The sequence below is a fragment of the Vombatus ursinus genome, unplaced genomic scaffold (assembly GCF_900497805.2).
Source record: "Vombatus ursinus unplaced genomic scaffold, bare-nosed wombat genome assembly UNPS02009173.1, whole genome shotgun sequence".
Lineage (NCBI taxonomy): Eukaryota > Metazoa > Chordata > Mammalia > Diprotodontia > Vombatidae > Vombatus > Vombatus ursinus.
The window spans coordinates 1,017,682-1,087,462 of NW_020948951.1; the positions used below are offsets into that span (position 1 = coordinate 1,017,682).

At 44.7% G+C, this 69,781-nt stretch overlaps 4 protein-coding genes across 5 annotated transcripts in view; 2 read left to right on the plus strand and 2 right to left on the minus strand.

The window, feature by feature from the left end:
• The first annotated feature begins 10,076 nt into the window (after positions 1-10,076).
• On the plus strand, positions 10,077-16,508 carry CNN1 (calponin 1). Its single transcript, XM_027851110.1, has 7 exons — positions 10,077-10,255; positions 13,633-13,754; positions 14,480-14,546; positions 14,640-14,777; positions 14,865-14,975; positions 15,200-15,346; positions 15,560-16,508. Exons 1-7 carry the CDS (start codon positions 10,193-10,195, stop codon positions 15,806-15,808), a joined length of 897 nt encoding a protein of 298 aa, XP_027706911.1. The 5' UTR covers positions 10,077-10,192; the 3' UTR covers positions 15,809-16,508.
• Positions 16,509-18,505: 1,997 nt separating this feature from the next.
• Positions 18,506-23,015, minus strand: ELOF1 (elongation factor 1 homolog). The gene is made up of 4 exons (XM_027850826.1): positions 22,757-23,015; positions 20,659-20,792; positions 19,731-19,801; positions 18,506-19,315 (listed from the first exon to the last, which is right to left on the minus strand). The coding sequence occupies exons 2-4, from the start codon at positions 20,772-20,774 to the stop codon at positions 19,251-19,253; spliced, it is 252 nt and encodes an 83-aa protein (XP_027706627.1). The 5' UTR covers positions 20,775-20,792; positions 22,757-23,015; the 3' UTR covers positions 18,506-19,250.
• A 6,287-nt stretch (positions 23,016-29,302) lies between these two features.
• ACP5 (acid phosphatase 5, tartrate resistant) lies at positions 29,303-38,291 on the minus strand. Of its 2 annotated transcripts, XM_027851260.1 has the most exons (6): positions 38,036-38,290; positions 36,409-36,701; positions 35,384-35,647; positions 34,455-34,582; positions 30,713-31,058; positions 29,303-30,074 (listed from the first exon to the last, which is right to left on the minus strand). In XM_027851260.1, exons 3-6 carry the CDS (start codon positions 35,645-35,647, stop codon positions 29,832-29,834), a joined length of 981 nt encoding a protein of 326 aa, XP_027707061.1. In that variant the 5' UTR covers positions 36,409-36,701; positions 38,036-38,290; the 3' UTR covers positions 29,303-29,831. The 2 variants fall into 2 exon arrangements, with proteins under 2 accessions (XP_027707061.1, XP_027707062.1); XM_027851261.1 differs by lacking the exon at positions 36,409-36,701 and having other exon boundaries at positions 38,036-38,291.
• Positions 38,292-64,365: 26,074 nt separating this feature from the next.
• The window catches only part of LOC114035201 (lysosomal alpha-mannosidase-like), a 12,548-nt gene continuing 7,132 nt past the window's right edge, over positions 64,366-69,781 (plus strand). Inside the window, 17 exon segments of the mRNA XM_027851275.1 lie at positions 64,366-64,626; positions 65,317-65,341; positions 65,646-65,741; positions 65,744-65,776; positions 66,258-66,448; positions 66,579-66,639; positions 66,692-66,819; positions 66,928-67,038; positions 67,246-67,345; positions 67,606-67,769; positions 67,874-67,956; positions 68,088-68,101; positions 68,104-68,204; positions 68,774-68,852; positions 68,971-69,015; positions 69,018-69,055; positions 69,135-69,256. Of these exon segments, the coding sequence (XP_027707076.1) occupies positions 64,366-64,626; positions 65,317-65,341; positions 65,646-65,741; positions 65,744-65,776; positions 66,258-66,448; positions 66,579-66,639; positions 66,692-66,819; positions 66,928-67,038; positions 67,246-67,345; positions 67,606-67,769; positions 67,874-67,956; positions 68,088-68,101; positions 68,104-68,204; positions 68,774-68,852; positions 68,971-69,015; positions 69,018-69,055; positions 69,135-69,256 (1,652 nt within the window).

Consider the following 69,781-nt stretch of genomic DNA (forward strand, 5'->3'; position numbering starts at 1 on the left):
TTATCCATCTCCAAAGAAAGAACTGATGGAATCTGAATGAAGATCAAAGCATACTTTTAAAAAACTTTCTTTAATTTTTTTGTTTTGTTTTGTTTGGTCTGTGTTTTCTTTCACAACCTGACTAACACAGCATGACAGCACACGTATAGCCTATATCAAATGAGGGGGAGGGAGAGAAGGAGAGAATTTGGAAATCAAAATTTAAAAAGCAAATGTTAAAAATTGTTTTTACATGTAATGGGAGAAAATATTTAAGACTTGGGGGGAAAAGTTACTAAATTGTTCATGCCTTTTGACCCAGTAATATCACTACTAGGCCTATATCCCAGAGATCAAAGAAAGAGGAAAAGGACTCATGTAGAAAAATATTTATAACAATTCATTTTGTGGTGGTAAAGAACTGGAAACTGAGGGGTCACCCATCAACTGTGGACTGGCTGGACAAATTATGATATATGAATGTAATAAAATATTATTATACTATAAGAAATGGTGAAAGGACAGCTTCAGAGAAGCCTGGGAAGATTTGTATGAATTAATGCTGAGTGAGGTTAAGAGAAGTGGGAGAACAATTTATACATTAACAACATTGCAAAGATAAACAACTTTGAAAGGTGTAAGAACTCTGATCAACACAGTAACCAATCACAATTTGAGAGGACTCATGATGGAAGTATGCTACCTACCTCCTGACAGAGAGATGATAGACTCAGAGTGCAGAATAAGACATAGATTTTTTGGACATAGCCAATGTGGAAATTTGTTTTGCCTGACTAGACATATTTGTTACAGGCTTTTGTTTTTCTTTTCTTTCTTTCTTTCTTTTTTTTTTGTGGGGGAGGCAGGGGGCAGAATTGAAGAGGAAGAGAGGGGCTATCAATAGGGTTGCCAAAAGACAAGAATGAAAAGGTCACTGAAACATTTTTAAATGCACCAAAGAATCACAAAAAAAGGCCCAGATAGAAACAGGAGAGCAAGACAGTTTTGAAAGGTATTTGTTCAATTTAACATTTAAAAGAAAAAGCAAGCTGTATGTAATGGAGATCTGTGATTTCATGACTAATCCTCTTTTTCTGTTCTAGTTTGTATATAGAAATGCTCATTTTATTTGGTGTTTATTAAGTTCAGAATAAAAATAAACATACATATATAGATATATCAACATAAATATATAGAATCCTTTGGGTTATTTATATGCATGTGTGTGTGTGTGTTTTTAACCCAAAGGCATAGAACAAGTGATAAGATGTTGGATGTGGAGAACAGAAGAGCAGTAATGTGAAATGGGACAGCTAGGAGGCCCAGGGGCAGCCATGTGGAACAGTGGATAGAGCACTAGGCTTAGAACCAGGAAGACATCTTCCATAGTTCAAATCTGGTCTCAGACACGTACTAGCTGTGTGACCCTGACCAAGTCACTTCATCCTGTTTGCCTCAGTTTCCTCATCTGTAAAATGAGCTGGAGAAGGAAATGGCAAACCACTCCAGTATTTTTGCCAAGATAGGAAGAGTCCAACACATCTGAAAATCACTAAACTAGTCTTTTCATGAAGGCCCAATTCTAGCCAAACTGGCCAGCTGAGTGTTCCTCCACCTCAACACTTTTCTGCTGGCCTTGGTACCTTAGCACAGACCATCCCTATGCACCCATCTCTGGTTCTCTGCATCCTTGCCTCCTTCAAGGTTTAATTCAGATACTGCTTCCCCTATGCTGCCTGCTCAGTCATCAGGGATCATTCTTCTCACCCCCTCCCCCCGCCAGTTTATCTTACATTGCGCTTATTTGTACATATGTTGTATCTTCCAGGAAAATGCAAGCTCCTTGGGGTCAATAGTGCCTTTTTTGTCTTTGTGTCTCCAGTCCCTAGCACAGGGTGCCTGGCACATAATAAATGTCTGCACAACTCAAGTGACTTATAAGGCTAAATCTGGGGAATAGTGAGGAGTCTAATTTTGGCAGGGCTATAGAGTGTAGGTAGTCACATGACATAAAGCAGACAATGGGCTCCCCATTGCCTCTGAGGTAAATTACAAGTTCTCTAACTGGGCACAGAAAGCTCCGGTAGCTTGGTACTGTGCTGTGGGGGGCTTGCCTCTCAACCATGGTGTCGTTGTGAACAATCCAATCCAAGAAACTTTCAAATGGGGGCAGCTAGATGGTGCCCTGAATAGAGCTCTGGCCTTGGAGTTAGGAGAACCTGAGTTCAAATGCTGCCCCAGACGCTTACCACTTACTAGTTGTGTGACCCTGGACAAGTCACTTAACCCCAATTGCCTCACAAAAGGAAAAAAAAGAAACTTTCATATGACTTGCATTCTCATTTTCCCCTCTTCTCTCTTGTTAATTTTTTTTCTTCTCTTGGCCTTGGCCCAAGGTGGTGATGATTCAGGGTAGAGAGACTGGCAAAGACATTTCTGATGATTCTTGCGCACATAGCAGGGTGATTACCCTTCCTCACCACTCAGGGGGTCTTAAAGAACATGTGCTTACAATGAACAGGGAGCCATGAAATAGGAGAGAGGAGTGTGGCATCTGTACCCTGCTTCTTTCTTCTGTTGCCCTCAAGAGCTTGACTTCCTGATCATCTTATGGATAGTGAGTGGCTACTGCCCTGGATTTTGATCTTCCAGGCTTCCATGATGGAGAGTCCCAGAATGGGATTGCCAAAGATCAGCCCTCTAGAGGCAATCCAGATAATGGGGCAAGATGGAAATTGAGTCCCAAGACAACCATCCATTTTGACTCTGTCAGAATGGTAAGTTGGAAAGGAAGACTGATTTCTCTCACTGTTAGAATCCCTTACCTATTATAGTCTGCGATCCTCAAATGGTGTAGCAAATGTGCTCCCTTCCCTTATCCCTTTTACATGAGGTTTGGGACCCATTTTTATAGCTGAATTTTCCTCTTATTTTGTCTAGAACCAGACCTCCATGTACCATCCTCCTCATCCTCTTTATCCTTCTTCTACTGAGCCTCTTCACTCTCTAGCTCTGGGTCTTTGAGTTCTGATAGGGGAGTTTTCACCTTATCTTGCCAGGCCTCTGCAATGCTTCCTGGCCATTTCCAAACCATCAACTTCCTTCTAGCTCCCCTTTATTCGTGGTCTTTCCTTATTAGAATGTAAGCTCACTGAGGGCAGGGACTACCTTGTTTGCTCAGATTTGTATCTCCAGCACTTAGCACAGTTCTTGGCATACAGCAAGAACTTGATAAATAATTTATCATCCATTCATTAACCCATTCAATTTCTTGATTTGCCAGTTGAGTGCCCTCTGGTGGTCGATTAATTAATGAAGTATTTATTACACTGAATTGTGCTGAGCACTGGCGATGCAATTAGAAAATAAAGATAGTCCCTGTTCTCAAGGATCTCACATTCTAATGGGACAATACATATGGAAAGATTTAGTTACATTTCAGATGGAAAGATCCCATAGTCCTTAAGGTACAGAGGCAAAGCAGAAGGAAATGCCTCTTTGTTAATGGTATTTCAACTGATCTAATTGTGTTCATTTCTGATGCTGAATCCTTTGACAGTGTCAAAGACTTTAGTGACAAGAACTTTCTTTCCTGGATTTCAAGATACGTGGCTGAGGCAATGGAAGAAGCAGTGGACAGGCTGCACCCTCATGGGATTGCTTCCTGGGATGATGGCTTTGGGTACTGAGCTGGAAACATGGCTATTCCAAAAGCTTGGGGGTTCAGGGTTCAGAGGCAACTATGGTTTAGTAGAAAGAGAGCTGGACCTGAGTCAGGAAGATCTGAGTTCAAATGTGATTTTAGACAATTATTAGCTGTGTGACTCTGGGTAAGTCACTAAACCTCTGCTTTCTTCATTTGTAAAATGGGGATAATAATAGCACCTACTTCCCAGGGTGGTTGATAGGATCAAGTAAGATAATAATTGTAAGGCAATGGTTATTATAAAGGTTCCTGGCACATGAGTGCTAAATAAATGTGTGTTATTATTATATTATCATAAATCCAGGCTCTCATTGAGTTCAGAGTCCTGGGCTGTCTCCATCAGGGTCTAAGGAGAGGTGGTGGTCAAGGTGGTGGCAGTGGTGGTTTGTTCTGCCTGGCACATGCTATCCTCCATTTCTCCCTCTGGTGCTTTGCTACTTCATCTAGACTGGCTTTGCTCTCCTGTGAGTGGCAGTTGGCTGGAAGTTGGTGGGGATGACTGGCCTTTTCTTCATAGGAGCTGCTTCCCTAGATGATGTCTGTGAGGGCTGGGCTGGAAGCAAGAGCAGTGGCCCAGGGGAAATACTGGGGGAATATTAAAATGGGAATCCTATAGCCTTCTAGGAAGGCCATTCTTTCTGGCCATCTTGCCATCCTCCCTGCTTCTCCACACCTGGACCAGCCTCCATAATGGATGTCTAGAAAATATCTCCTAGTTCCTAGAAGTGGTAATGGACCCAATTCTAGAACTTCTGCTCTCGTAATGGGCTGTCTTGATTGGCGAGTGCAAACTCAATTAGTCTACTAGATAGAGCTGACTGCAGACCACCATGTTAGACGATGCTTCACACTGAATTCAGCCATCTAGCTAAATTGTCATCTATCCTGTCACTTTCTATTTTCCCCCCACCCTGATGCCTTTCACCTCTTGATCTGGGCTTAGTCATCAAGTCAATCCTATTGTAATACCATTGTTCTTGGAAAGGACCTGTCACTTGACTGTCTTGGGGATCAGTTCAACATCTATACTCTGACATTCCCTTCCCTGGACACCTCTACCATATATGTGTTGCCTTCCCCCATTAAAATGTAAATGCCTTGAGGCCTGAGATCATCTTGCTTCTTCATTTCTATCCCTAGCACAAAGCCCAGCACATCACAAGTGCTTAATAAATAGTTTTTTTCATTCATTCATTCATCCAACTCATGGACGAGAGAGACAAGACCATGGGCTTGGTGGGTCAAGTAGAGTGCCTACTGAGGGACAATATTATATTCCCTTGCTGGATAAATAGTATAGTGATACACCCTCTTTTTATAGACTTCAGGAAGGTAGTATTTGAGCCATATAAACCAGGGGCATGAGGAAAAGGACCACAAGGAATACAGGGGTCACATTTATTTAGAACCTCCTACTTGTAAGATGTAGTGCTAGGAGCTAGAAACACCAATGTAGAGAGCTGATAAACGGAGTTTTTGACCAAGATGAACTTTGGGACTTCTTGAGTGTATTTCCTCAGAAAGAGTGAAGAATAGATCTACTGGCACTTTGTTGAGAAGACTAAGTTCAACTGATTAAGTCTCCAGGATTGGGCCTACTCCCAAGAAAAATTTGTTGGTTTGAAGTTGCCCTAGGAGGATCTATTTAATTGATGGGGGATGACCCCCTGATAAATTAGTTCTGAGTCAAGCAATTAGATCCTTGTGGCAAGATCCTTAAAAGACAATCAACAGACCTCTTTTCTTTCACTTTTCTTCTGGGGAGTTCTTGAAAGCACAACAGGGGCTACCTAGGAGCCATTAATAGCAGCTTTGCAGAAGCACATGGCGAGGCAGACAAAAGCTTGCCGAAGTAGCCTGAGAGAGAAGTTCCTGGACCATGTTGTTTCTGGACACTTGCCTTTAGTTGTAGGGGAGGTGGGGAGGGGAGAGATTTCCCAGGCATTGTAATTCAGGAATCTGTCCTAGCCAGGGAAGGGAGATTTCCTGGGCAACACCAGCATCAGAGGTTGCCTTCCCAGCAAACCCAAGTATGAGAAGAGTCCTAGAATCTAGCCTTAAGAGACAGGGCCTTAGAGACACAGAACAGGATCACAAATCTGGCTGCTGGTACTGGGTGGAATGGTGGCAAGTGACCAAAGCCGTAATATAGAGGACCAAAGGGCCTGGAATTTGCACTCTGCCATTAAAGTTAGCTACGTAGACAGTGTAAGGTCAGCTGGAAAGTAGATCAATCCAATAGCCCCAAATGTCCTTTTCAGGGGAATCTAAGACTATTAGGCCCAGAAAGAATCTATACTGAAAGCAAAGGTGGCCCAATGAATCTGAGGAGCTGGGAGAAGGATACTGCATTCTCTCCTGTGGGAAGAGGGACACACCTGAATATTGTAGGGTAGCCCCACCAGGGCTCTCAGGTTCTTTTTCCTTCGGAGTCTAAACCACAAGCAGGAGCTTCTGGTATGGAGGACTTTAGGACCCTGGTGGAACAGAATTCTTTTGATTGTTTATGAGCTATTATGAGTGGTTTAATATGTGTTCTGAATTTGTTCGTGGGCTCTTGAGTCTTTTGTATTTTGTGCATTCTGCATATCTTACTAAGGGAGAAAATAAAAACTGTCCTATACCTGTTAAATGCATTTGCTACCTTTAGTACTTGTAGGGGACCTGGGGATACTTTTACGTGCCATTTGTGCACTTAAAATTGATGGTATTCAGAAATTTCCTGGAGTAAACTCTGGGGAAAAGAGAGTATTTGGACTAGGCCCCAAAATCAGACCAAGTCTATTTAAAACCCAGAAGAGATTGGGGGTGGGGTAAGGGTCCTGGAGGGAACACAACTATAAATATTATTTAGACTTTGCTCTTGAGGAGCTTACAATTTATTGGGGGGAGGTGGGTCAGGGAATATAGATCACAGAATCTGGGTTCAATCAGAGACACTGCTACTTACAACCTGGGTGAGCTTGTTGTAAGACATTTAAAGTCTTGGAATCTGTCCCCTCACCTCTAAGATGAGGAGGAGACACAGTGTATTGTAGCAAATAGAGGATGGGTCTTGGAGTTAGGAAAGACCTGGGCTCCAGTCTGGTCTTGGACATATACCATCTGTGTGATCATAGGTAAATCTGTTAACCTTTCGGTGACCCTTTTAGACAGTACTTAGGGGATGAGTTGCAGACCTGCATCAGTGGGAGAAGTTTCCATACTGAGAGTTCCCAATCATAGTGAAATCCATAGGTTCAGACCAAAACAAACAAATAAACAACCAAAAAATAGAAAATGAAGGGATCAGATTATGTTATGTGATTGCTATGGTCCCTTCCAATTTTAAAAATTATGAATTGAGGGGGCAGCTAGGTGGTGCAGTGGATAGAGCTCTGGTCTTGGAGTCAGGAGGACCTGAGTTCAAATGAAACCTCAGACACTTGATACTTACTAGCTGTGTGACCCTGGGCAGGTCACTTAATCCCAATTGCCTCACCAAAATAATAATAATAATAATAATTGAGTTGGAGGACATAAATACCATACAATAGGGAAAGATGAAGAAGAATTTAAAGTTAGATAAAATTTGAAACGGAAAAAAAATTGGAGTTCATTTCCCAACTAGAATGTAAGCTCTTTGAGGCCAGGGACCCTTTTCCATTTTGAACTGGTGTCTCCAGGTCCTACCACTGTGCCCTACTAAATAGGTACTAAATAAATGCTTGTTGGATCATTTTACAGGTGGAAAAACTGAGGCCCAGAAAGAGGTTAGGTAACTTGTCTGCCCCAAGTCATAAAAGCTATGAAGTGAATAGTTTACAATTCAAGGCATGAGGGCAGGGCTAGCTGTTCTGTGACCCCAGCCTGCCACCTCTTTCTCTCTCCTGATTTTAAAATATCCCTTACTTACCCCCTTGCCTGAGATCAATGCAATGAGCCCTTTTTGAACCAAAGACAAGAGGGGTGTGTGTGTGTGTGTGTGTGTGTGTGTGTGTGTGTGTGTGTGTGCGCGCGTATGTATGCGCCAGCGTGCTCATTTGTAGTTTTATAAAGAGATGATAAAACCTCTTACTCCATGACATGGTGGCCACCTGTTCCTTAGTGGGGGTGGTATGGGGGTGACAATGCCTCCAGCTGAGTGAGGATCATTACTCAGAAGTTCTAAATGTACCTTGATGGTGAATCACTCCAACCTCGCCAGCACCCCACTCTCCATTATCATAACTGGAAGCACCTAGAACTCTTCTTCCCTCCTATCAGTTACCTGCCCATTGCACCAAAAAAGAAAACAGTGGAGAGGGGGGCTCGTGAACATCCATGAGGGACCTCTCTTCCTATCCACCAATCAGCTCTGTCTTCCGGGTTTTCTAACATTAACCCTACACCCAATGTTCATAAAGCTTCATCAGATTATGGTGAAATCCCCAAACTCCCCTCCACTAATCCTCCTGAAGGATGAAGACTGATTGGGAGGCAAAGGAAGCCAAAATCATGGTAGAAGGAGAGACAATTTTATCGAAGGGGAAAGTGTTCCCTGAGGTTGGTTTCCCTGAGGGTAAAGAAAGGCCTGGGGGGGTGGACACCCTGGAAGGCCCCAAAGTATCCTTTCTGTGGTTAGAGGCCTCAAGGGATTCCATCCTCCAAGCCAGGCTGGTGGTGACTTCAGAGCTGAAGAGGTCCATTCTATAAATGGTGAAGCCTACAACAAAAAGGAGGGAGGGAGGAGAATGGTGAGGATGGCCCACAGCCCTGATGCTGACGCTCTATTAGTCACCCACAGACATCATGGCCAAGGGTTTCAGACTGAATACCCTTTCACCCTGGTACAAGATCCAAGTTCCTTCCTCCAGCTCCTTCTCATTCTACGGGCATAGAATTGAGAGTTGGGAGTGGCCTCAGAGATGATCTAGTGACCCGGGGATTCCTCACCTAAGAGTCCATGCACTTGTTTTTAAAGATACTCTGAGAAATGTATTTCAATAGTATTGGTTTGCTTTGTAATCCTATGTACTTTGTTTTATGCATTTAAAAACAGGATTTTAAGAAGGGGTCCAGAGGCTTCACGAGACTGCCTAGCGGGTCCATGACACAAACAAAAAGCTAAGGAGCCCTATTATAGTCCATTTCACTTACAGATGGAGAAACTAAGGCTAAGAGAGATAACATGCCCCAAGTCTCACGCCTCCTCAGTGCCAGAGCTGGGATTCAAATGGAGACCAAAAAACTCCAAGTCCAGGGTTTTTCCTACTGTACCCCACTACTCTCTCTCTCCATGATCCCCATGGAGGGAAAGTTCCCTCTCCCGGCTCTGAACACTCAAGGCTCCCCACCCCCCTTCTCCAGTGCAAGGGCAGGATTCCCAGAAGGGGAGAAAAGCTGCCCCGGGGGAAAAAACCACAATCGCTTCGGCAGAAAACGGAGAGCCTTATAAGGTGGGGGTAGGGGCGGAGGGGGACCACAGAAAGTCCCCTCCCCATCCCATCTCCCAGGGTGCTGAAAGCTTCCAGGAAGCCTGAGGGGGACCCAAGACTCGGGCGACAAATTGGCCTTAAAGAGCCTGGGTCTTGGCTTGGGCCGATTACTCCCTTGCCCCCCCCCTTACCCTTTCTGAAAGGCAGGTGCCCAGGAATTGAGGGCAATGATGGGGGCCAGCCAAGGGAAGGTCTCAGGCCCCTAATCCCAAAGGGTGGAGGATGAATAAGAGGAGGGAAGGGACAGAAAGAGAGAGAAGCAGGGAAAACAGGGGCAGACATAGATACAAACTCAGTTACAAAGACACAGGGGAAAGAAAATGCTGGCCTGATCTATGAGCTCCTAGAACACAGGAAAGGTGTTGAATGCTAGGTGCTTAATAAATGTGGGTGGCATTAAATTGCCCCAGAGACAGTCTTTGACAGTGTTTGTCTCTGAGTCCATCTCTGTCTCTCACTAGGAATTGAGCTCCTTCTCTGGAACAGTCACCGAGAGAGACAAATAGACACAGACAGAAATCCAGTACAGACTGCTAGACACAGGCAACACATGGGGTTAACCCAGCATATGGTGGGGGATGGTGACTCTTGTCTCAGATTGTCCCTGTCCCCGGCCCTGCTCCCGTCTCCAGCTGGATAGGTCCTCCCCAGGAATTTTCAGCTGGTGATTCTTCCATACTCCCCCCACTCCCCTTTCTGGGTTAAGAATGACTATAGCAGTGCCCCCCCTCCCCTCCAACGTCCCTTCCCCCACCAAGGTGGAAACAATGACAGCATCGGCTCCCAATACCAGGGGCCTGACATCACGGGGGTGGGGGGATTGGGGGGAGCTGGCTGACGTGGGGGAAAGGGGGGGGGGATTGCTTCTCAGCCATTGGTGGGCCCTCTGGCCCAATGAGACGACCCGCCAGGGCTCATATGGAGAAGCCCAGAGCTCGAGCTTTCAAAAAGTTGCAGGGAAAATTTGAGGCCATTTCACAGCAGCAGCAGCAGACGCACATCAGGCGAAACCCAGGCCAGGCTCCCCTCCACTGGCAGCAACACCACCAGCATGTCTACTGCTCACTTCAACCGGGGCCCTGCTTATGGACTGTCAGCTGAGGTCAAGAACAAGGTAATTACCTTAGCTCTATCATCATCCTCAGTCTACCTAGGGTGGGATTCCTGGTCCTTAGCCCCCGAGGTAGCAACGTCATGTCCCAGCCTCCACCCCCCACACACCCACACCTCCTAGGCTCTGAGTTTCCTCCTCCTCCTTCAGCACTCCCCAGCCCCATCACTCGCTCTGGCTCTAGGCACCTGGAGCAGAGGGTAGTGAGGGGACTAATCCAGGGAGCCAGGCCTAGCCCAGGGAACAAGGACCCTTGCCCTAAAGACCAAATGAGGGTCATTCTTGTCCAGCTTATGAACTATCCACTCCACTCACTAGTTTCTCAAGCTTCTAGTCCAAAACCTGCCAATGAGGGGCAATGGGTTCCGGGATTAAACCAACTGAGGAGAACTGAGTGAGAGGAAGAATGGAGGAAAGAAGAGGGTCTGGAAGGGTGGAAGGGGCAAGAGGGAAGATGGAGGGGTGGAAGGGTCAGAGGAGAATAATTGGAGGGGCGGAAGAGGAAGGACAAAGGGCTAGAAGGGTAAAGGGGGGCAGGGGACAGAGATTGGAGGGGCAAAGAGCTAGGGGTAGAGGGACTGGAGTGGGAAAGGGGTGCAGGGAGAGGGAGTGGAGGCCCAGAGTCTGGGGATGGGAAAGAAAATTTGGATGGTAAGAAGGAAGGACTAAAGAAGAGGGGCTAGAGGAACAGAAAGCCCAGATGTCTATAGGGATCTATGCGGTGCCTGAGGGCCTCAGCTGAGTAGGCCTTTAGAGGGAGTCAGGATTTGCTCAAACACCATTCTCATAACACTCCTCTTGGGAATATCTCCTCCCTGAAAGCTCTTGCCCCCTGAGGACAGGATTTTGTTCCCTATTTTGCACCCTGAAGTTCAGTTCTTTGCATCTATCCTCTTGCGTAGGGTAAATCTTAAGAGTATGGAGGGTGAAAGAAGGAAAAAGGGGACAGATTCCCCATGGGAGTAGTGGCACCAAGGATCTCATGGTCCAGGATAGGCAGGATCCTTTTCCCCAGCATCCCTCGGGGCATCCCTCAGCCCCAGGCCACCTGCAGGAAGATGCATTGACCAGTAACTTTGAGAAATTTTAACTCTCCCACTAACCCTCATCAGATTGACCCTAAGCCCTGGGCCCCTGAACCCCAACATGGGGAGCAAAGCTAAATCTCAGAGGCTCTGGGTGACAGTGAAAAGGCAGGAAGATACTAGGGGGACACTGGGACTATTTGGGTACCTGGTTCTGAACTGTTACCATGCACTCTCCCAGAGCTCTGGGTTAGCAAGCTTCCAGGGAAGTAGATCACCTTGTCACCGGCTTGAGCTTCCCCTATTCTGGACTGGTGATGCCTTTGGTGACAGGTGCCTGGAAATATCCAGAAAAGCCAACCTATTGATAATGATGGCCAGCAGGAAGCATCTCCACACCCCCCCATCCTATCCCCCAACAAGACAGCATGAAAGATGTAGGAAGTTCAAACTGACTTCCAATCATTGTAGACTCCTACTTACCACCCACCCCCAAATCCCCCAGGAATCTTTCTTCCTAGGTCTCAAATAACCTTACAGAGTAGCACACTTCCCAATGGCCCCTGTCTCCTTTTCTGATGGAAAAGCTCAGTCCTTTGGAGAAAGAACTTGGGTGGGGGGAGGAGTGGTTGGTCTTGGACGGTGGGGCTGATGTCCTAGCTGGGTGGGAGAATTTTAAAATCCCAGACTGGCAGGAAAGGATCTTAGAAATTATCTTGTCCAACCTTCCTCACTTCCCAGACAAGAAAACAGAGATTCCCCGGGGGATGAGGGGTCTTCCCCCCTCCCTTTTCCCCCATGTAGCAGGAGCAGGGAGGGGGGATAAGGGGGGAGAGCTTGGGCTGCCCATCCCCCACTGGGACCCAGCTCCAGACTACCCCCTCTCTCCCTGGAGCACCCGGCAGAACAGCCTCTCCATATAAGGCTGCTTTGGGGGAAGCTGGGCAGGGAGGCCCGAGCTCTATATAAGGGCTGGTTTGCTTTATAAAGCAAACTGGAGCTGGAGGGGAGGTGGGGGCTGGGGGAACAAAGGGAGGGGCCATTGCACAGGCTGGCAACGGATGCTCCTCAGGCCAGGTGAGTAGGAAGAGTGGAGAGCTAGGCCCCTCCCCTCATGTGGGAATGCGGCCTGATCCTCCCCCTCCTCCTCACCCTACTGCCCTGCCCGGGGCAGATCAGGCACTGGGCACCCCCTGCTGGCATGTTGAAAACTGAGGTGGCAGTGCTGAGGGCAGGCTTTCTAGTCCCAACCCATTTACCCCTATCCAGTTCCCGAAGCCTTGGGGAAGGACCTGGGAGGTCAGTGGCCACAGTGGGTGCTGAGATAGCCAGAGGACTTGTTTAGTCTGGTGGGGTCACGATGCCACCTCATCCCATGTCTATACACTCTGACACTGTCAGTCTCTCTCTGTCTGTCTCTCTGTCTCTCTCTCTCACACACACACACACACACACACACACACACACACACACACACACCCTCAAAACCCAGTAGTGCCATAGGAGCACCTGTCTTGGAGACCATCTATGGATTTCCTGACTGAAAGACTGGAAATGACTTCTCAGGGTCCTTCCAACTTTGAGATCCTGAGATGTAGTGACAGAGGACTGGAGATGCAGAAGATAGAGAAAAACAAACCCCAGAAAAATGGATAGACACATAGCTATCCATGCACACTAATACACACACAGATAACCCCAGGGAGAGACAGGGAAAGGAATGAGAAGGCTACAGAATTAGGACATGCACAGTGAAACTCAGTGGTTGGCATGACCTCAAAAGATGCTTCTGTGCCCAGGCCTTCTGCATTAGGTTCTCTGTTAAGACCCATGCTCAAGAGGGGATGAGAAGGGAAGAACCAGACAACAGTGACAATCAAGTCTGTTTAAGGGGGTTGAAAGGATAACTTCCCCCTCTCCCCTGGGGCTCTCCTTACATCTCTGCCCAATCCTTCTCTATTTCTCTACGCCAAACCTCTGGCATTCCTGGAATGGGCCCCCTGGGCAGGTGCTGAGCATGGCCCTGGCCTAATGCCTCCCCCCGCCCCTGGGCCCAGGGACAGCATTGCCTTAGTTGGGAAGAGATGGGGAAAGTAAGCTGGCCTCTTCAGTCTACGGGAGGGGAAGGGGTTGGGAGGCAGGGTACACTATTCTAGGCTCTTCTTGCCCTTAATACAACTCAGGATAGGACCCAGATGTCTTGCCTCCCAGGATACACCTTCCATTACCAGCTTTGCCCAACCCAATCCCAATCATAACCCAAGGACTCTCCCCGCTCCTAGGGCCTCCTTACACTGTTGGCCATAGGAGTTATAGGGGGTTGAAGTCCACTCACCATTCTCTCCCTCCACCCAGTTGGCCCAGAAGTATGACCCTCGACGGGAGCAGGAGCTTCGGGCATGGATTGAGGAGGTTACTGGAAGACGCATAGGTCCCAACTTCATGGATGGTCTCAAGGATGGAATCATCCTCTGCGAGTAAGAATGGGGAGGCTAGGGGCAGCTAGGTGGTGCAGTGGATAGAGCACCAGTCCCGGAGTCAGGAGGACCTGAGTTCAAATCTGGCCTCAGACACTTGATACTTACTAGCTGTGTGACCCTGGGCAAGTCACTTAACCCTAATTGCCTCAACAAAAAAAAAAACAGCAAGACTGACTGGGATTTTATGACACAGGCCCTTAATTTGGAGTGTTGGACCCCTCCCCCCCCCACCAAATGTCCAACTTTATGGAAGAAATTCTGTTCTCTTCCTGTGGTTAAGGAGTGTGGTGGAAAGAACCCTGGATTTCAAGTCCAGGACCTGGGATCAAATTCTGACTCTGCTACTTGTTAGCTTTTGACACTGGGAGGTGATTGGGAGGGGGTGGCATATGAAAGCTGCCATCTAGTATTCAAAGGTCCGTTGAGTGTTGACTTCTGTTTGCTCACAGAAGGCAGAACTAGAATCAATGAGTAGAAGGAAGTTGAAGGGAGGCAATTTCGGCTCAAAACAAGTAAAAACTTTTTTTAACAATTAGGGCTGCTCGAAAGTGAAGTGGACAGCCAAAGAGGGGTTTCAGTAATGGGCTCCTCAAATCCCTGGATTTGCAGGGAAACAGAACGAGTACTTGTGGTAGGGAGGGTATCCTGCTCAAGGTGGAAAGAGATGGCCTCGGAAGTCGGTACCTGCTCTGGATTACCAAATCAGCCTTTGTTCCTTTCAGGTTCATCAACAAACTGCAGCCAGGCTCAGTGAGGAAGGTGAATGAGTCCACCCAGAACTGGCACCAGGTACAGCCCAGCACTACCTTCTCTTCCAATCCCTAGCAGCCTACTTGTTGCCCTTTCTCATCTCTGACTTCTCTGTTCTCTGATCCTTCCAAGCTGGAAAACATTGGGAACTTCATCAAAGCCATCACCAAATACGGAGTGAAGCCTCATGACATCTTCGAGGCCAATGATTTGTTTGAGAATACAAATCACACCCAGGTGCAGTCCACCCTCATTGCCCTGGCTAGCGTGGTGAGTAAGGACCGAGCAGGGCCTTCTATTAGGGGTAGGGGGAAGCAATGATCGGGGGCTCAGTGTCCGCTGCCTTGATCTCTGCAGGCCAAGACAAAAGGGAACAAGGTGAATATGGGAGTGAAATATGCAGAGAAACAGGAGAGGAAGTTTCAGCCAGAAAAGCTGAAAGAGGGACGGAACATTATAGGCTTGCAGGTGGGTAGGGCTGCTGGTAGCCACGGGCCCAAGACGATGTGGAGGAGTGATCCCAGAGCCTAGGGGATGGTTTGCTCTTGCCCCCTGATTCCTTGCTGACTTTGTTAGGCTGGTTGTCTGGCTCATGCCCAGGTCAGACTGCTGCTACCCTAAGGTTATTACCTTGGGAGGATGCCCAGGCCAGTACCTGCTGTCCTAAGGCTCCTGGATGGGTGTCTCCCTAGATGGGCACCAACAAGTTTGCCAGCCAGCAAGGAATGACAGCATATGGTACCCGCCGCCACCTCTATGACCCCAAGCTGGGAACTGATCAGCCCTTGGACCAGGCTACCATTAGTCTGCAGATGGGCACCAACAAAGGTGCCAGCCAGGTAAGCCACATAGGTAATGCACAAAGGCATCTGGGAGGTGGAGGAATACAAGGCACAGCTTTGGGCACCCCACCTTAAGCCTACTGCCTTCGCATGCCCCTCTCCACTGGCAGGCAAGGCTCTGAGCACTTTGGATAGTACATGGTGCTCCCAGCCTTTGCCCTGCATACCTGGCCCAGGTAAGAACTGCCATTCTGCTTCCTCCCCCTGCAGGCAGGCATGACAGCCCCTGGGACCAAGCGGCAGATCTTCGAGCCAACGCTGGGCATGGAGCACTGTGACACACTCAACGTTAGTTTGCAGATGGGCAGCAACAAGGGGGCATCCCAGCGTGGCATGACGGTGTACGGCCTGCCCCGCCAGGTGTATGATCCCAAGTATTGCCTGACCCCCGAGTACCCAGAGTTAGGTGATGAGCCCACTCATAATCATCACTCACACAACTACTACAACTCTGCGTAGGGGCCAACCCAGAACCCCAGGGAGGGAGTCAGCAGCTGCTCTAGGGGCCTGAAGAATGGCCAGGCCCAACCTGCCTTACCACCATGCCTCAAGGGTGTATCCTTCCAGCCAGGGTGCATGTCTGGGGGACGTTAGGGTTGGGGGAGTGGGCTGTGGGAGCCAGGAGAAGGGGGAGACAGAGGGAGAAGGAGGCTCTCTCCTCCTTCCCCTGCCCCTTTGACCCCCTGCAAAAAACCTCACCCTGAGCCTGCATTCTTGAGTCTGCTTTCCACCCTGCCTCTTGCTCAAGGCTAAGGCGCCATTTTCCCCAGAGGTCAACGTAGGAGTAAGGAGGTCTCTTCCTAGGGGTGGAGGTGAAACCTCAAATACACCAAATATAACGAGGCTGGACAATACCCCCAACAGAAAAGCCTCAAGAAATCCAAACTACTGAGCAGAAATGAAATTGCTGTATGTCTCCCTTGTCCTGAGGACTCCCCCTCCTTGTCCCATCCTGACAGCCCTGACCCCCAAAGCAAACTTGTCTCGGACTTTTCCCTTCCCAACCCCAGCGCAGTGAGCACAAACTGCATGCCAAAAGGCCAAGCGGACACACTCGGTTTTGCATTTTTGCATTGACTGGCATTCCTGAAGGCGTTTGCTAAGTGAGCACTTTCTTTTTTAAATTTCACTGGAGCACAATAAAAATTTACAAAAACCACTATTAGCTCCCAAAGCCTACTCCGTTTCTAGCTCCAGCATCCTACAGGCCCCGGCATTTACCTTCTTGTCTCTTCCCTTCCCCATCCACCCCAAACCAGGAATGAGCATCGCCAAATGTCCTAGAATGTGTATTTGATGTGGGAGTTGGAGGTGGGAGGGAGTATGAGATCTGAAGTCAGAAAATCTGAGTTTGAATCCCAGATCTCCTTACCATATGACTTTGGACAAGTCATTTCGCCATGCCAAGCCTCAGTTTCTATCTCTGTTAAAAAAGGGAGTTAGGTTAGATGATCTCTTAAGGTTTCTTCTTGCTCTTAAGTTTTACTCCCTTGGCCATAGGAGTCTGCTTCATTCCTGGGGCACCTCAATCACCAAGAAGCAAAATCTAAGGAAGGAGGAAAGGAAAGAAGGGAGAAACGGAGGAGGAGGGAGGGAGAGAGGAAGGAAGGAAGGAAAGAAATAAGGAAGGAAAGGAAGAGAGGAAGGGAGGTTTATTAAGCACCTACTATTCACTATGCACCAAGTACTTTACAAATACTACCTCAATTGATTCTCATAACCCTTGGAGGTAGCATTTATTAAGTATTTACTATGTGTCAGGTACTGTGCTAAGTACTGGGGATACCAATCCAAAGCAAAAAGAAAGTTCTTCCCTAAAGAGAGGGACTAGGCCAGGCCATGGTCAAGTAGAAAGGTCTGGGCTCCCCTGTAGGGAGAGGTCTTCTGACAGGACAAGGGATGTCTGGGAAGAAGACTAAGAAGGGAACTTGTTGGACAGTGACTCAAAGGCAAACACTTCCCACATTAGGGCAGGGCCTAGGGCATCCTCTTCTCTCTTACCCCAAGACCCTGAAAACAGCTCTGTGACCACATACACACCGGTTTCACTCGTGCCACAGACTGTCCAGGGGTACACCAGTTCTTGGGGCTTGAGGGAGAGAAAGATGCAGCAACAGTGCTCCCAGGAGAAGGAAAGGGCAGAAGTATGGTGGGAAGAAAGGGAGTAGTTAAAAGGACGATCTCCTTCGGGCCTTAGCCTCTACTCCCACCTAATAAACCGGATTCCAAGAAGTCTTGGCTCTTGCTGTTTCTTGTCCTGCTCCTTGCCAAGGGTCCCTGGCGCCTGTCCTGCCCCCAGGCCAATAGGGAAAGTTGTCCTAAGGATCCGAGGCTCCTTGGGAAAACAGCACCATATTAGCACTGAACCTCTAGGAGCTGAAGACATAGATTGGGAGGGGGAAAGGGGCAGATGCCTGCCTCCCTCAAGGAATGGAATACAGGGGAAGAGTCAGGCCCAAACCCAACAGACATTCTAGTCTCCTCCTCCTTCTCCCTGGGACTCGACAGCATATTTAGGCAGCCACTTGACCTGAAGGGCATTTTGAATGGTGCTTTTTTATACAGAAATCATCCCTGCTCCTTGACACTAAGCCACGTGAGAAGTTTTTAGCAGGGAGATGCTGAATGGCGTGGGGGAATAGGGCTCAGGGTAAAGAGGGTTGTACTGAGATCCCTTCTAGCTAAGCTTATGTTCTGTCCATTGGCTAGCTGTCCTATGGGCAGTTTACACTTTTAACGGGACCCTTAACCTAACTTGGTGGCTACCAGACGTAACCTGGCCAGTATTGGCTTGCTGTCCATCTGCCCTGGTCTGCCTCAGGTTCTAAACCAGTTAGTTCTAAGTTCTAAGTCTTTCTAGTTTCTAAGGCCAGGCAAGAAGGCACCTGGGGGTTATGCCAGATAAGCAAAGACCCTGTACACATGGCAACAGCTGGCACTTGACGCGCTGTATGAGAAACCATAGTTTAAGGAGCAAGAAAGGCTCTCAGTGCTTCTTTCTTGGGTCAAAAATCTTAACAAGAGCTTTGTGAAGCTCTCCTGTCCTCTCCTATCCCACCATCTAGCCCAAGTGCCTGGCTTTGGGCTTCGGCTGCCTGAAAGTTCTCTCCCCAGCCATGCTGATTAGAGGCCAATAATCACAGAAATGGACCGAAATCCCTCAGAGAGTAGTTTATTAAAGGGACACTGATAGTTCCTCTCCCTCCACCTGCCTACCCCCTCAACCCACCAAACCCCCATCTTTCTCAGTGAGATCAGTATTATTTATAGTAACTGACAAGAGGGACTTTTAGACAGCCTGAAATCAAGTCACTTCAGGAAGGGGAGGAAAGATGACAGTTCAAATGAAAGAGGATAAAACCAATCAAGTGCTAAGTCTCAATGGCAGGAGCCACTCCAGTGCTCTTCTCTTCCCCCAGACCTGGCTGGCTGTTTGCTCACTGGGAAACCAGGTACCGGTGGAGTTCTGAGACAACTCAGCCGCATCTGACTGATGTAAGGCCACGGTATCTGCACCTCCCCGGGGGGAGGGCCAAGTCTGGTCTCACGAGGGCTGGGGGACAGGGGAATCTGCCCCAAGCCTTCAGAGATCCATGGCAGCTGCCTAACTGAGTGCCTTCAGCCACTGCCCCTCCCACCTACAAAGCAATGCAGATGCCAGTCCAAGAACTCCAAGAATAGGTAGAGGCCTAGCCCAGGCTAGAGCTACAGAGGGAGCCATTCTTCTTCCACTGTTCTGGAGAGAAGCAATGGGGGAGGATGAGGGTGGGCCCGAGGTCAGGGAGGGGACAACTGAAGCTTAGGAGTCACTTCCTTTGTGGTCTCAGGAGAGTCTTCCAGCTACTCAGGGCCCAATAGGACGCCCACCCTTGACAGCAAGCAGGCCGGGTCCTCAAAGCCACTACTGATTGGCCGCTTCACAGGCATCTATCCAGTCACTATATACATCCACGGGTTCTGACAGATCTGTGTAGTCCAAAGTCAAGGAGGCCACAAGCTTGAAGGGTAGCAGCAGAGTGCATGCACTGGGACCACCAGGGACCAATTTCCCCTGTGAAGTCCACAAGTGGGTAGTACTTATCTGACAGCTTAAGTCCCCTACCAAGAACTCATACCTCCCCTCCCCTCAACCCTTTCTAGGAAGACCCTGAGATATCTAGCATGAGTTTACCTGTCCATAGCAGGGATTTGGGCAATGAATCCTGGAGTATGGGTAGAAGGCCTAATGAGTATATACTAACCTCTTTCCATCAACCAAACTCTCCTCTCTCTTCTACTACAAATCATTTTTCATCCCACTGACTTGGCCCACTGCTCCAAGGGGCTGGCAATTTGGGAAAGAGACATCATTTCAGAAAACAGATTTGTCTGAGAAGGATACATGTAATAGGTGTCTGAAATTCTTCCAAGCACACTGTGCAGGATATAACACCAGTGTTTCGTGCTCGATCCCTGAAATAAAGACATACTGATAAGCAAAGAAGCAACAGCAAATGGAGGGACCTGTCATCCTTCAAATCGTGTGTTATCTATTTGTTTATACCCACAAACGTATGTGTCTCTCCTGACAAAATGTGAGCTGCATGAAGGCAGTCTTTGCACCTCTGGTGCTGAGCATATTGCTTGGCTGCCTGATCCTCTACTGAGAACCAAGTTTGGCCTCTGGGGAGGAACCAGAGCTAGGTCTACTGGACCTGGTGACAAGGGCTAAGAGTGGGGAGGGAGAAGAATGTTGGTAACCAATAAAACAACTACTGATCCCCTGCCTGAGCTTGGGCAAATGTCACTTGTATGCCAGGTATTTATAGGACTGTTCCAGCAAACAGACCACTATACCTCGTCTGGGGTCCAGTAGGACCCAGCAGTAGCCCCAGTTTGGCCAACAAGGTCACTGGCAATGATAAGCCCCACAGTGACCCCTACTCCCAGAGAGACGGATACCCTAACTAAAGGAGCCAACAGTTTTTAGTCCTCCTTCCCTAGAGACTAGCCCTACTTTCAGGGGTTATTAGGCCATTGGTTAGAGGCTTCCCCCTGAGGTTAAAAAGACAAAATGTGTCCAGGTGACTGGGTGTGAATGGGAGTCTACTGTGATTGACTGCATTTGGTTGTCAACCCAACCTAAGATCCCTAACAGAACTCAGCAGGAAGCTCCTTTTGGACAGAAACAATAAAATCCCTTGGAAGTGAGGCACTATTATGCTCTCAGTCTTTGCCTGGAAAGTAACTCACCCAAGCCCAAAGGTCATGACCTCAACCTTTCCTTCATGGTTGACCCCCATGGCCATGACCACTAGCCCCTTACTCACATTTTCACATCACAAGACTTCTCGTGGTTGCAGAAGGGACAAGTGAACTGGGTCTCCAACGTGCCAGTCATTTTCTTCTTGGGAGGAGGTTTTCTCTTTGATTTTCTTCGGCCCATCTTCCCAGAACGGCAGGCCTAAAGGGAGACCAAATATTCCTGCTATTACTGGGAAAAGATGGAAAAGGGCTCCACATAAGCCTTTAAGGGAAATGGCCAATTAGGCCACAAAAAGGGGCCTCAGTTATCTGAAGTGCATAGCCACTTGGTCAGGGAAGGACTCAGCTTAGGGCTCACCTCCTAGTATGCATACATATGCTGTTTGCCATGCCACCCCACTATGTAAAATCCTAGAGGGTAAAGATTTTAATTTTTGTCTTGATATTCCTATCACCTAACATAGTGCCTGTGTATACAGTACAGGCTTATAAATGCTTGAATGAAAAGTTGTCCAGGCCTCAGGAGCCTGAGGGAATCAAAGGCAGTTCAAATTCCACAGGCTGGGCTCCAGGGCAAGTGGACCAATGTGGATAACATATGGTCAAACACACGGTGCTCTGGTAAACAAACTTTGCAGCAGTCAAAAATCTGTTCCTTTCTTTGACTGAAAACTAAGTTAAATACATGGATGTCAAAGCTGATCAACCATAAGCTAAGGCATTCCCAGAGTACTGAATTTAAAGTTAGAAGGCCTTGATTAGAATCCCAGACCTGCCACTCAGCTAGCTTCTCTGACCTTGGGCAAGTCACCTATCTTTTCTGGACTTCAGTCTCCTCGTCAGTAAGACGAGAGAGGTGGATTTAATATCCCCTAAGCTCACTTCCCGTTTTAAATTCTATGACTACACAATTTCCAAGCCTTGGAAGTCTCTTCAAGCTACCTCCTTGCCCAAAGCAAAATCATCCCAATTGTAGAAAACTCACAAAAATCCTTTTGTGTCTTCCTAGGATTCCCAAACTTGTAAAATCCAACAGCTTTTTATCCACTTTGTCACCTACCTGTCCTAGAGAACTAGAAACTAAAGATGGTGGAGAGGTTATCATGGGGATGGTTGAAGTTTACCCAGGGTGCCCAAATAGCTATAAGACCTTCTTCTCCGTGGGGAGGGGAACGGGAGCAGAGGAAGATGACATAAAAATCACTCAATATAGGAGACTAATTATTTCACTTCCAGTCTAGTCTGAGGACTTTTCTGAATCACACACACACACACACACAAAAGCACCCTTGTCCTCTTTGTGAGGGCCTGTCCTGTTCCCTCCCTGTTTCTAAGCCCCTCCTCCAACACAAAGATCCCACCACCACCACCTCGCTCTCCCAGTCTTCAGAATTTGTGAAAAGTCCTATCTGGCTTGTTCAAGGACTTTCTTCTAAGCTCAGTGCACAAGGCCCTAGGTTGGTCAGTCAACGTTTCTTACGTGCATATATGTATACACACACACACACACACACACACACACACACACACACACACACACACACACACGCAAAGGCCCTACCTTTAATTGAAAGGTTTATTAAAAAGCAAAGGGCAAACAAGAGTCTCCTCCCAATGTCTGGTAGGTGGTGGGAGAAAATATTTGCTCTGGGGGTCAGAAAATCTGAATTCTCATTTTCTCCTTACTAGCTGTAGAGACAAGTCACTCTCCCTCTCCAGGCTTGTTTCCCTAGCGGTGAAACAACTGAGGTGACCCAGATGATCTTAAAGGTCCTTTCCTGCCCTGATCCGGTCTAACCGGGGAGTGCGAGCACGGTTGCTAAGGAAGCAGGTCCACGTGGCCAGGCTCGTTCTCCCTCCTTGCACCTCCGCCTGGAGACGGCTCTAAATAGCCCCCAGGATCTTTACAATTGCATCCCAGCCTCCCAGGAACTAAGCCGGGGCTCCGGCACCGCGAAGCACGTCCCACGGGCAGCCCTGCCGGGTTTGGGGGTCCTGTTTGGGGAGGGAGTCGGGCCCCAACACGCCCAACAACCGCCTCCTCTCCGTGCCACACGGAGGTCCCTTTCTTCTCTCTAGACCGCGCCTCTCCTCGCCCCCGCCAGCTGCGGCCGCATCGGTCCCCTTTCTCCCCCAGGGATCCTCGATCTCACGGTTACTCACCTGTCAAGCCCAAGGATCGGAGAAGGAAACCGAGTTCAGCTGGGCCGAGCTTCCCTCCGGCAGCAAAGCCTCGCCGAGCTCTCAGCCAAGCTCGATCGCTACCGCGTCGACCCGAAAGAAAGCAAACTTCCGACTCCAGAGCGGAAGCGAACACCTCTCCCTTTTTGCAGCTCCAGAGAAGTTAAAAACCACACATCAAATGCGGGGAGCTAGAACAAGCCGAGGGCATAAAGATAGGTATATAAGAACGGAAAGTTGAACCAGGCACCACCCCTTTTTCCGGTGCCGCCAATAAGATCGTTCAAACTCGTAGGCCCGCCTAGTCGCGCGTGCGCAAAGGAGACACCCATAAGTCCGCGCAGTAAAGATTCACACCTTGCATGAGGGAGGAAGAAATGCGCCTGCGCAACAGGCCCCTTTCTCTCCATCGGGCTTTAACTGTCACGGTTCTACGCTTCCGTCCTGCGAGCCGGAAGTTTCTTTTCCCGCTCAGGTTCGGGGAGGGGCTGTTGACTAGGATTGGAAGTTTTTGGGCTGGGGGGGAGAAGGAACCCGGGATGTTTGGCTTCTCGAAGGAGGCCTGGGCCCTTTCCGGAGGGCGCTGACGCCGTGCGGGGCCCTTCTCCACATGCCTCAGGGCCGGGGGCCAAGCCGCAGTCTAGGAAAGGGTTGTGCAGGCAGGCAGGCAGGTAGGCCGCCCAGGTCCCCAAAGCCGGCCCTACCCCTCCTCAGCTTGGGCTGGGCTAGGAGGTGGGAATCCTCCGGCGCGTTTCCCAGCCGACCCTTGCAGGCAGGAGCCCTTTCCCCTTTTCTGTCTTTGTATTCCCAGTGTCTGGCCTAGAGGAGCCTTTCCAGACCACAGCCCACTTCTGAACTAGGCATATAAGCAAAACCTCAGCACTTCAAGGTTCCTCTGACACTTCCTCCACCAGTGCAGACTACAGCCCCTGTATCCCTACCCGGGAGAAAAAAAATCCCTTTGCAGCCCTCTGGGGACGAGCCTGCCCTTAATTTGGCAGAGCTGGCTGATTCCTGGTTGGCAGATGGTACAGGAAGCCTTCCCAGCTTGGTAGGACTGGCCAGAGCTTGCCCTCCATTGGCATATTTTTGAGAGCTGACCGTTACACTTCCAGGCATCAGAATAGGCCAAACTATGTCAGGTCTTGCCATTGCTAGAAAGGTTTTCACCTCTACTTCCGCATCCCAACCAGCTGTCAAGAAGGGACCAACTTAGCTATGCATAAACTCTTCACCACGTTAATGGAGGATTGCCACGGGATGATGGATTTTTCTAGCCAAAGAAAAGGTGTTCGAGGGTGATTTGATAGAAGGAATCATCGTTTGAATGAAATCATAGAATCTTAAAGCAAATAGTCCTTAAAGGTTTGTCAAGCACTAGCCCACATAGCCCTTTGAGGTAAGTAATAGAAATCTATTCCCATTTTATAAATGGGAATGTGAGGCTGGGGTAGAGCATTCAGTGTAACATAGCTCGTAAATGTCAAGGCTTAGAACCAGGTTTCCTTACCCCACGTCGACTGCTTCTGTATAGCCCATGTCACTTTCCCTTTTGCCTCTTAGAAACTTGTTTTTGCCTCCAGGATCAAATACAAACTTTTTGCCTTTAAAGATTTCACAACCTGAGTCTAACTTTGATTTCCATCTTTTATTATGCTACTCCCATTCATGTGCTCTGTGATCCAACTTTAATTGTGATCCTCATCTCTAACCTCAACACTTTCGTATAGGATGCCTTCCGTGCTTGAAATCCTCACCTATGCCTTTTAGAATCCATGTTTTTCTTCAAAGCTCAGCTCAAGAACTATGCCCTCCTGAAGGGCTTTCCTGATTCTTTACCATCACTATCCTAGTCTCCCAACAGTAGTCAATCAATAATGCTTGTTGCTGTCAGTCACCAAGCATTTTGCTTACCTTTATTAAGTGCTTACTACCAGGCACTGAGCTAGGGTGTGTGTGTGTGTGCGTGTGTGACCCCATTTGAGGTTTTCTTGGCATAGAAACTATAGTGGTTTGCCTTTTCCTTCTCTAGCTCATTTATGGTAATAGTTGCTAAATCTTGTGTGATTCTGATTGTGGCTCCTTAGTATTTGAATTCTTTATTTCTGGCCAATTGCAGTATTTTTTCCTTGGTCTGGGAGCTCTGGATATTGGCTATAATATTGCTGTGTTTTCATTTTGGGGTTTCTTTCAGGAAGTGACCAGTGAATTCTTTTAGTTTCTACTTTGCTCTCTGGTTCTAAGATATCTGGACAATTTTCTTCATGATTTCTTGAAATATGATATCTAGGTTCTTTTTTGTTCATGGCTTTCTGGTAGTCCAGTGATTCTTATATTATTTTTTCTCAGTTTGTTTTCCAAGTCAGTTTTTTTTTCCTATTCAGTATTTCACATTTTTTTCCAGTCTTTTGACTTTGGTTTATTATTTCTTGATGTCTGATGGAGCCAATTCTAATTTTCAAGAAGTTATTTTCTTCAGTATAGTTTTGCATCTCTTCTGCCATACTGTTCTCTTTTGATATCTTCCCTAGCTCTTGTTTCTTTTCCTTTTCATTCATCCTACGGCCCTCATTTGGTTTTTAAGATCTTTTTTTTAGCTCTTTCTTTAGCTCTTGCTTTAACTCTTCTAGAAATTCTTGTTGGACTTGTGTCCAAGTTGCATTTATCTTTGAGGCTTTGCTTGTAGATTTTTTTGAGTCATTCTCTTTTGTATTTGTGTGTTGAGCTTCCCTGTTGCCATGATAACTTTTTGTGGTATTTTTTTTTTGTTTGCTCATTTTTGGGGCCTACTTCTTGACTTTGGACTTTATGTTAGTGTCAGGTTCTGCACACTTCTGGGGGGTGGGGTGGGGATGGGGACTGCCTGACTTGAGTTTCTGATCTTTTATATTTTTCTGCTGCTTTCACAGCTCTGTCTGAGGGCTTATAAGCTTTCAGTGCCCCTCAAGTTGTGTGATCTGGGTTGAGGTCTGTTCAATACCCTTTTGGTCTGAATTCTGCAAGTTCCTGCCCCAGGTTTGGATATATCAGTTTGTTTCTAGTTGGGAGTTTCAGCACATTGCTTCTTTACGAAGCTCTGCAAGTTCACATCGACTGAACTGCTGGTTCCCCTTTGTCTGGGATGCTGTGCTCTGCTCCTGGGATGAGAGCCACACAGCTGCCATCTGTTTCCTGAAACTTGTTCAGTGTTCACTACGTGATGTTCAAGATGCTCTCCTACTTGAATCTCTGATCCAGCATTGCGTGGTGGGTGGCACAGCTGCCAAATGGCACTCATTCCTAGATTTTCTCAAAGATCTCTTTCTTCTATCCTGTCTTGGTTCGTTGGCCCTGGAATTGTCCTATCAGTCCCTGTCTCCTGTGTCTGAAAACTTCTCTGCCTGTCTCCCTAAGCTCTGGGCTGGAAAATGACTTACTGTGACTTTGTCTTGGCTTTCTCAATCAGAATTCAGTCTGGTGCATTCTCTAGATCTTTGTTGAGAAGGTATGGAGGGCAAGCTAGACTCTAAGATTTCCCCTCTGCCGTCTTGACTCTGCCCCCCCTCAATTTAGTGTGTGTGAAATGAGGCAAGTTTCACAGGTAAAGGGGCAAGAGGAGGGGGTTTTGTGGGAGGCTTGAATGGCTATTGTGAATGTGACAGAGAATCAATTGGGAAGGGTGAGGATTGTTTGGCAGCTAGGTAGTCCAGTGGTTAGAGTGCTGGACCTGGAGTCAGCAAGACTTGGTTTCAAACCCTGCCTCAAACTGATCCCAGGAAAATTACTTCTATTGACTTCTGTTTCCTCATCTGTTAAATGGAGATAATAATAGCATCTATCTTCCAGGGTTATTGTGAGGGGAAAAATGAGATATTTGTAAAATGCCTTGCTAGCAACAAGTTGTTACAGTTGTTACGGTGAAGGCTTGGTTGAGACTTCAGTAGCAAATATTTGTAGTGGTCCTAGTCAGCATAGTTTCATGATTTCTTTTAGCTTTGTTTAGCAGCACATGAATAGGAATGAAGGAAGCAAATGTGATTAGAACCTCACATTTTTTAAGTTCAACAACATTAAGTGCATACTACATGCTAGGTACTAGCAATATGAAGAGAAGACAAAAGATCTTTGTCTTCAAGAATCTTACATTCTGCTAGAGATACAGTGTGTAAACACATAACACAAATCCAAAGTAATTTCAAGGTGCAGAGAGTACTAACAATTGGAGGCAATTAGAAAAGGCTTCCCAAAGGGAGTGACACCTGAGCTGATTCATGAAGGAGGTGAGAAATTCAGAGGACGGAGTGAATTCCATCTATGGGAGATACTTCATTGTTTTCTAGTTGGCCTCAACCAATCAACAGGCCTTGTTGGGGAGAGGTGGGAGGAAAGAATGCAAATCTTTGAACAAAAAAAGTATATGCACACACATGCATATATATGTATTATATATAATTTTAAAGTAATTTACTTTTATGTTTTTATTATGAACTAGAAATTATTAGCAAACATGAAAATTTTGATATACAAAGAAGGCCAGGAAAAGAGAATTGTATATGAAACAATGACTCCAATACAGACAGCTTGTTCTTTAAAATATATGTGCACATATATACACACACATATATTATGTATGTAATATGTAATATGTATGTAATATGTAATTATGTATGTAATATGTAGTATGTAAAATGTAATATGGTAGCACCAAGTTCTAGCTATTATTATTTCAATTCTTTGCTATAACAAAGAGTTGCTATAAACATTCTTATACATATGAATCCTTTGCCTGTCTTTGTCACTTTCAAGGTCTCTCTTAAGAACTTTGAAATTGATTGTATGAGGTGGGAAACACTGGCACAGGACCTCATGCCCACATCAGAGAAAGTGGTGTGCTCTATGAGCAAAGCAGAATTGAAAAGCAGAATTGCTCAAAAGAAACACAAGATGCGAAAATTTAGAGAATCCAACCCAAATGTTCACACGGACTATTTGTGCCTGAGCTATGGTGGAACATTTTCGAGCTCAAGTTGAACTGATCAGTCACAGTCAGACACACTGAAACTCGATTCTAGCATAGTGATGTCCTTTTGGTCCTCTTTGAGAATGAAGGACAACCACCACCCAACTTTGGGTAGAAGCCTAGTACTGGTATCCCTGGGTCAAAGTCTGTGCACAATTTAGTCACTTTTGGAGCAGAGTTATAAAATGCTTTCCAGAATGCTTGAGCCAATTCACAGCTCCTCTAACAGTATATCAGTATTCCTGTTTTTCCCCTAATCCCTCTAACAATGATCATTTTCCATTTTTATCATCTTTGTCAACCTAATAGATATGAGGTAGAACCTAAGTGTTTTTAAAATTTGAATTTCTCTAATTTGTAGCATTCTAAAAATATAGTTGTTGGTAGCTTGGATGTCTTCCTTAGGTAACTGTTTATATCCTATTGGGGGATGCCTTTTATTCTTATGTATTTGAATCAGTACCATACATATCTTGGATATAAAATCTTATTGGATAAATTTGCTGCAAAGGTTTTTTTCCCCAGTTAACTATTTGCTTTGTGTTAAAACTTGTGCTTATCTCTGTCCTTTTTTTGGTCAAGAATTCTTCCCTTATCCATTGTTGTGAGAGGTTATCTCCTTGCATTTCCCTCTCATTTGTTTCATCTATCTTTTATATATAGATCTTATTTTGTTTTGGAGCTTATTATGGTATACGTTGTAAGATGCTGATCTAAGCCTAATTTTTCTGAAACTGCTTTCCAATTTTCCCATTACTTTTTGTCAAATAATGAGTCCTTACCCAAATAGGTGTCTTGGTAGTTCAGTGGACAGAGTGCAGGATGGACCTGGAGTCAGGAAGACTCAAGTTCGAATGTTGCTTCAGCCACTCACTAGCTATGTGACCCTGGGCAAGTTACATAACCTTTCTCAGGCTGTTTCCTCATCTGTAAAATGGAGATAATAATTGCACCTACCTCATAGAATTGTTCTGAGGATAAAATGAGATATTTGTGAAGTACTTTGCAAACCTTTAAGTGCCAAATAAATGATAGCTATTATTAATGAACACTTTGCACTGTATTCAGTTGCGTCATTTATTAATAAGTGGGTTTTTTCATTCATTTCTAGTAACTGAAGTACCAACTGAAAGGTTAGTACCCTAGTGTCACTTCAGTGAAGTACTCATGTTTTGTCATTAACTTGTGTTTCATAATAGGCCACTGATATGGAGTCACTCAGACCTTCCTTTCAACAATAGAAATATTCTTTAGCTCAGGATTGGCTCAAGTTTCTCAGAATGAAAGGGGACAGAGAAACAGGAAGTGAACTTTTCCCTTTGCAGGAAGGTGGATCCTGGTTATGTTAAATCTGGAATAGCCAGAGCAGTAACAATAACTAGGAAAGAGAGCACACTGACAGTGCTGGGTAGAATATCTGAGGACAGGAGTAGCATGCCCACCAGCCCAAGGGACTGGCCACATCTACTAGCCCTAATATAAAATTTAAGAGCAAGAGAAGACATTCACTGACATACACACACAACACATTTAGCCTCTGAAACAGTTATTTTATTGAAATGCAACAACAGAAAACACCTTCTTTGGAAGTTCTCTTCTTTATTCCAGTTTCTCCTTAAGATCAGGATTGGGAGTGATAACAGTCACAGGAGTGGAAAGCCACTCTTTAGAAATGCTTGTTCTGCATCCACACTGGCATATTCACATCAGCTGGTGTTGAGCTATGGTTTCCTGGACCAAAGCTCTTTCAGGTTCTTAAACCTGTGTCCACACCCTAGATTAATCAAGTGGGACTCCTTACTTCTCTAAGTAATAGGCAAATCCCACCTACCTGTCAGCACAGCCTTTGGGGGAGCAGGTTGTATATTCCTAGCCCCTTCCAAGGAAGACAAGCCTACCAGTGCTAGATTCCCAGAGACTCCCTAAGGAGCTTATCTAGGGAAGTGGGAGGGAAGAGGGGAAGAGGTTGAAAGAGAACAGGGAAGGGTGCAATGAGTTCCCACTATCTCCAAGATATTCCAAATATGAGAGGTGCCAGGCAATATAAGATGATAGGGTCTAGGACACAGTTCGACGGGGTAGACTTGTCTTATAGAGAGATTTGCCTGTGGCCTCAATGTAAGTGATGCTCATGTCCTTGGAGGTGATCTCCACATAGGCGAAGCCACCGAGGGAATTGCGGGCCCCATAGTAAAAACGCAGATAACCATCAGGGACCTTACGTTGGTGTTTCTTTGAGGGGTCCATGAAGTTTCCTGCCCCACTCAACACATAACCCACGCCGTCCTTGTCCTTGAGGTACTGGAGAAGAAGAGGACATATATTAGTAGAATAGCCAGGCAAATAAGTTTCCATCCCCAAACCCCAAACTTTTCATTTCTTCTGTCTAGGCTCAGAATCCCAGAGGCCCTGCTGTTGGCCTTTTTGCAGAGCTAAGCCATATTTATATTCCTGATTAGGGCTTAGGCTGAAACAAATCACTTTCCGTTCCCCAAATACAAAATGATTAACCATAGCAGAAGACCCAGAAGCATGGGGCTAGGTGACTGGTTATTAGCCTGAAAATACAATTTTCTACAAGTTAGCCACAAAGACCCATTTGCAGGTAATCCTAATAGTTAATATGATTCATGGTTCCAAAGTGCATTAGATTCATTACGTTATTTGATCCTAGCTACCCTGTGACATAGGGGATGCGTGTTATTATTTTGTCTCCTTTTTACAAGTGAAGAGACAGGCTTAAAAAGGGGAATTTATGTAAGGAATAAAATGCTGCTTGTAGTCACATAGACACCAAGTGGTAGAATGATAGTTTGAAGCTAGGCTTTCTGGTTCCATGTCCAGTGTTCTTGATCCCCCTCTAGTTGAAAGGTGGCTGAGTCATTTCCCTGGGATTCTTTCTCACCCTCAGCTTCACGTACTTCCCCTGCTCTCCTCACCTGCAAGTTGTGGTCATGGCCACATAGGTAAGCTGTGACTTTGTGCTTGACCAGCAGAGGCTGTAAGTGCTTTACAAGGCAATGGGTAGGTCCATGCTCTGCTATTGACCACACAGGGTAGTGGCCAGCTACCAGCAGGTAGTCCTCTTTGGCATTGGTTAGCTGTTTCTTTAGCCAGGACAGCTGGCTTCGTGCCAGTTTCAAATCCTTAGGTCTCTCAGGCTGTTGGCTCAGGAAATCATCTGAATTTCCACACAGTGTCACAGTGTCCAGCATAAAAATGGCCACACTTACATTAGTTTTGGGGATTTTGAATCTGAGGCGGTAATAAGGGCTGGGGAAATTCCTGCAAAGAAGAAGTAATTCTCAGATGAGCACAGGCTAGGAATACATGATGCAATTTAGCATAAGCAAGGCAGGGGCTGTAGATTGTCCATTCTCTGGGGGACACATACACACATAGACACACAGTAGGAACCTGTCTAGTGAGAGTAAGGGACAGAATTTATTACTAGCTGCTGTAAGCCTCAAACTAGTCAGTGCAGGGCTCCTCTAAAAGTTTGAAACTTTAAGCAACTTCAGGAGCTGGGAGATGATTCAGTGGAGAATGAGAGAAGGGAAAGATGGACTTCTTGGTTGGGTTTAACCTTATGGGTTACAGTTTTGGGCAACAGTGGCTAATCATAAGTTGACTTAGTGGAAAATCCAGCTTTCTAATTAAAAGGAACCTAGAGAAAAGCTTTTCGGTTTCACGTAATTAAAATTATCTTACTTTTTTAATTGCCCCTATCTCTCACTTTGATAAAAATTCATTCCTACCCATAGCTGTGAAAAGTATATTATCAACTTCTTGTCTAATTTTTTTGATAGCGTGACCTTGGCGGGGCAGCTCGGTGGTACAGTGAATAGAGCTCTGGCCTTGGAGTCAGGAGGACCTGAGTTCAAATCCAGCCTCAGACACTTAACACTTACTAGCTGTGTGACCTCGGGCAAGTCACTTAACCCTGATCGCCTCACCCCCCCCAAAAAAATAGTGTGACCTTGGCTGTTCAGGTCACCTGTGCATTTTGAATTTATTATGGAATATAGTATATGAAATTGGTCTAAACCAGGGGTGGGGAACCTGCGGCCTCAAGGCCACATGTGACCTTCTAGGTCCTCAAGTGCAGCCCTTTGACTGAATCCAAACTTTACAGGAACAAATACCCTTAAAAGAATTTGTTCTGTAAAAAAATGGGTAGGTCCCCTTGAAAGGATTTGTTCTGTAAAACTTGGACTCAGTCAAAAGGCTGAACTTGAGGACCTAGAAGGCCGTATGTGGCCTTGAGGCCACAGGTTCCTCACCCCTGGTCTAAACTTAATTTCTGTCAGACTGTTTTCCAATTTTTGTCAAATCAGGAGTTCTTTTCTAGGTACTTTATGTTTTTTCATTTATTGAACGAATTATTTCTATTTCTTCCTTGTCTCCCTTGATCTGTTTTTCTATTTTTTAACTGGCACCAGATGCTTTTGAAGATTGCCGCTTTATAATTGAAGTCTATAAGTGTTATTCACCCTTCATTTCTACCCCTCTTTGTTATTTCCCTTGATATTCTATGTCTTATTATTTTGTCTACCTCTGTAAAGTATTGGTGGTTTATTTGGTATAACGCTAAAATCTGTACATTTTTGATATTTTTATTATATTGGCACAGCCCATTCGTGAGCACTGAATATTCCTTTAACTATTTAAGTTGTTCTATTATTGCCTCCTAGATTTTATTATTATCATATAGAAATGCTGTTGATTTTTGTGGGTTTATATTGTAGCTGGCAACTTTACTTGATGCCATGGATATGGGATCTGAATACTAAAGATCATGCCATTAAAAATTTAGAAGGGAAATAGAACATATATCTTTCACAGCTAGTGTAGGAGGTAATTCTTAACCAAAAAAGAATAGAGGTGATTACAAAAGAGAGATTATTTCTATTATATGAAATTAAATTTTTTTCATGAACAAATTAATGCAACTAAGAGATTAGTGAGGGAAACAATCAACTGGTAAAAATTTTTGTCTCAAATATCTTTGATAAGGGTTTGATATGAAAGATATGTAGACAATTCACAGAAATACATAAGACAAAAATATCATTTCTTAATGGATACATGGGGTCAAAGAATATAAACAAACAGTTCACCAAAAAAAGTTAAATTATTAACAATCCTATGAAAGAATGTTCCAAATCACTAATAATAAAAGAAGGGATTTGGACTAGACCTGCAATTTCATTGCTATAGAGAGCTCTCCCAGGTAAGAAAACTCCCTTCTTATCTTGGAGAATAGTCTAGAACACTGAATGGTTGCGTGACTTGCCAAGAGTCGTAGCCAATATGTGTCAGAGGTAGAATATAAACGTAGGCCTTCCTACCACGCACCACTGCCACCTCTAAGAGAGCTGCAAATCAAAACGACCCTGAGGTTTCACCTCACACCCAACAAATTGGTAAAGATGCCAAAAGAAAGGAATAGCCAATGTTTGGAAGGGTTGTAAAAAGACAGGTATACCAATGCAGTGTCAGTGGAGTTGTGAATTGGTCCAGCCATTCTGGAAAGCAATTTGGAATTATTTGAAGAGTACCTAAAATGTTAATGGCCTCTGATCCAGAGATTTCTCTGCTAGGCATATACCCCTAAAGAGATCAATGGTAAAAAGGCCTTATATACACCTAAATGGGGCAGCTAGATGGCGTAGTAGATAGAAGACTCATATTCCTGAGTTCAAATCTGAGCTCTAACACTTACTAGCTGTGTGATCCTGGGCAAGTCACTTAATCATATTTGCCTCAGTTTCCCCATCTGAAAAATGAGCTGGAGAAGGAAATGGCAAACCACTCCAGTATCTCTGCCACGAAGATCCCAAATAGGGCCACGGAGAGTTGGACACGACTGAAACCAGTTGAACAACAACAACAAATATTTATAGCAGCATTTTTTGTGTAACAGCTGGAAACAGGTAGGATATAAACCTAGGCCTTCCTACCATGCATCACTGCCATCCACTGCAGAGTGGCTAAACAAATCTCAGTTCTGCCATATACTTCCCGTGTGACCTTCTCTAGGCTTCAGTTTCCTCATCAGTAAAATGAGGGGGCTAGACTAGATGCCCTAAGGTCCCAGCTCTAGATACATGATCCTATGAAACTATGGTACATGCATGTAATGGAATAGTTGTGCTGTTCAGACCTGAGGAGCTCAGAGATGTGCAGAAAGACTTCTGTAAACTGCTGATACTAAGTGAAGCAAACGTAACTAGGAAGATAATAGACACAGAGACTAAAACAACACGAACAGAAGGAACCACACAAAACAATCAAAACTAAATGTTGTAAATTATAATGACCAAGCTCTGGCCCCAAAGAACTTCCTCTCTGCTCTTTTCAGAAGTGGGGGGATGTGGGTGTGGAAAACTACATATGATGTGAGATTTTTTTACATGTTTTTTTTTTACTGAACTTTTCTTCTTTTTTAATCCTTATAAGGAATGGCTCTCTGAGAGTGTATGAAGGGAGGAATATAGTGGGAAATGGAGATGATGTGAATACAATTAATGGGGGGAAAGGAACCTAGATGTTTCTGAAGCCTAAATATTGCCTACTCTCTCCCTCTTGACTTACTATACATTAGCTAAAGGTGAAGGAGATGAAAGTTTCCCCATTCCATCCCAAACTGTAGGGTTCCTAGGGAGGCTCACTACTCACCAACGCTTAGAGACTTTGGAGTAAGCAATCTGAGCTGAAACATTTCCCAGGTGGTCATGGTTTCCAGCTAGCACATACCAGGGAATGTTTTGAAGGGAGGGGGCTGTGAAAACTTCCTCAAAGGTTTCCTGTGGGGATAAAAGGAGCATGGAAACTGATTAAGCTGGAGGAACAGGGGATAGACATTACTTATAAGGTGCTTCGTATCGTTGTGCAAAGCAGTCTGAAGTGAGAGATGCAACTAAGTTGGAGGCAGACTCCTACATTGTTGGGCTTTAGTCACTGCATATAGTGTCCATACACCCATGCTTCTGCTCAGCTGACTCCCTCTGAGGTAGCCAACTGAGTGATAAATATCTATTCAGCTGGGAGTCTCCTCTAACACTGTGGCAGCATCTCTTCTTTTTCTAATCTGCTTCCAACCAGGACACAAGAATTAGATGGATTCTTCACCACCTCCCCCTCCCCACCCCCAACTGCCCTGGCATGTGATAGGCTCTCTTACTGAAGGTCTTCAAACAGAGCTAGAAGACTGCTTAACAATGATATTGTGGCTTGGAATGGATAACTTTGTAAGTCTCTTCCAACCTTTGAGATTCTCTGTAGCTCTCTAGTCAAGGAGGTAATCATTGGACTTTATAGCAAAAAAGCCTGAGTGATCATAAATTTCAACCCGTTGAGTTGACAGATGAAAAAACAGGCTCAGAAGGGGCAAGTGACTGACTCAGGTCACAGAGGATAATTTGCGGTTGAAGTTCAAACCCAAGTCCCTTGACTCTGAGCTCTTTTCATTTTATGCTGCTGTTTCCCTAGTGGACTTTGGGGGCGGGTAAAGGAATTCAAGCACAGGGCTTAGAAGAAGGAAGAGCCTTGAATAAGGGGCCTTCAGAGTAAGGGACTATGAGAAATCACAGCAGAGGAGGGAGCACCTGGAATCTTTTATCCTCGGCATCCTGAACTCCAGTGAAGTAGAAGTTGTCTCCAAGGGATAGGATGAAGTTGGCTCCCAGGGTTTGCACAGTCCTCCCGATTTCCTTTGCATTTGCCGTTTCTCGGGCTGTGTAGAACGGGGCATTAGGGACCCCTCCCCAGTCTCCCACAGCCACAAAGCGCAAGGTGGGAACTGAATTGTCTGTCAGTGAGAGAGTTAGGGCCCCTTGCAGGAAGAGGGCTAATAGTACCGTCGTCTCCATCTGCAGGGATGAGAGGTGTAGAGCTCAGAAGGAAAAAAGGGACATTAAAAGGGGACTGATTCTCCTATCCTCCTGCACAGCTTAATTGTGTCAGCCTTTTCTGGAATCTATTTTCAACCCCTGATCCATCTGTGTATGTCTGTGTAATCTGTGCTGGGGCAGAGAACTCACTGTGAGAGGCTCTGAAAAGGGGCTAGCTGGGATGTGAGCAAGGGCAAAGGTGAGAGGAAGAAAAGATGATGAAGAGAGGAGGTGACAGATGAGCTGGTATGGAAGGGAGGTAACTGGGGACTAGAGATGACAGCCTCCTGTTTTATTGTGTGAGCTCTCCAGGTATGTTGTACATGCATGCACATGATCACGTACACACATTTTCTCCTTGCTTCTGGAAAAGCTAGTGGGTAGGGAGAACCCAGTGCTGACCTACTTCCCGAGTTGCTAGAATTAAAGATAGTGGAGAGGGGTTAGCTTGGGAAATAGGTTGAAGTCCGTCCAGGGTGACCAATTAGCTCTAGGAGTTTCTTTCTCTCATCTTCCCCTTCCCCTTCTCCAGCCTCCAGCATGGGGACAAAGCAGATGAAAATGGTAGGGGCCCTATGTTTGACCCACAGCCCTGTCTTAGCCCAGCTCTGAACACCAAAAGTGTTCTTGACTCTAAAAAGAGAGCTCAACTTTACCTAGTTGTTCCTAGGTATAGCAGCAGGAAACAAGAAAGTCAGAGTACTGGCAATGGAAAAGGTTTAGAGAAGATAGTCACTCACTCTGGGCAGTCCTTCAATCAGTCTGGCCCCTCGGGCCTAGGGTAGGCAAGCTGCAGATGGCTTCAGGAACTCTAGCTCCCTATGGTTTTATTCTGTGGGAAGGAGGAAGCTGGAGCCAGGGAGGGACTTAGCTCAGGGCTAGTGAGTTGATCATAATGAGGCTGATGAAGTCTCTCCACTGAGTGACCCAGGATCACCTCCCTTTGGATCATGTGAGTCTCCGTGGGCCTGGGCAGTCAGTCATACTTCCCCATAGAGACAGATCAGTAGTCCAGGCTGGGGGTGGAGAAGACCTGCCAGTTCCCAAATCAGCATGTCAGCATTTCTTTACTCTCAGCCTGTTGCCTGATCCCTCAATCTCCCAGTTTTATGGGTCTGAGAGCCCTTTTATCAACAAAAGATGGAGCAAGGATATCACTGGAAAAGAAGGGCCACTCTGGGAAAGTTACAGATCTGGCCCCTGCACTTGTAATTCTAATTCTCTGACCCTGCCGTTCCCCTCACCTGTGTTATCTTCTGTAGAAGGAAAATTGTACCCATAGAAAACCCAAGCCTGCTTGTTACCACCTGTCCAACCCCAAGTCTCACAATATGACTAACCAGCTTATAACATTCCAGTTTCCAATTTTGGCTCTCTCTCCATATTTTGGGCCTTCTGTGGACTTCTGTTTCACATTGGCTGCTGGAGCAGCCCAAAGATTGAAGGAGGAGGTATAATGAGTTTAGGAGACACCAAGATAATGGCCATAGTGTGGCTTCTTCCTCTGGGGATGTCTTTGGGCAGTGTATCCTCCACAAAGAGGTGAGGAGGCTAAGGATTGCCTCCTCAAAGAGTCTAGTCCATCCTTGAAGAGACTGTGGAATAAGGCCCGGGTCTTGGGAATTTTCGGAACTGAAATGAAGGAACTAGAATTTCTCTCTCTTGGTCAGGCCCAGTGTAACCCCCAGGGGCAGTCTAGCTCATTAGCCTGGTTCATAGGGTCCTGCCAGGGAGCCAGTGTTCCAGGTTGCTAATAATAATAATAATAGCTGACATTTTAATAGGCAGTGTGCTAAGCTCTTTACAATTATTTCATTTGATCCTCACAACCCTGGGAGGTAGGTGCTATTATTATCTCCATTTTATAGATGAGGAAACTGAGGCAGACAGGTTAAGTGACTTCCTCAGAGTCACACAGCTAGTGTTTGAGGTAAGATTTGAACTCAGGTCTTCCTGAGTCCCATCACTATGTCTACTTCATCACCTACCCTAGACAAGTAGAACTAAAGATGGTATGGAAGGGTTATAATGGGTTGAAGTTACCTAATTACCAAGTTACCTAATTAACTATAGGAATTTATTTCTCCCACCTTCCCCTTCTCCATGGGGAGCAAAGGAAGGTGACAGACAGACAGACACACACACACACACACACACACACACACACACAAATCAACCAATATAAAGGACTATTTATGTCACTTCCAGTACAGTTTGGGGACTTTTCTGAGTTTAAAAAATGCAGCTCTTATCCCATTTTGGGTCCTGGCCGTCCTGTTCCCTCCCTTTCCCCTCTTTCCAAGTCTCTCCCCTCAATACAAAGACCTCACCCAATTCTCCCAGCCCAGGATTTGTGAGAAGTCATACCTATGGCCTCTTCCCAGTTGATCTTGGTAAAGAGAAAGGTGGTGCCTGGATTAGGCTTGGCTTTCCAGGGCACAGGTCTTGAGATTTATCTACAAAAGTCTTGAGCCAGGAGTGCTGGAAGTGGGGCCCACCTGCATTTTTGAAGAAATCTGTTGCCCAAAGCCTACAACCTGTTGAAAGTCAGCTCCAATCTGGAACATAACAGTGACCCCAAACGTAGCTGCTCAGAGCAGAGTTTTACTTTCTGAATCGGGGGAAAGGTTAAAAAACAAGGTACTCACCGTGATCTGTGGGAGGAGGGGTGGGGCTAAAGGAAGTTAGTGGCCCAGGCACAAAGGAGAGTAGGGCTGGGTCTGGCGGAAGTTAAGGGGCCTTTTTGTGCAAAAGAAAAAAGAAAAAGGAGAAAAAAAAGCCCACTGCCCTTCCCTCCTTCATGAAGAAAACATTGACTCGGAGAACCGGTGAGCCTGGAAAAGTGTGGCCAAGAAGGTCCTTCCAGACTTTGAAGGACCTGCCCTAAGTTAACTCTAAACTATTTCTTATATTGCCCCGAGGAGAGGACTGGGATCCCGACCTGGGTGGGTCCCTGTTCACTGCCCTGTCTCCTCAATTCATTCATGGTAACCGTATGTGCCCAGGTTTTTAGTAGTAGTTGTAATAAGACAGGAAATGCAGGCAAGATGAGGATCTTTTTGGAATAATCACGTTAACTCTGTTCACTATCTGCCCTAGCAGTAGTTTAATGTCTTGATTTTAAAGAATCTTAGCTAGAAATCAAGTTCAAATCCCTCCATTTAAATAGGAACAGAAGCCCAGCCAAATACCGCAATGAGTGATATCCCAGGCAAAGCTGGGATTAGAACCCGGGTCTTTGGACTCTTGTACCTAGTCCAGTGCACTCTCCTCTAAGCCTTTTCTTGGCCCTCAATTGTGTTGGCTTTTGCTGTTTCTACCCCAGCCCTATCCTCACGAGAATAATGTAGGCTAAGAGGCTGAAGGAACTATCCTGTCCAGGATTCAGATGGATATCTGCAGGGAAGGGATTAAGGTAAAACTCAAGGCAGAGGATTTTCTGGGGAGGGAGGGAGAGTGAGGTTGATTGAGTGTTTTCTGGGCAAACTGGAGCAAGAACACAAGGTTACTAGTTGGGATGGACTGTTAAAAGACAAGGCCAAAGATAGCTGGGCTGTAGGGGTATTTTTATCTGGGGTTTGCTCTGGGAATAGTCTTAGTGTGATTCCTCCTCTTCTCACCAAATTTATTATTGTCAGTTAATAGCTCAGTCATATCTGACTCTCCGTGATCCCATGAGCCATAGCATGCCAATACTGTCCATGGGCTTTTCTTGGCAAAGATACTGGGGTGGTTTGCCATTTCCTTCTCCAGTGTAAGGCAAACAGAGGTTAAGTGACTTACCCAGAGTCACACAACTAGCATCTGAAGCCCCATTTGAACTCAGGTCTTTTTGCCTCCTTGGGCAGCTAGGTGTCACAGTGGATAGAGCACTGGGCTTGGAATCAGGAAGACTAATCTTCTTGTCAAGAAGAGTCAGACACAACTGAACTACAACTCCCTGCCTCCAGGCCCAGCGATCTATCCACTGTGCCACCTAGCTGCTTCTACCAGATTGGGCATGTCTGTTACCACTAGATCAGGGAAAGTAATAGACCTTTCGTCCTTTTGAGTTGATCAGACCACATATGGAGAGTCAGGCTCATTATAAAAGGGACATTAGTAAACGAAAACATCCATTTTGCCAAGGAAGGGGACTTAGAACTGCCAAAGGATGTTTAGAGTAGGAAGGCATCTTTTCTAGGACAGTTCCAGTGGTGGTTGGCCAGCCTCTCCTGGAAGACGACCAAATCCAACCAATCCCACCTCACCTAGCTGCATTCTGCCCTTCCACTGCCTTGCTTCCTAGGAAAATCAACCATTTGGATCAGCCAAAAAACACCTAGGACCCTAGTCTCTAGGGAGAGTTAATCTACTGAGGCTTCTTGCCAGATGCCCTGAATTCACCTCTTGCTTCAGGCTCAGTTATCAAATGCACATCACCATTGTTCTGAAAGGGTGTGTCTTTTGACTTTTCAAAAGGTCAATTCACCCCCCTTCTCTTCTAAATCATCACCCCCATAGGTTTCAGTCTATCTCAATTAGAAAGCTCCTTGAGGACAGGGACTAGATCACTTTTGTATTTGTTTTTTCAGCTTTTAGTACTGAATGTGCAGTCAGAAGGACTGAATTCTGTTTCATTCTGGATGGAAGATGGATTAGAGAAGGGACAGTTAGGAAGCTGGAAGGCTTCCAATTGGTAGGCAAGGGCTGGTATGGGCCTAAATTAGGACACAGGCTAGCTGAGTGAGTAAAAAACTGAGAAGTGTTTTAGAAGTAGAAGAATCCACAGGACGAGCTGATTGATTTGGTGTGAGGAATACGGGAAAGTGTCTAGGCTAGATTGACTCCAAACCTGGGAACTTGGGTGAGTGGAAGGGTGATGCCTTCTACAGAAAATAGAGAGTTTGGAGACTTAGAAATTTGAGTTTAGGAGGGAAGAAAATTAGTATTGCTTTAGACATGTTGAGTTTGAAATGCTTTGTGGGTGGAGATTTTCAGGAGGCGGTTGATGATCATGGGACTAGAGCTCAGGAGAGAGATGAGGTTTGGATGTACAGATTTGGGAGGCATTTATCAATCAATCAATAAGAATTTATTTTGTCTGCTATGCTCCAGGCACTGTGTTAAGTACTGGGAATACAAAAAGAGGCAAAAGACAATCCCTGCTCTCAAGGAGCTTACAATCTAATGGGAGAGCAACATACAAACAAATACATGTAAAGCAAGATGTGTATAGGAAAGAAGTAACAGAGAAAGCACTGGAATTAAGAAGGGTTTGAAAAGGTTTGTTATAGAAGGTAGGATTTTAGTTGGAACTTAAAGGAAGCCAAGGAGGTCAATAGTCAGAACAGAGGAGGGGAAGCATTCCAGGCATGGGGTACAGAGCCGAAAGGAATGTCTTGTTTGTGGAATTACCAGGAGACCAGTATCACTAGATTAGAGTACATGTCCAGGAGTCAGGTGTAAGAAGGCAGGAAAGGTAGATGGGGCTAGGTTATGAAGGGCTTTGAATGCCAAATAGAGCATTTTGTATTTGCTCCTACAGGTTATAGGGAGCCACTCCAGTTTGTTGAATGCAGGGATGACATGATCAGACCCTCAATTTAGCAAAACCGTGTTAGTGGCTGAATGGAGGATGGACTGGATTAGAAGGAGACTTGAGGCGGGCAGACTGATGCAATCGTTGAGGCTGAGGTAATGAGAGCCTGCACTAGAGTGGTGCCAGTGTCAGAGTAGAGAACGGGCATATCTGAGAGATGGTGGAAAAGTGAAATCAAAATAGGCTGTGGCAACAGAGGAATCCAGGAGAACTCCTAGGTTGTGAGCCTGAGGGACTGGGAGGAGAGTATTGCCCCCTACAGTAATAGGGAATGTAGCAGAGGGGAGGATTTAGGTGGAAAGATGAGTTCCATTTTGCATGTATTGAGTTTAAGATGTCTACTAGACATCCAGTTCAAGGTGTCTGAAGGGCAATTGGAAATTGGAGAAGACTTGAGGTAAGCAGAGAGTTTGGAGCAGAGCAGGTAGATTTGAGTCATCAGCATAGAGATGGTAATTAAATCACTGGGAGCCTTTGAGATCACCAAGTGAAGTAGTATAGAGCAGAAGCAAGAGAAGAGAACCCAGTTTAGAACACTGAAAGACACCTATGGTTAGAGGGCTTGATCTGGAAGAGGATCCAGCAAAGGAGACAGAGAAGGAGTGGTCAGATTGGGAAGAGGAGAAGCAGGAGAGAGGGGTGTCCTGAAAACCTAGAGAGAAGAGAGTATCATCAGTGACAAGGCTTCAAGAGAATGAGGACTGAGAAAAGGCCATTGGATTTGGCAACTAAGAGATCATTAGCAATTTTGCAGAGAATAATTCTGATGAAGCGATAAGGTCAGAAAGGGTTAGAGGAGAGAAAGTGGAGGCACCTATTGTAGATGTCTTTTTGAGGAGTTTAGCTACAAAGGGCAGAAGAGATACAGGATAATAATGGGGATGGAAGAGTCAAGTGAGGCTTTTTCAGGATGGGAGGGGGAGATGTGGGGCATGTTTGTAGGCAGTAGGAAATGAGCCTTGCAACAGAATGAAAAGAAGTGCTAGAGTAGGGATGACGGGTGGGTATAGGGGATGGCAGTCTGCTGGAGGAGATGGGATGGAATGGGATCACGTGAACAAGTAGAGGGGTTAACTTTGGTAAGGAATAAGGCCAAGTCATCATATGAAACACAGATGAAGGAGGAAAAAGTAGCAGAAGGCCCGGCAGTGACAGCTCACGAGGAAGGAGGGGGTAGAGGGAGCTAATGGTAAATGGCCTCATTTTTTCTGTAAAATGAAGCAAGGTTTTTAGCTGAGGGAGTGGGGGGAGGGCAAGCTATGGCAAACTTGAAGAGGGACACAAAGATTTAGAAGAGTCACTATAGGGGCAGCTAGGTGGTGCAGTGGATAGAGCACTGGCCCTGAAGTCAAGAGGACCTGAGTTCAAATCCGGCCTCAGACCAAACACTTGACACTTACTAGCTGTGTGACCCTGGGCAAGTCACTTAACCCCAATTGCCTAACCACAAAAAAAAAAAAAGAGCCACTATGGAAATTGGGATAGTTATTGTTCATCCTTCATTCTCATCATCATAGGGTGATGTCTTCACTTGCAAGTGAATTGGATTTAAGTGAGGCAGAGTTGACCAAATTTGTTAGCTTCACTCTCTCTTCCAGAGTCATTGAAGTCCAGTAGCAAGACAACAGTCAGGACAACTGGCAGTGGCCTGGGATTCAGTGGATGACCTTGGTGTCCTGGATGGCTGACCAAGCTCTGTGGGTTCCACAGTGCCTGCTTCAGGCACTTTCATGGCCACTGGAACAAATTGTTCTCATCCACCCATTCCACCAGAGGAAGTCTTCACATGCTTGGGGTAGACATCCGTCTGACTCACCAGTGGGTTTGAGGACTGTTGATTACCCTCAAAGTGGTTTAGTCCATCTGCAGAGACAGTTTTACTGGGGTGTGGCCACGGAGCATGCTACAGCTTCTTGGAACAACAGGTGAGAGGTGGTTGAAGGTGGATGAGCAACCCAGAAAAGGGCTTGAAAAGCCCTCATACCAGAGGTGCTGGTCCTCCCTGAACATCCCTAGGTCTCAGATTCTCCACTTGTCAGTGGTTGAAGGATGTGAAGTTTTTCAAAAGAATTGCAAACTATAAGAGACCATATGAAAATGTATGCCAAAACATTAATAATAGCATGCAAATTAAAATAGCTCTGAGGTTTTAGCTTATATTCACAAAATTGGCAAAAAAAAAAAAGTTTTGAAGGAACTATAAGAAGGCAAGGATACTGATATGCAGTTGGTATATCTCTAAAATAGTCCAACTGTTCTGGAAAACAATTTGTCCTCCTCTCTTGAATCCTGTATCATGGATTATGCTTAGCCAAACATCATCTTTGGATAACTCCCACCGTTCATCCATTGCCTTTGCTCCTACATACATGCTGCTGAACAGAGCGGAGAAAATCACACAACCATTCTGACTGGGTCTACTACAGACTAATGTTACACAACCTCAACTGGGCCCTCACTGCTACAAGGCAATCCTACCGTGTCTCCTTTATCACCTCACTATAACACTTTTTATTTTTTTGGGGGGGCTAGGCAATGGGATTAAATGACTTGCCCAGGGTCACACAGCTAGTAAGCGTCGTGTGTCTGAAGCAGGATTTGAACTCAGGTCCTCCTGACTCCAGGGCTGGTTCTCTATCCACTGTGCCACCTAGCTGCCCCACTATCACACTCTTTTTTTTCCCCACTATTACACTCTTACCAGAGGTGCTAGTCTTCCCTCAATACCCCATAACCAAATTGGGACACTCGTTCACTGTTGGGGAAATTGTGAACTGATTAAACCATTTTGGAGAGCAATATGGAATTATGCCTGATGAGTTATTAAACTGCCTATAATCTTTGACCCAGAAAATGCCACTACTAGGTCTGTTTCCAAAAATGATTAGGAGAAAAGGAAGACAACCTGTATGTTCTAAAATATTTACAGCAGATCTCTTTGTGGTGGCAAAGAACTGGGAATTGCAGGGATGTCCGTCAATTGGGGAATGACTGAACAAGTTGTGGGATATGATCACGATGGGATACTACTGTGCTATAAGAAATGATGAACTCAGTGGTCTTAGAAAAACATGGAAAGACATGCATGAAATAATGAAGAGTGAAATGAGCAGAATCAAGATAACATTGCATATAGTAACAGCAGTTTTGTTTTAAGAACAACTTTGAGCAAATAAGTCATTTTGAGTATTAATACCTAAATTAGTTACAAAGGATCTGTGAAGGAAGACGCTTTCTGTATCCAGAGAAATAACTGATAAAGAGAAGTACATATAGAATTATTTTACATAAATACATATTTGTATCCAATGGTGGCCATCTCTAGAGCAGGGGAGAGCAGTAATGGAAGGAGGGAAGACAAAAAGAAAAAAGTTACATGATAACTTCATTATATATGTAAAAGGAATAGCAAGTACTGCTATAGCCCTTGCTATGAGGTTGCATCTTTCCTTCTTTTGCTTCTTTCCCATCCCTCCACACTTGCATCCAGAGAATGGAATTGAAGGGAAGAAAGGAAATACCTGGAACAGAAAAGTGACAGGAAGTTTGTGAATCGTGCTGAACACTGCTCTGAAAATATAGGCTAGACTGCTTGGAGTGGCCAGAGCTGTAATGTAACCTGATAGCAAGGGCTGCATTTGACCAGGAAATAGCCCTGAGTTCTGTGGTAATGGAGGGCAATGTTTCTCTGATGGAGAAGAGAAAATGTCTCAGGAGGCTGGGTCCTCTATCACCTGGCAACCTGCTTGAATTCCCATTCAACCATACCAGTTCCTTTGCCTCCTTATTCAGGGATGGTGGGGAAGACCCAGAGCCAGATAGTTAACAGCAGGTAAAGTGTACCCTTAGCTGATAAAGTTTGATGTCAGTGGCCTTATTCCTAGATGATGTTGAATTAAAAAAAATTAATACAGTACTCAGTATTTTTGGCACAAGTCTGCCAAAACCCATTGTATTCATTTATTATTATTCTAAATCCAAGCATTTCTAGCTTAGATTCTTTTATACCCTTAGACATGTCTTTGACATAAGACATTTTGAAATAACAGAAATAATGAACAAGGAAAATGTCACAATATGATAAAAATACAATTTAAACATTCTACTTCATCTAATAGAACAAAAGTTACTTGATTTTTCAGGAATGCACCTGGAGAATCTATTTAATTCCAATGAATTCTAAGCAGCTAGGTGGCTCAATGTGTAGTATACAGGAAGCCTTGAGTTCAAATTTGCCTCATTTACTAGCTGTGTGACCCTGGGCAAGTCATTTAACCTCTTCTGCCTCAGTTTCCTCATCTACAGAATGGAAATGATGACAGTACTTACCCCAATGAAGGGTTGTGAGGATCAAATGAGTTAAAAACCCCAGGCCTTTCAGGAACTAAAGAGGTAGTACTTCCCTGAGAGGGGCAGTAATCAACCCTTTCAGGGGAAGGGGGAAAGTCATGATCTTAACTATTGCAAGAATATACTTTTTAAAAATTACTTTTATTTGTAAAACTGAGGCAATGATGAAACAATATTCTGTCTGGTCTAATAAGCCATTTCATTACTTCACATTTGAAGATGAGTTATTAAAGGAAAGGAGCTTTCCTTTAGGTAAGTAGACAGAGGAGGGTAACTAGAAACTTATCACAGACTACTTCTGTTCTAGATAAGGACATTGCCTTTCCCCACCCCTGTTATGTGGCCCTGATAGAGACCTATTTAAGGTCAATCTAAGGGCAGTCTTCCTTTGCCCACTGAAAGGATCATACTAGGGTTCATCGCATGTAAAACACCCTCTTCCATTCAGTAATAGACACATAAGTCTCCCAATCTTTTTGGCTTCTGGATATAGATCTGCAGGGAAAATGTCATTGATTCTTCCAGAAGGACAGTCTAGGAGGAAGGGGATAGACACTTTGTGACTCAACTATTACTAATACTAATTCAGAACTATTTCATTACATATCTTGATATTCTTTTTTTGGATTCCTATAAATGTTACCTAAAATTGCCTTGGAGCAGAGACACATTGGTTGTTTTGGACATCTAAGTCAAAATTAGATTCATCATAAATTAAACAAAATTGCTTCTGGCAGGCTGGCACCTAAACGTTGTACAGTTTTAATTTTTTTCCCTTTGACACTAGACATGAGATTTTTATTGTTCTAAGTTTGGTTACCACCTCTAATCTCTCTTCTGTGGCCTAAACTTTCTTTCTTGACCATTTATACACTCTGCTAAGAGAATGGGGTTAGGTCTAAGAGAAAGAAGGGAATATACAAAAAGAACTTTAGGCTGGAGAAATATTTATGTATTAATATTATATTTTGTTCTGGTCCCCCTGACCACCCCTTCTCCTTCCAGTCAGTATGTTTATGAGTAGCCAGTGTAAAGTGGAAGTGGCAGGAAGTAAGATTGCAAAGGGGAACCTGGAAGTCACATACAAAGAGTCCCAAAGATCAAAAGAGCATAATTTAGAAATTGTATCATATATTAACCAAAATTTCTATCCTGGCAATACGTACTGCATCAGGGGAAGCCATCTAGGCTTTGCTTGTCAAGTTTCTGTTCCCATGACATGTAAATTCCAGATAAAATCCAGACCTCCACAGCTCTAGACCGGCAGAACATCACAAAAGGTTTGATAACTTTGAGATGATGGCTAAAGTTTTTCTGATAACTTAGAGATAGTTTGGATATGGTAATGAACTAACCCCAAGATGATATAGATAGGAGCTGGTCTGTTTCCCACAAAACCCTATCAAAATTAAACCTCAAACTCCTGCCCTCTTTCTCGGGTCCATGCTGCTCAATGCTCCCAACTTTAATCCATAGTTATGTGAATAATGTTCTCCGCCTCTCCTCCTCCCCGTTCTGCTTGCCTCCATCCTATTTCCTGGCCTCATGCTGCCTTCTGCCTCTGTGCCACTTTCCACCGTTTGTCTCTGTTTTTCTGGGCTTTTTGCCCCCATACCCTCTGTGTTTAATTAAAATGTGATTGCCACCTCGTTTTGTGCTGCCAATTGTGGTCTTTCCTGGAAAGTACCCAAAGAACCGGGTGTGCCTGCGTATAGTTCATAATTTCATAAATTAATTATCAATTCAGTTTATTTTTTAATATTTTCAGTGGAACTAAAAAAAGTTTGATATGCTTCTGCATTCCTCCCCCCTTTTCTTTCTGAGTACAACTATTCCCAAGAGTAATTTATATTCATTAATTTCTAGGATCTCATTTTGTACCTACTAATCAGTAGCAAGATACATTACTCTAATTGGTTCATTATAAATATAGAACTTTCTATGTTCTGTTTTAATGTGTGGGATGCAGCAAAACAATGAGATGACAAGAACTAGTCTGGTGTTAGAACAGTATGCCAAGTAATGTAGGGTAGAGATGACATTACCTTGAATTGGGGTATAGAAAGCAATGCTGTTGGTATAGACAGAACCCAGGGTTTTTTTATGTTTCCAAACCTTTCATCTTTAATTGGCATTGTCAAATAGTTCAACATCAGAAGCTGATAGGATTTTATCAGTGGAAATTATATGAAATAAGCAACATCAAATACTTTGCCACTAAGAACCATGGGTCTTTTCCATCAGCACCTAAAACCTTCCATTTGTATTGTCTTCCCCATTAGAATATGAGCTCCTTGAGAGCAGGGACTGTATTACTTTTCTTTTAGTATCTTTGGCTATGTGCTTAATAAATGCTTTATTCATTCATTTATTCATTAATCTCTTGAGAAGTAGATACAAAGCTATGTAGATTAGCCAAGCTGTCTAGAATCCATATGGTCCAATTTAAAAGCAATTGGAACTCAAAAGTAACATTTTTCTGCTAACCAGCTGACTAGTAGATAGTCTGATCTTCTTAGCCACAGTTATTTCAAAATAGATATTAGGAACACACACACACACATATATACATATGTGTGTGTATATATGTAAATTCTAACATAGTTATAACTCTTATAGTAAGTATACTTCCTATCTTAGTTCAATCCAGCATATGACATACTGCAACCACATCTTCATCTCAGATATTTGTACACACTGCGACTAGATGGTTAGAAAGGTTAGAAAGATTAGAAATTCCACTGATTTTTTATTTCATACCAAATATCTGATGCTATTCAGAGACCACATATAAATGTCTTAGTCTCCCTCAAGGATTTGGCTTCCCACACGTCAGGATGGACTACTCAATCCTACCTGCATCCTTCCTAGGGTTTCAGAGTCAGAGTCCCAGACTCTATTCAAGGGGCCGTAAGAATGAAAAGGTGTTAGGGGCAGCGATGTGGCGCAGTGGATAGAGCTCCAGCCTTGAAGTCAAGAGGACCTGAGTTCAAATCCAGCCTCAGACACTTGACACTTACTAGCTGTGTGACCCTGGGCAAGTCACTTAACCCCAATTGCCTCACCAAAAAAGCAAAAACAAAAAAAAAGAATGAAAAGGTGCATTATCAGAGGTGCCTGTGGAGCTCCTCCCTCTTCTAAGGAGGGGAGTAGGAATATCTTCTCATATCTCTTCTGTGGATTCAAGCTTGTTCTTTGCAATTTTGCAGTATTCAATTTTGATTGTTTTGTAGCTGTTTTTTCCTATTTACATTGTTGTAATCATTGTATATGTTGTTTTCTTCTCTCTTTGTAAGTTCTTGTAAACCTTTCTTTGCTTTTCTGTATTTATCATCTTTTTCATTTCTTACAGCATAGTAATATTCCATTAATGTGCCACTATTTGTTTAGCCATTCCATGGTCTATGGCAGGGGTGGGGAACCTGCGGTCTTGAGACCATGTGTGGCCTTCTAGGTCCTCAAGTGCAGCCCTTTCACTGAATCCAAACTTCACACTTGGCCTCGAGGCCACAGGTTCCCCACCCCTGGTCTGTGGGCATCTATTTTTTTAATTCATTGCTATTACAAAAAAGTGCTACTATAAATATTATGGTATATAAAAGAACTTTCTTCACAAAAAAGTGCTACTATTAGTGACCTCCCTGGGGTATAAGACTAGCAGTAAGATTTCTGGATCAAAAGTTATGGACATTTTAATAACTTTATTTGCATAATTCCAAATTGTTTTCCAAAATGTTTTTACTGACTCACAATCTAAACAACAATGTTGTCATGTGTCTTTTTTCCAACAACCCTTCCAAAATTGACTATTCCTATCTTTTGTCATCTTTGCCAATTTGCTGGATGTTACATAAAACCTCAGGATTCTTTTGGTTTGCATTTATTTTATTATTAGTGATTTGTCAGAGTGGTGCCCAAGATCTTTTTAAAAGAGTTGCAAGGGGTCAAAACTGTTTTCATAATTATATATTTTAATTTATAATTTGGTAAATATTGATAGATATAACCCACATAAACAAAAGTTGTTTGAGAAGTCTTCAGTAATTTTTAAGAGTGTGAAGGCATTTTGAGAACAAAAAGTTCGAGAACCACTACTGATTTGGAGCATTTTTTCATTTGGTTGTTAATAGTTTGCAATCCTTCTTTGGAGAATTGTTTGTTCATATCCTTTGATGACTTATCTGTTGGAGAATGGGTAGGAGTCACTTTGATCCTCTGGCAGGAGTGCTGAAAAAAGCCAAGGCTATTGGACAGCCAGTGGAAAAAGTCTGCTTCCATCCACATGGCAGGCCGGAAGATGCAGAACGTTCGTGCATATTTTGGTCCTCCAGTCTACCAGAAGCACTTCCCTAACATTTATATGTATAAGGCTGTCTTAGATGATTCAGACATTTACCAAACCCCCATTGCACCAGTAGGCACGCTTATCAAATACCTTCTTGAAGAAATCATTTGCGGCCTCTGAGGTAAGAGGCCTCAGGTAAAGTCATATAACAGTGTATACAGCTGTCCTAAGATACAGTAGGTGTCAAAACAAGCTAGGTAACAATAGATCTGAAATTCTCAGCTGAAACTTTTCCAGTTCCTTCCAGAAGGGCAGTCATCAGGACTTAATGTACAGTCTTTTGGTCCTGGAGATGGTAAGCAAACTAGATTCTATCACAAGACACAGTCTTTTTATTCCAGAGTGACAAATCCTCCTTGGATTGAAAGGAGGTTACTTGCAAAGGCACCTGGTCTTGTTGCCTCAGACTCAATTAATGTGCTAAGCTCCTCATTTGTATAGTGGTGGGTATCTCTGCCTGGCAAGGGGAAGATCTGGGTTTGATTCCCCAACGAAGAGCCAAGGTGGCACAGTGGATAGAGCACCAGACTTGGAGTCACAAAGACATGAGTTCAAATCCAGCCTCAGATACTTACTGGTTATGTGACTGTGGGCAAGTCACTTAACTCCATTTGCCTCAGCTTCCTCATCTGGAGAAGGATATGGCAAACCACCCCAGTATCTTTGCCAACAAAACCCCAAGTGGGGTCATGGAGTTGGACGCTACTGAACAGCAACATGCTAAATTTTAGCACTGTACTGGGGTTACATATGAAAGTAAAGGCAGCCCCTACTCCCAAGGAGCTTATGTTCTAATACACATGAAGGACTGCTGGACCAGAAGGAAATGAATAGAAAAGGTTGATGCACTGGAGAATCTGGTGGTCTGGTACTGGGCTCAATAAAGGAAAAGGCTCACCTCTCAGAGCAGTGGAGCACAGGTTCATTTACAGGAGTATCCATAAACTCTACATGGAAGATCTTGGCTTTCAGCAGCTGCATTGGTGATTAACAGTAATCTGGCTACAAAGGTCTCAGCAATTTCCTTTGTGACTGCTCTGAAGTCTAAGGTAATAGGTTAATAGGTAATCACCTTAATAGGGCGAGCTTCATCTTATCCTGAAAGCATGAAGATTACAACAAGAGTATAGTTATTATAGCATTTAACCATTTGAATAAGATCAACTTCTCTGATAACCAAAAGAAAAGACGCATCATCATGTGTGTTTTGTCTTGGTTTTTGTTTCTAAACATTATATGCTTGGCAGTATTGTTGGGCTATTAAAGAAAAGTTTCAAACAATTTTTATTTGTACTACAACACTGCCAGTTAGCTTCAGTTCCCCCTTGCCCTGCCTTCTGCTCAGGTGCTGCATGGTGCCAGGGAAGGAAGGTGCAAGGGAAAGAAGGCACAGCCATAGGCACAGATGATTTGCTCTTGTAGAAGTCTTAGAGACTGGCTAGAGAAGAAATAAAATAAAGTCATACTTTTTCTGTCTGAGAGTGTAAGGAAAAAAAACTCCAGCTCCTGGCTATACAGTCAGCTCAGACCATTTTCTTTTCTCTCTTTTTTTAAACTCTGAGTTCTATGATTTTATTTCTCAGTTGTAGTTGCCCTTTGGTCAAACATTATTTTAAGTAACAATCAATAAAAATCAACATTTAAATCTAATTTAAAACTTTTTTGCTTTCTTGAACCAGTCTCCAGTACCTGTTCTCTAGTCTCCCTGCCTCTGAGAGGGGGCTTTCTCAGTACTTCACATACAGGAGATTCTCATATTAATGAGAAGGGGGGCAGGGAGCAGGCTACAGCCAATTGCCTGGGGCTATACTAGACCCTATTACAAACACACTTTGCTATAAATGTAATAATCCCAGATTAACTCTTTGACAAATAGGGAATATACACATTTGAATACCTAAGGCAAAAATTTCTAGTAATACCTTCAGTTCATTAATCAATCACAGTATTCAAACTAAAGAGATGTAACCTAATGTCATAAATGCATTGCATTCTAGGTGTGATTCCAAAAATTAACAGAACTTCTATACAATATTTTCCAAAATTCTAATGCATTAACTTTATAAAGCTAAAAAAAAAAATCTCATGAATTTAAAAACTAAACACAAAACAAAGCTTGTTGCCAGTCTAATAACAATAATAGAGTTGAATGCATCTCCAAATCATCTAGATGGCAAATTAAAAAACAAAACAAAACAAAACAAAAACCTTTCCATTCATCTACCAATTTTGACATTCTATCTCAGTTGCATTAAAAAAAAAGAATAATTTAATCTTATAGTTACAAAGGTGTGGCACCAGCAACTACTATACAGAACATATTTTAAAACTAACTTTTAACTCCTTCGAAAGGGTAGAAGCATTATTGTTCACAGCCGTACATGGATGTTATTGTAATGGTTTCCTGAGCTCTGAAAAATAACTTAAACTTGGCCATTTTGGGCAGTCCTGGGTTTGTCTTTCCCGGCCTTTTGTAGTCAGCCCATGCTAGAGATGCCTATGGGTTGGCCAAAAAGAGAGAGAGAGAGAGAGAGAGAGAGAGAGAGAGACCCTTTGTGTTGGCCCCTGATTACAACAATGTAAATGAAAGCTCTAAAAGGAAGTAGAAATTTTTTAATAGTTAGATTACTACATACTTGTTTTATTTTTTTTAATTTTTAAAATTTATTTATTTTTAGTTTTTAACATTCAATTCTATAAGATTTTGAGTTCTAAATTTTCTCTGCCTCCTTCCTCTCCCCCCTTCCCAAGATGGTGTGCAATCTGATATAGGCTCTACATGTACATTCATATTAAACATATTTTCACATTAGTCGTGTTGTAAAGGAGAATTAGAACCAGTGGAAGAAGCCATGAGAAAGAAGAAACAAACAAACAAAAAGAGAGCAAATAGCGTGCTTCAATCTGTATTCAGGCTCCACAGTTCTTTTTCTGGATGTGGACAACATTTTCCATCATGAGTCTTTTGAAATTGTCTTAGATCCTGGCATTGCTGAGAAGAGCTAAGTCTATCAAAGTTAATCATCACACAATGTTGCTGTTACTGTGTACAATGTTCTCCTGGTTCTGCTCACTTCACTCAGCATCAGTTCATGCAGATCTTTCCAGGTTTTTCTGAAGTCTACCTGCTCGTCATTTCTTGTAGCCCAGTAGTATTCCATTACATTCATATACCACAACTTGTTCAGCCCTTCCCCAGTTGTTGGGCATCCCCTCAATTTCCAATTCTTGGCCACCACAAAAAGAGGTGCTATAAATATTTTTGTATATGTGGTTCCTTTCTGCATTTTTATGATCTCTTTGGGATACAGACCTAGAAATGGTATTGCTGGGTCAAAGGGTATGCGCAGTTTTATATTGGGCATAGTTCCAAATTGTTCCTCCTTACTCTTGAAGAACCTTACCCTTTAGAGTCTCAGAACATCCAATCTTACATGTTTTCTTCCTTCTGGATTTTTAAAAATGTAAGATCCTGAAAGTCTAGAGGGCACCACAAATGCGCAGTGCTCTTCTCCTTGGGCTCACAAAACTCAAGAGTGCCGGGGTCACTTCCTCCCATTGTCACTACCCACTTCCTCCTCATTGGTCACAATCATGTGCAGCATAGCAGTTCCCCTCATCAGTTCTTCTACCCCCTAAAAGATGGAATGCTCAGCAAAATAGCCCAGGGATTTGCCAGATGTTCTGCTTTTTGCCTGTCATACTTGTGTATTCACAGCTAAGTTTCTGTGAACTTCCAGTGGAGAACTAGGGGAAGAAGCTTAATCTGGCAGCAATAGGAAGGGTGGATTGAAAGCAGAGAGAATGGAAGCTGGGAAGACCAGTTAGGAAGCTATGCAAAAAATCAGGCAGGTGGGAATGAAGGCTGGTCCTAGGGTGATAGCAATGGAAATTGAAGGGAAAGGATGGATAATAATTATGATAGATAATAGCTAACATTTATAGAGAACTTTAAAGTTTGCAAAGTGTTTTAGTCAGTCAACAAGCAGTTTATTAAGTGTTTACTATGAGTCAGGCACTGTGCTAAGCACTGAGAGTACAAATACAAGCAAAAAAGAAATAGTCCCAATCCTTAAGAAGCTTATATTCTTTTTAAAAATTATTTTTATTTTGTTAAATATTTCCCAATTACATGCAAAAAAAGTTTTTTAACAATTATTTTTTTAAATTTTGAATTCCAATTTGAATTTCAAATTTTCTTCTTCCCACCCTGCCTCACTTTTTTTTTCTTTTTGGTGAGGTAATCAGGGTTAAGTGACTTGCCCAGGGTCACACAGCTGATAAGTGTCAAGTATCTGAGGTCTGATTTGAACTCAGGTCCTCCTGACTCTAAGGCTGGAGCTCTATCTACTGTGCCACCTAACTGGCCCCCTGCCTCGCTTCTTGAAAAGACTTAAAGTTCATCCCAAGCCCCCTTTTTTCAGATAGAATCTATAGGGGATGTTGAAGGGAGATTCTTACATAGGATAGTTTTTTTTTTTTATTCCCATGAGATAAGAAAGGAGATGAGGACAGAAATAGCATTCAAAGTCTAGACCCGTCAGGAGTGGTCACCTAATCTCTCTGGACCCAGAAAAGATTTTAAAAAAAGAGGAACATGATAAAAAGGTCAAAGTCGTGATGGTGTTGGGTACGATCAGGAGAAGAGGCAGAGATTAAGGATGTAGATAGGACCATGGTGTTTTTACACTCATTCCTGTCCTATGTAGTAGAAAAGCATTCCACTAGATCTTTCTTTACAGGCCTCCTGCAGCATGGCAACATGGGCAGACCTAGTTCAGGGGGTAGGATCTGGCCACACTGAGGCCTCTATCCTTAGAGTTTGGAGACAGTATGGGGTGGTTTACAGAAAATTGTACTGGGACTCAGGTTCCACGTTCCATCTCTAGGCATACTACAGTGTCCTCTGGCCCTGGTCCCTTCGTGACAGCCCTCTGAGCCTTAGCTTCGAATATTGGGATGTTGTAAAGCTCTAGTGAGAGACAATGGGAATGAAAGCAAGGGAAGGGAGAAGGGAATAAGCAGTTATATAGTGCCTGCTTTGGGTCAGTGCTAAGCACTTTTACAAATACTATCTTATTTGATCCTCACAACTTTGCAAAGTAGGTGCTAGTATGATCTGCATTTTACAGAGGCAAATAGAGGTTAAGTGACTTGCCCAAGATCACACAGATAGTAAGTGTCTGCAATGAGATTTGAACAGAGGTCTTCCTGACTGCAGGCCCAGTTTTCTATCCACTTTGCCACAGGGCTGTGTGGATATATGATATTATTAGGTGACCAAGACTCCCTCTGTATCCCAAGACCCTGAGACTCAGTGAATCACTGATCCACTCCATGCCCATAGTACCTGTCCTAGCTGGTCAATCATGTTTCTGGTTAAGAAAGAATTAGATTCCCCCATTAAGCCATTGGCTGGAGATGGGCAGGGGACAAGCTGATGGAGTCCTTCACTGGGATCCAGGACAGCTAAGTTCTAATTCTAACCTTTCTCAGCCCTTCCTTTCTCCCCAGAGATATCAGATGGAGGAGAGAAAGAAGTACAGATAACCAGACTTTTCTTCCTTCTCTGTAATGGAAAGACTGTAGTTCAGCATATGGCCAGAAGGGGTCAGCAACAGACAGTCCAGAGAAGACAATGAACATATTCTGGGGCTGTTAGAATCACCCTTTGTCTTTTACTGGGAATCCATGGAGTAGATTGAGTTTCAATTAAATTCAACAAATGCTTACTAAGTGCCTGTCACAGGCTAGACTCGGGATCTGAAGATGAAACAAGACATAAATCCTACTTTCAAAGAACCTAGAACCTACTAGAGAGGATTAAGAAAGGCAGATGTTCTAGGGAACCATTCCAGACATGGAAGACTGAGGGGCAAATAATGGCAGGATAATGTAAAAGAGTAGGAAGTAATCAGGGAAGGCTGGAATATAGGGGATGAAGGGATGAATGGTGTGAGATAAAGCTGGAAAGAGCCAGACTGAGGAAGGCCTGGAGTGCCAAGCTAAAGAGTTTATGTTTCATTTGCTAGGGAATGGGCAGCCACATTTCCCACTACTTCCTGCCCCTCAAGCCATCCCTTATAATAGTAATAAGAACTGAATATCCAATCCAATGAAAATGAAGAAACACTCTCTACCAATGCCGCTCAGCATCTTCTCTGCAACTTACAATCTTAGAGATTTTCCCAAAGTACAGAGAGGTTAAATGACTTGCCCAGGGTCACACAGCTAGTATCAGTCAGAGCCAGGACTTGAACTCAGGTCTCCTTGTGGCTCCAAGCTCTCTATCCACCCTACCATGCTGCCTCTCATACCTTATAAAAATGAATTTAAAAAAAAAAGAGGAATGGAAAAAAAGTTCAGCAAAACTAACCAAAATATTGAAAGAGGCTGAACTTATATGTGTGCTTCACAACCATGGTCCCTCACCTTTGGAAGGAAGCCAAAGGAAGTGTCTTTCTCTTTGTGTGGGTCAAGGTTGGTCATTATAATTTTGTGGCCTTCAGTTTTGATTGTTTGGTTATTTACATTGTTTTCGTTGACTCCCTTGTTTTGGTTCCACTTTCTTTACATCGTTCCTACAGGTCTTTCTGTGCATTTCTGTATTCATCATTTTTATCATTTCTTATACCAAAGTGATATTCTATGACATACATATATGACAGTGTATTTAGGCACACTTCAATTAATTACTTTGTTTCCTGTTCTTTGCTTCCATAAAAAGCATTGCTATCAATATTTTGGTGGTATGGACTGTTTTTATTTGTAGCCAGACTGTTTGGTAAGTTAGTGGACAAACAAATTAATTCCTTACTATGTGTCTGGCATTGTGCTAAACCCTGGGGTTACAAAGAAGGGCAAAAACATGGTCCCTTACCTCAAGGAAATCTCATTTTAATGGAAAGAGACAACATGCAAACAACTATGTGCATACAACATATTTACATTATAAATGGAAGGTAATCTCAGAGGGAAGGGTCTCGAAGTAAGGTTGAAGGGAGGAGGTTGGGAAAGCTTCGCTCTAGAAGGTGGAACTTGAGCTCAGTCTTGAAGGAAGCCAGGAGGAGAGAGGACAGACAGCATTACCGGCATGCAGAACATCTAGGAAAATGGCACAGAGCCAGAAAGATGGAGGGTTATGTGCCAGGGGCAGTAAGAAGGCTAGGGTTGTTGGGTCTTTGAATACGTGGAAGAATAAGGCAGCAAAGGTAGGAAAGGTCCTAGTTGTGAAGGCTTTAAAGGATTTTATATCTGATGCTGGAGGAGGCACAGCTCTTTGTTGTATAGGGTGTTAGAGAAGCATATTAAAAATCTCCTTTTTAGTTCAACTGGAAATATGACAAATAAATATTCTAGTCTAAAAATATTTTCCAGACTCTTCTCTTTAGGAAAGTAGGTAGAGCAAAAACTGAGGCCTTTCTTAGGGAAATGGATTAAAGTTCGTCACTAAATTTAACTCAGGTCCAAGTGTGATCATTATTTCCCTGCCCCTTGAATTGATTATTGCCATGATCCACCCAAGGAAAATGCCTTTTTCTACTATTCAGAAGGGGTTGCAATCTTGATTTTCTTTCAATCCTTGAGGAAAAAGTGGTCAAAGAAGGAACTAAATGGTGACTCTTCTGGGATGTTAATCCCAAACTATATTTTAGCATGTTATGACCTTTTCCTTGTTCAAGATTCCTATGAATATTATCTCAAGTCATCTTGAGGTAGATATTTGTTGGGGGAAGGGGAGGGTGGGGGAACTATGCCAATTTAGACACCTCTCTCTTTCTCTAAGCCTGGATGTAGAATACTAATAAATTAGATAAAATCACTTCGGTAACTGAGTGGAAGATGGATTGTAGTGGGGAAAGACTTGAGTCAGACAGACCAACCAGTAGACTATTGCAGTAGTCTGAGTATGAGATGATTAGGGCCTGTACCCGAGTGATGGCAGTGAGAGTGGAAAGAGCCCCCATGTGTGAGAGGGTGCAGGTTTTGTTGCCATGTAGGTTATATGTGTCTACACGGATCCATCCAGAGGTGGCTGGAAGGGAGACAAGAATAATTATCTCCTCCTCTCTGTCTCCAAGGGAGACTTTGGTTCTTGCCAGGAGGAAAAGTAAGAGGTTAAGATCATAGGCTGGCCACTGTGGTCTACTCAGAGAGAGGAGGTACCAGGCTGAAATTATATCTACCTGCTCCCTTAAATATTATTAGTCTAGGAGTTGTAATTTTTAGGGTCAAGCTAAACTCCTAATAACTATTCATTAACAAGAAAGGAGTGCCCCATGCTCTGTATCCAAAGTTTGACTCTCTTCTGACCAGATACTAGTTCCACAATGTGAACACACATAGCAAACAGCAAAGAAATCTATTTCTCTTAGTTGATAGTAAAACAGAATCAGAGAAAGTATACGTAGAAGAATATGGACCCGACAATACAAAGTGAATGAGCTCTCCCTTTGAAAGTGGAATAACAGCTCATCCAAGAGTGAGAGTCCCAGATCTCACCCAATGGAAAATTTCCTAAAGTCTTTTGCCTTCCATCTTTCCCAACCTCAGAATCTTTTCCAATGAGTCTCATCTTTTCGTTATGTGGTCAAAGTATTTAAGCTTCAGCTTTGGTATTTGACCTTCCAATGAACTGCCTGAATTCATTTCTTTAAGTATTGACTGATTTGATCTCCTTGCTGTCTAAAGGACTCTCAAAAGTCTTCTCCAGCACCACGTTTCAAAAGCATCTATTCTGCGACATTCAGCTTTCCTTATAGTCCAACTTTCACAGACTTAACATTACTACTGGAAAAACCGTAGCTTTGACTATACATACCTTTGTCAGCAAGGTGATGTCTCTGCTTTTTAGCATGCTGTCCAGATAAGCCATAGCTTTCCTTCCAAAGAGCAAGTGTCTTTTAATTTTCTGGCTACAGTTGCCATCTGCAGTGATCTTTGAGTCCAAGTATATAAAATCTGACATGGCTTCTATTTCTTCTCTCTCTATTTGTCAGGAACTGAAAGAACCAGTTGCCAAGATCTTTTTTTTTTTTTTATGTTAAGCTTCAAGCCAGCTTTTATACTCTCCTTTTTCACCCGTATCAAGAAGCTTCTTAATTCCTTTTCACTTTCTGTCATCAGAGTGGTATTGCCTGCATATCTGAGATTGTTGATATTTTTCCCAGCACCCTTAATTCCGGCTTTTGATTTATTCTGCGTGGCATTTTGCGTGATGTACTCTGCACAAAAGTTAAATAAATAATGTGACAATATGCAGCCTTGTACTCCTTTCCCAACCTTAAACCAATCAGTTGTTACATGTTTGGTTCTTACTGTTGCTTTTTAGCCCACATAGAGTTTCCTCAGGAGACAAAGTAAGATGATCTGGCATTCCCATCTCTTTGAGGACTTGCCGCATTTTGTTGTGCTCCACACCGTCAAAGGCTTTCTTGGAGTCAATGAAGCATAAATAGACGTTTTTCTGGACCTTCCTTGCTTTCTCCACAATCCAGCGAATGTTGATAATTTGGTCTCTAGTTTCTGCTGCCTCTTTGAGAACCAGCCTGCTCTTCTGGTAATTCTTGGTTCACATGTTGTTGAAGCCTAGCTTGAAAAATCTTAGGCATAACCTTGCTGGTGAGTTAAATAAACACAATTGTTCAGTAATTTGAACATTCCTTGGCATTGCCCTTCTTTTGGACTGGGACACAAACTGATCTTTTCCAATCCAGTGGCCATTGTTGAATTTGCCCAATTTGCTGGCTTATTGAGTACAGCACTTTAACAGCATCACCTTTTGGGATTTTTTAGTAGCTCAGCTGGAATTCCATCACCTCCATTAGCCTCATTGTTAGCAATGCTTCCTAAGGACCACTTGACTTCATTCTTTAGGATGTCTGGTTCTAGATCAATAACCATACCATGGTGGTTATTGGTGATGTTAAGATTTTTCTTGCACAGTTCTTTTCTGTATTCTTGTAATCTCTTCTTAATGTCTTCTGCTTCTGTTAAATCCCTACCATTTTTGTCTTTTATCATGCCCATTTTTGCATGAAACTTTCCCTTAGTATCTCTAATTTTCTTGAAGAGATCTCTTGTCTTTCCCATTCTATTGTTTTCTTCTATTTCTTTGCATTGCTCATTTAAGAAAACTTTTTTATCTCTCCTTGCCATTCTCTGAAATTCCACATTCGGTTGGGTACATCTTTCCCTTCCTCCTTTCCCTTTCCCTTTCCTTCTTTCCTCAGCTATTTGTAAAGCCTCATCAGACAGCCATTTTTGCTTTCTTGCTCTTCTTTTTCTTCGGAATGTTCTTTGTTGCTACTTCTTGTACAATACACAAGCCCTTCCACTATGACAAGGCAGTGACCAGATCAGTACCAGATTTCAAACTATGCTACAAAGCTGTAATAATAAGAACAATTTGGTACTGGTTAAAAAATAGAGATCAGGCGACCAGTGGATCAGATTAGATATATTCAGAAGCAAAAGAATATAGTAGCATAGTGTATGATAAACCCAAAGTTCCACTTTCTGGGGTGAGGACTCTATATAACAAAATCTTCTAGAAAAACTGAAAAGCAGTTTGGTAGAAATTAAATATAGTCCAACATCTGATACTTTTTATCAAGATAAACTCCAAATGGATATATGACTTAGATATAAAAGATTACTAATCATGAGCAAATTAGAGAATCATAGAAAAAATTAGGTTTCAGATCTATGGATAGAAAGATTTATGACTAAACAAGGAATAGAAAGGACCACAGAAAATAAAATGGACAATTTTGATTATGTAAAATTAAAAAATATTTTGCACATATTTTAATACAGTTAAAAGGCAAACAGGTAAATGGGAAAGAATCTTTGTAGCCAATTGCTCTGATAAAGGTCTTATATGAAAAATATATAAGGAAATGATTCAAATTTGTATGACTAAGAGCCATTCCCTAATAAATAAATGGTCAAAGGATGTGAACAGGAAGTTTTTAAAAGAAATTTAAGCTATTAATGACCCTATTTTTTTTTAAGTGTTCCAAAATCACTAACAATTAGAGAAATGCACTGTTGGTGGAGCTACATATTAGTCTAGCCATTCTGAAAAGCAGTTTGGAACTACGCCCCAAAAGTTCCAAAATTGTGCATACCCTTTGACCCAGTTGTACAACCACTAGCTTTACACCCCCCTAAAGAGATAAAGAATAGAGGGAAAATTGTGTATATATGCAAAATATTTAGAGCAACTTTTTTTTATAGTAGCCATAAACTGGAAACTAAGAGGGTATTTTCCAATTGGGGAAAAGACTAAAGAGATTATGGTATATGAATTTAATAGAATATTATCAGGCCTAAAAATGATGAAGTGAACAGTTTCAGAGGAAACCGGGAAGGCATCTTGGAACTGAATCTATGAGCAGACCTAAGAGAACAATTTATAAAATGATGTTAGAGAAAAACAACTTTGAAAGACTTTAGAACTCTGATCAGTGCAATGATAAATCGTGAGTCTAGAGAACTGATGATGAATCATGCCACCCACCTCCTGCCAGAGAAGTGATAGACCTAAAATGCAGAATAAAATGTTTTTGGACATGGCCAACATGATAATGTGTTTTGCTGGACTATACGTGTTTGTTCTGAGGGTTTTCTTTCTCCTTTTTCTCCCCATTATTCACTGACAGGGGCAATAGGAGAGAGAGAATATATACTTTATACGTATGCATAGATGATATATGATATATGCATACCTTATGTATAATATGTAAAATATACACATATGTATAATAAAAGGTATGTGTATATAGACACACATATAAAAGGTAGCAAGTGGGGAAGGGAGGGAGTTACGCTTGAACTGATGATTAGCCACATGAACAAAGAGAAAAGTACCTTGTGATTCAGAAATCTTGAGCTGGGCACAAAGACGGGGAGATGTATAAGACTGGGATGGAACAGAGAAACAATTGTATACAAAGTCTGGAGGGTCTGAGAGAATCAGAAAACAAGGAACAGCCCAGATTCCAGCTCTAAAGTAGCCCTGCCCCATGTTTGCTATGGTGCTAGCTAAAATATGTCGGGCAGCCAGGGGGTTTTGGGACCTCAGCATAAACAAAGGCAGAAGCTGAGCTACCCCATGAGTAATACGTAGCCTGAGGTTTGGAAGCCGAGGCACAAGGGTCTTCAGAGCCTCGAGGGATAGCCAAGGAGAGGGAGCAGTATGGAGACCAGGCATTGCCACTGAAGGGTGGGAATGCTCCATCCTCAGGAGGGTGCATCTCTGAGTAATTATTGTCACACAGGCTCATGGGTGGGAACCACAGACTTCCTCTCCCCTTCTTCCCCAGTCTCCCCCCACCTTGAGGCCTGTGTAGAACTTAAAGCAGAGAACTGATGACCGCTCATCATATACGTTGCAGAGAAGATTCTTGTTCAGAATCATTCTAATAAGTATCTGAGGCAGGATTTGAATCCAGGCCTCTCTGACTCCAAGTCTAATAAACGAATGAATAAATGCAAAAGCACCTATTAAACACTTGGGGATACAAATACAAAAATGTCGTTGACTCATCCCCCTAGTAGCACGTCTGCTCCTGCCAGCCTAGAGGCCAGCCCCTCACTGACCCTTACAGTCATTGAGCCTCCATGAACCTCAGTTTCCTCATGGAGGTTTATCCCAAAAGTTTTAATGCACTTTTAAGCTACTAAAGCTTAAAGCTACATGAAAACGTTGGGGACACCCTGAATATACTGAGCTCTACTGTATACCCCTCCCATCATGGGCCTGGAGATCCCAGGAAGGACATCTCTATAATGCTGGTACAGAGGAAGAACAGGGCCTGACTTGTCCCTTGCTTCCTAGCACCTACACTGATAGAGACTGCTTAGAGAAGACTTCTTGGGTGAGATGGTTTCCCATTCTGCTCTACCCCCCACCCTCACCCCCTCCCTTAACACTCCCACTTGGAGCTGAAATTTCATCTTACTCTTGGACTTGCGCCTTATCATCTGAACTAATATAAGTGATTTTCCTGATTATTGTTTTACTATTAGCAAGTAAAATATGTTTACTTATTAGCCATGATTTTTGTGGAAAAATGAAAGCATGGAAAAGTAATGGAAATAGGATCCATGACTTTTGAGTAATGAGGGTTTGGTGAGAAGGAAAGCTAAGCCCAGCTCTGGGATGGGACTACTTCCTTTATCTTACCTTCATCCCAGTATGATCAGGGACAGTGGCTTTAATCCAGATGCTCAAAAAGAGTTCTCCCCCTACACAACAAGTATCTGATGTGTAGTAGAGAGCTAGAGTTCCAGAACCAAGTCTCCTCTTGAAGAGAGCGAGAGAGAGATGGCCCAGCCACAGCCATACTCCTGCTCTCATCAGATGTAGCACTCCAGATGGAGGGGGGTGTTTGGGATGTATCAACAAATGCCTGTTATATGGGGGCTGCCCCAGTCTTGGTTACACTGAACAAGTGTCACATGTAAAATGAAAGGATTATACTAGATGGCTTCTAATTCTACATTCTCTTTGATCAATCTTCACCCCCCACCCCAATTCTCGTTAGAGTTTATCGCCACCTCAGACAGAATGATCCTCAGCACTTCTGAGGGGGCACCTGGCCCTACAAACTAGCATAGAGGAGCCCTATTTAAGAGGGAGCCAGTCACCCACCCCCACTCCAAGGAAGTCTCTGGGATGAAGGAGATACGCTTTTCCAGGGTAGATCCAAGGGAGTTAAACCAGTTTCAGTGAACCCCCCAGGAAGCCCCAGGCTGAGGATGGAGCCAAGGTAGCATTGGGATTGCTGCTGTTTGTTCTTCATTCTCAAAAAGGACCGTGACATCAGGGAGATGATGCCAAGACATGCAAGTGAATTGGATTTAAGTGAGGCAGGGCTGTGCAAAGTCACCACCCAGAGCCAACTGGGTCCAGTGGGCAGATATAGATCAGGGCAATTGGAGATGGCTCCAGATGCATTGGGGGACCTTAGCCTTTTTAAGCTAAAGTCTTTAAAAGGTCTCAGTTTGACTGAGGCTAAGCCCATTCAGTGATTAAGGCTTAATAAGAAGTGTGCCTATCTAGGTGAACACCTGAACAATCACTGGTCCAGGCTGTCCTGGGGGTGGATAGGGTAAAATTTACCCAGCCCTGCCCCATTCCCCTAGGGATCCTGACACACTAAATATCTCAAGGAGAGAGTCTACACCAACTTCTCATTCCTCACTTGTAACAAAATAATGTAACTAGGCTTCTGGTGTCCAGTTTTTCTCAAAGAGCTTTCTCTCCAAGGCCGAGGCCCCAGCCCTCCCCGCCAAAGCCCACGCCTAGACCTACTTGGTCCTGCCTGGCTCTCCCCTGCTTTCCATTATAGCCTTGTAGTCCTCTTGTCAATCTCAGGGTTGACTGGGTGCGGTGGCCATAACAGGTCTGGGATGAGGGTGATGGAGGTAGTAGTGCCCATTGGCACACTGGTACTGTGGCTACTGTTAGTGTGGTGCACCAGAGGCCGTGGCTATGAGGTGAGTGCAGGTAGGGCTGCTGTGTCCTCTTGGCCTTTGCCCATGACGGGCCTGATGGCTGGAGTCATGCCCTTACCCAGAGGATTCCTGCCACTTGGGATAGTACTCTGGGGAGGTGGGGCCCTGGTGGTCAGACTAGGACATGGGGGCCCCAGGGAAGTAGGCTACAAAGAGGTGAGGTATCTGCTGAGGTGACACTAGGAAGGCAAGTGAACAAGTGAGCTGGGGTGGAGTGGGCAGCCTCAATGAGAAAAATGACCTGGATCCAGAGCCCAGCCTGGGGGCCTGTGCCCTCTGGAGCTGGGCCAGCAAGTCTGTGTCCGGCTTGGCTTAGGGAGAGAGCCTTCAACCAGGGCAGAACCATGAGGAGAGGAGGTTGGGTGTTGGGGGTGCAAGGATAAAGAGAGGCAAGGAACGGTAGGCACAAGTTGTGCCCCAGGAGCTGAGCTAACTCAAGGGAAGCAGTGGGTAGGAATCTATGCTGACTCCAAAGAGTTAATCACTTCTGGTGGAGTAATTATGAGCCCGCTCAAGGGGACATTTCCAGAGGAAAGAACATTGCCAAGCCAGCCCAGGGTTTATTTCTATGCAGGAGCAGGAGGCTCCTGGAATAATGAGCTAACACTCTAGGCAGGAATCCAAGGACCTTGGACACTAGGCTGTGGACCCACCCTAACTCCACCATCTTTGGCTTCCCATTCCTCCTTTCCATTGGGAATAGCTAGAAATCTAGGCATTTCTGCAACTTAAGCACCCCCGTGGTGTGGTCTCTGCCCCCTGCCCAGTTATGCCCAGCTACCCATCCCTCCATGATCAATGTGTACCCACTGCCCCCATACCCACGTTGATGTTGGCTGGCTCCAGATGGTGGATGAATATCACTTTGGAGGTGAGAAAGAAGGGCAAGTTAGGGCATTAACTCAGAGAGAGTGGCTACGAGGCTTGGAGTCTGCTGATTGGTCCCAGTGTCTGGGAGACTTGAGGCAGAACCTGATCCATAGGCCATTCTACTCCAAGAACCCAGCCAGGTACTCAGAGCCCCTTCTAAAGGATGCTAGGACTGGGCCCTGCAGAAGGAGAGGGAGAGGGAGTGCCTTGGGGCCCGAGGGAGGCAAGATGTTCCCTCCCTGAGGTGAGCGGTGGTGGCTGTCTGTGCCCCCAGATCAGATGATGGTCCTCACAAGTGTGTATAGACTCCATGGTATCTGCCCTGCTGGCCAACCCATCTCGACGCTTCAGTTTTTCTGAGATGGCCTTCTTCATCTGATGGTGGCGGCAGCATAGGCCCCAAGGAGGCAAGCTGTGCAGCAGCTGGTCAGCCAGGGTGAGGAGGGCCAAGGGTAGGGGACCACAGCATCAGAAAACATTAGAGCTAGAGGGAACCAGAGAGGTCATCTGGTTCTACCAGCCCTCACCACCCCATTTTACAGATGAAGAAACTGAGACTCAAGAGATTTGCATCATCAAAGTCCTCTGGCTAGGAAGTGTCAGAGCTGTGACTTTAATGTAGGTTTCCTGCCTCTCACTAAACCAGGCTGCTTCCTTACACATAGGCATGTATGTGTGTGCACACATGTGCCGTGCGTTTTTTCTGTGATGTCATGTGCCTTGTGATGACCATGTGGGCATGTTCTCTGCCCCCAGTCTTGTCTACCTGGCCAGGGAGGTGGCCAGTGTCCCCTAATGGGCCCCATGGTTACCCAGCCAGGCAGCCTGGTACCTGCTCTAGTTTCCCAGGGAGGGAGTTGGGACCACATGCCTCCTTCCTCGAGGGAGTTCACCTGACCCCATCCTCTACTCCATAGGGAGGCTCCAGTTTGCCAACAGAGGCTGGGTCATAAATGATAAGGTCACCACATACTATGCCATCATTGACCGGATGACTTTAGGGCTGCACTTCCTGAAAGACACCTTTGGGTTCTGCGGCCGCCCTCGAGTCACCTGGCATACTGATCCCTTCGGCCTCTCACGGGAGCAAGCGTCCCTCTTTGCCCAGGTTTGCCTCAGTGTTCTCTGCCTATGCCTCATCTTGCCACTTCCTGCCCTCTGACCCTCCCCTCCCCTCCCCACAGATGTTGTTGGAGAGAACTTCAGGCCCTAATCTCTCTCTGATTCCTTCCCCACAGATGGGCACTGATGGCTATTTCTTGAACCACCTGGATTATCAGGACGAGCAGAGGCATGAGAGCTAGATGGCGAGTGCCAACTTATGGCCTCCTCAAGCCGACCTCTTCACCAGTAAGAGAAGTTGTTGGCAGCTTCCCACCCTCGCTCTCTTCCCTGAAGTTTGCTGGAAAACCTCATGGGGCCAAGGGATTGCTGCAGGTGGAATGTGGGCTCTGGGATGAGGAAGAGGCAGGGGCCATGGCAAGGGTTGAGAGCAGCATGGAGCTTAAATGAGGGGGCCTTGGCCTGACTGTTTGGTTCCTAGGCATCCTTCTCAATGTCTACTTCCCACCAATGGGCCTGTGCTAGGATTCTCTCTGCTCTGTCAGAGAAGGGAACCTTGTAGTGGACGATCCAGACAGTCCAGACTCCAGGGCCAAAGAAGTGACCAGCCACTTCTTGGAAGCAGCTGCTGCCCAGGTGAGACCCGGCCCCAGTTCTAAGGCAGCCCTCCAAGTCTACAGCCCCAGACTGCCACTGGGAGTGATGGCACCAGCCTTTTTCAGTTGCCTATCTTTACTCTTCAAGGCCATGTCAGGGGCTCAGCTGCCCAGGCTGAACTAGGCTTCTGTGGGGAGTCACATCCTGGCCTTACTCTTTTCCCCACCATGTGCCCCCTAACTCTAGCACTGTCAGATGGGGAACAATGGTCCAACACCACAGGCCTCAGGAGGCTCTGCAAGTGGAGATGTAGGGCTATGGGGCTATAAAGAGCCAAACTGGAAAGGTGGCCTTCTGGTTTGGCTGCCTTACCAGTGCCCCGGGCACAGGGATTAGGCAGGCAACCCAGATCCTTCTGAGTTTGTGTGTTGGAAAGGAGAAAATATCCAAGAAGGTCAATGGATTTCAGCCACTTCTGCTGGCCCTTTCTCCCAAGGGCGATTCTTCACCACACCTCCTTGTGCCTTGACGAAATGGCTTCCCCCTGATCCTGCCCCACATCTCTTTTCCTCTGAGGTAGATCCCTGGACCCCATTGCCTGAGCAGGGCACTGGGACGGGGCTTGGCCCTGTCTTCCCAGCAGTGGGCTCAGGAAGCTGAGGATCCAGGCCCAGTGTTATAGCTCCAAGCACACAGTGATGACCATGGACAGTGGTTTCTACTGGAGCCAAGATGATTTGGACAAATGGATACATCTTGTTAATGCCAAGGTATGTATCGAGGCGTGTGGTGTAGGGGCAAGGAGAGAATGGGACGCTGGCTGGGTGGCGGGGTTGGGCAGACTGAGTCAGTCTTCATTCCCTTCCCCCCTCAGCAAAGCAGAGGGAGCCTCGTCAATGTCCTCTACTCTCCTCCTGCCTGTTACCTGTGGGAGCTGGACGAGGCCTTCCTCACCTGGTACTAGGGTGGTAGAGTGGTGGGGAGGGGGAGGGGGAGGGGGAGGAGGAGTGGAGAGAGAAGCGCTCTCTGCCCCAGTGATTCTGGGCAGAGAGTGACTTGCCCCCAAGCCCTACCCCTCCATGCCCCAGGACAGTGAAGGAGGACTTCTGCCCTTTGCAGGTGGCCCCCACCAGTTCTGTCCTGGCTGCTTCACCAGCCACCCTGCCCTCAAGGATTATGAGTGCCTGAGCCATAAATGTCTGCAGGTAAGGACTTTGCTGGGGGGCAGAGAGAGAAGAACATAAGAAATGTGTGAGGGTCCTTTGTAGGAAGATAAGATGGGGTTCTGATGGAGGGGGAGAAGGAGTCTATGGGAAGAGTATAAAGGTCTCTGAAAGGAGGATAAGATGGGGTTGGGGAATGGGTCTGTGGGAAGAGTATGAGGGTCCTTGGAAAGAGGATATATGATGGAGTCCTGATGGGATGGGGGGAGGGACCTAGGGGAAGGGAAACTTCTGTTTGATAGAGGGTGAGCCAAGTTATAGGATCACAGATTGGCTTTTGGAAGGGAGATTAAAGGTCATTTGACCCAACCACCTCGTCTTATAGATGAGGAAACCGAGACCCCAGAGAATTTAAAATTACTTACTCAAGGTCATATAGGTAGTAAGCAGCAGAGACCTGTCCCCCAGGAGCTCTCACACCGTTTCTGGCCCTCTTTCCCATGTATCACAAGATGGGGGCCCAGTGGAACCAAGTAAAGAAGACTGGGGGATTCGTGGAAGGAGACACAGGACATCTTCTCCACTTGGCCCCTGTGTCCTCCTCCCACCAGGTGTGTAATCAGCTGGAGGCACTGGCTGGACCAGCAGCATCGCAGGGTTCCTATGGACAAGCAAGATGTATCTACCTGCGTAGATGACAGGACCCATGGCAGGGGAGGGTTTGGAGGAGGAGGGTTGTTTCTTTCTTCTTGGTCCCCAGCCCATGGCCCCCCACCCCCAGCTCTCTCCTCACATCACCTGCTCCCAGGGAAGGCAATGGCTGCGGCCCAGCACCGTGATGCAGTCAGTGGTATCCCATGAAGCAGCTGGTGGAGGGCTGGGAGCAGTGTGAGGTATGGCTGTGGCCCAGGGGCCCCTAGTAGAAGGAGAGGTGGAGGCCTTGCTGGAGGCTGATCCTTGTGCCCCTCTCAGATGCCGATGAGCAATGCTTTGGCAAGCCTGGGAGGCTCCCAAGAAGATTTTGTGTTCTGTAATCACCTGCATAAGTCCCCTGAGCCGGAGGAACCCCAGTGTAAGCCAGGCCCTGGGGCAAAGTGGGAAATGTGGACAACTCATTGGGCTTGGGAGATGGGAAAAGAAAGATTATTGCTGGGCATGGGACTGGTGCAGGGACTGGTCTGACTCCTCCATTGGCCCTCCAGTTCTTTGCTTTTTTTTTTTAATTTTTATTTTTATTTTGTTTAGCAAGTTTAATTTTATCATCTTCCACATTACAGGAATTTGTAGCCAATGAACAGATTCACTATTGCAGAAACCAAAATTCAGACACCTGAAAGATCAGCCACTTTGACAAGGATTCATGGAAACACCCCTCCAGTTCCTGGTCCTCCTTTACAACCCCCGGCATGGACAGTGAGCTGGATGGTGAGTCTGCCAGTCAGCAACTGGGGCTTCTGGGTGAGGGGTGCCAACCAACAGACTGTGCCTAGTGAGGTAATGACCACATATTTCATCTACCTTCTCCAGAATATTCCTGGTGCCTAACCTCCCCCTATAACCATCCTGAGAATGTAATCCCAGAATCCCCCCTAGTGACATCATTCACTGTCCTCACCTGG

Coding starts and splice junctions, on each gene's coding strand:
- ELOF1 (XM_027850826.1), bottom strand. CDS start 20,774: ATGGGCCGAAGAAAATCAAAGAGAAAACCTCCTCCCAAGAAGAAAATG. Junction 19,802..20,658: donor AAGTCTTGTGATGTGAAAAT/GTGAGTAAGGGG, acceptor TCTTTATTTCAG/GGATCGAGCACGAAACACTG. Junction 19,316..19,730: donor ATTTCAGACACCTATTACAT/GTATCCTTCTCA, acceptor TGGACTACACAG/ATCTGTCAGAACCCGTGGAT.
- ACP5 (XM_027851261.1), bottom strand. CDS start 35,647: ATGGAGACGACGGTACTATTAGCCCTCTTCCTGCAAGGGGCCCTAACT. Junction 34,583..35,383: donor CCGAGGATAAAAGATTCCAG/GTGCTCCCTCCT, acceptor TTATCCCCACAG/GAAACCTTTGAGGAAGTTTT. Junction 31,059..34,454: donor TCCAAAGTCTCTAAGCGTTG/GTGAGTAGTGAG, acceptor TCTTCTTTGCAG/GAATTTCCCCAGCCCTTATT.
- CNN1 (XM_027851110.1), top strand. CDS start 10,193: ATGTCTACTGCTCACTTCAACCGGGGCCCTGCTTATGGACTGTCAGCT. Junction 14,547..14,639: donor CCACCCAGAACTGGCACCAG/GTACAGCCCAGC, acceptor GATCCTTCCAAG/CTGGAAAACATTGGGAACTT. Junction 15,347..15,559: donor CCAACAAAGGTGCCAGCCAG/GTAAGCCACATA, acceptor CTCCCCCTGCAG/GCAGGCATGACAGCCCCTGG.